This window comes from Saccopteryx bilineata, chromosome 8 (genome assembly GCF_036850765.1).
Source record: "Saccopteryx bilineata isolate mSacBil1 chromosome 8, mSacBil1_pri_phased_curated, whole genome shotgun sequence".
NCBI lineage: Eukaryota > Metazoa > Chordata > Mammalia > Chiroptera > Emballonuridae > Saccopteryx > Saccopteryx bilineata.
The window spans coordinates 60501483-60573571 of NC_089497.1; positions in this window are offsets into that span (position 1 = coordinate 60501483).

Sequence of the window (72089 nt, forward strand, 5' to 3'; positions counted from 1 at the left end):
ATCCTATCTATAAGAGGAGCACATCATACTTTCTTATGGAAGAAGGTTCAGGGATGAAGGGGAACTGAATTTAAAAGTGAGACAATTATACAGCACTTTGCCCTTTACAGAGGATTTTATCCACAAAGAATGTTATTTAATTCCTCCAACAACCCCATGAGGCAGATGTGAATTCTGTATTCACTTTGCAGCAGAAGGCTGAAAGACTAAAAGAAGGTACAATGGTTATCCCAAGTTCCCACATGGATCATTAAGGGAAAACTCACTACCCAAGCTCAGACTTTCTGATTCTAAGCCTTTTACTAGAAGGTTGTGAGTAAATCAAGCCCCAAGATACCCCTACAATCAGAGGGTAGACCTCAAGGATAGGACTGCATTTGTGTGTGTCTCTGAGGGACCTCAGGGCCTCTGTAGAAAAGTGTAATGTGATTAGTCAGATCAAGTATGAGGCACATTCATCCTCTTTCTTATTTCTTTACAGCCTTCTTTGTGAAAGTATTAGAACAGTCATCATTACACAGAGCTAGAATAGGCAAGAAGTTGTGACTAAATAAACTATAATGTGCTTTATTTGAAACGACTTATTCTGCTTCATTTGTAAATGGATGCTAATACAACTGCTCAGTCTAATTGCTGTAAGCAACATTAATGCCTTCACCACTTATCTTCTGCAGCATGAAATTGTGGCGGTTGATTTAGAAAGAATTATCTCCTTTCTTGAGGGCAAAAGCCTAAATTCCTTTTCGCAGATTCTTGCCAAAGGTTTTAATTAGGACATGCAAAAATACTTATGCAAATGAAGCCATGGATCACAGAATTTTGATGTTTTGGGGAAGAGTTTGTTTAAAGTAAACTTCCTTTATGATTGTTTACCAATACCACCCAAAATTCTTGCTTTTATAAAGTAAGAGATGTTAAGAACTTCCTAATTGTTCTAGTTTACTATTGTATATTGGACAATGATAGAAACTTACATGAGCAACTTCAGTGTGCACAGTGATTCTGTCAACATTAGATTTGAGTCTCAGAACAATCTATGAAGTAAACACCATTTTTCTCCTTTCACAGACAAGAGAAGCAGTAATCAAAGAAGCAAAGGGGTAACTTGCCCTACTCAGGCAAAGGAGTGGCTTGTCCTACTTTTTTATATAAAAAGCAATAAAAAATGAGCATCTAGAGTTCTTTTTTTCTTACCTTCTCTCTTTCCTCTCTAGTACCCTCTTAATAGAAGTAAATGTGCCCTGGCCAATTGGCTCAGTGGTAGAGCATCAGCCCAGCATATGGATGTCCTGGATTTGATTCCTGGTCAGGGCACACAGGAGAAGTGCCCATCTGCTTCTCCACCCCTCCCCCTCTCACTGCTCTCTCTCTCTCTCTCTCTCTCTTTCTTCTCCTCCCCTCTGCAGCCATGGCTTCATCAGAGCAAGTTGGCCCCAGGTGCTAGGATGGTTTCATGGCCTCCACCTCAGGTACTAAGAAGAGTTTGGTTGCTGAGCAATGGAGACACACCCCAGATGGGCAGAGCATAGTCCCTAGTGGGCTTTCCAGGTGGATCTTAGTCAGGGTGCATGTGGGAGTCTGTCTCTGCCTCCTCTTCTCTCACTGAATAAAAAAAGTAAATGTGCAAGCACTTCACAGTTTATAAATTCCTTTAATTAAAATATTTCAGTTCAGACAGATAGAAAGGGAAAGAGATGAGAAGCATCAATTTGTTGTGGCACCTTAGTTGTTTGTTGATTGCTTTCTTGTATGTACCTGAACTGGGAGGGCCCCAGCCAAACCAGTCACACCTTGCTCAAGTCAGCAATCTTGGGCTCAAGCCAGCAACCTAGAGCTTTAAGACCCCTATGGGGTCATGTCTTTGATTCGCATGCTCAAGCCAGCAACCCCATGCTCAGGCTGGTGAGCCCATGCTCAAGCTGATGACCTTGGCGTTTTGAACCTGGGTCCTCTGAGCCCCAGGTTGATACTCTATCCACTGCACCACTGCCTGGGCAGGTATGAATGACTTTTTAAAAACACAAATAAAGGGAGAGAGGGAAAACAATGACAGAGTAGGCAGACATTACAACTCCCACCTCCCAGAACCAAAGTGGATTACAACTTAACTTAGGAACAATTATCTTGAAAAACCAACTTTGGACTAAACTAAGAGAAATTTATAAACAAACATCACCGAAGAAATCACACTGAGACTGGTAGGAAGGGCAGAGATGCGGAAAGGGCTTCCCTGCTCCCTGGAGTGAGAGGCAGCCTGGAGGGTCTCTCATGGTGGGGAGGGTTGCCCAGAGAGTTGTGGGTCCTCAGCCCCAGGACCAGAAACCCAGCCTGGAGCCCCAGAGACTAGAGGAGGCATATGGACAGTATTTATCTGAAAGAAGAGCTGGGTTACTGTTTGCTAGAGGGAGACAGAACTCTCAGACCCAGGTTCTGTCTTAAAGGAACTGCACAGAAAACCTCATTTACAGCCACTTACCCAGGGCTCTGGGAGTGGGGAGTGCTGAGAGGACTGGAGTAGTGAGAGGAGAGTGTAGACTTAGGGGCACAGGGAGAGACTGGGTGGCACAGCCACCCTGACCCCTATTCTGGGTCACTCCCCAAACCTAAAGTGACCGTTTTTTTCTGGGAGAACCAAGCCAGCAAGGGGGAGCAATTACCCTGTCAACCAGAGGCTCTCCTGCTCAGTCAGTGCAATGAGGTGCTCAGAAGCAGGGGGCACATCAGGGACACAGGTTTTGAGTGCTGAGGTCTGGGCTACACCACCCCCACAAACTGCTGAGTACCCTCCTAAGGTTGGAAGGCCTGGCTGCAGTGACAGCTGCAGGGTTTGGCCTGCGCAGTGGTGGGGGATGCAGTCCAGTGAGGCAGCCTGCATGGTGGTGGCAGGGGGTGGAGCCCAGCAGCCCATGCAGCACTGGTGAGGGGTGGAACCTGGAGAGGTGAGGAGTCCCCTGCACCCGTGGGGCAGCCCAAGCTATGGCCCAAAAGCCCATGTGCCTGGCAATGCCAGTGCCCTAGTACTGGAGGAGGCAGAAGCAGTGCAGGGCCAGTGGAAAAACCACAACTCAGGAATAGAGAGGCCACACACACTGGCCAAGAGTAGATAAAAGCCAGCCTAAGAGTGAGGCTGATATTTACAAGGGTATCAGGGCCCAGCAAAGGCAGCCACAAATTTAGGATTGCCTGAGCTCAAAGAAGCTTACTAAGGGTCAGTCGTAAGCAGTGACCTTCACTGGTCTGTGCCAGGTTCCGGCCAGGGAGGTCCAGGGCTAGTATATCCAGTGGACAGAAACAAAAAGCATCAGCTCAGGACGTAACAACCCTAGTTAGAGTGGTATCTTAAGGAAAGGCTCCTCACACCTGGCCCAGCTAAGGCATAGTAAATGCTGACAAAAATAGCAAAAACAGTAGTAGCAGCAGACAAGTAGCCCACAGAGGATTACAAACAACAGCTGAGGCCAACCCAAGAATATGTAGAAACAACACAATTGAAAGCTGCAGGCAGACAACACCAACCCTACACTCAGCTAGCTACACAAACAACACATCCAAAGGAGCAGTCTATAAAGAGACAAAATGGGAAGACAGAGAAATGCAATTCAAATGAATCAACAAGAGACATTTCCAGAGAAAGAACTGCATGAGATGGAAATAACCAAGATACTGGATCCAGAGTTTAGAATAATAATTGTTAGAATGCTCAAAGATCTTAGAGCAACAATAGATGAACATAATGAGCACCTAACCAAAGAGATTACAAGCATCAAAAGGACATTGAAATTATAAAAAAGAATCAGACAGAAATGACAAATAAAATATCAGAAATGAAGACTACACTAGAAGGAATTAAAAGCAGAATGGATGAAGCAGAGGATCGTATCAGTGATTTAGAGGACTAGATAAGTTAAAGCACAAAAGCAGAACAGCAAAAAAAAAGAGGCTCAAAAAGTCTGAGGAAATTCTAAGAGAGCTCTGTGACAACATGAAGAGAAACAACATTTGCATAATAGGGGTTCCTGAAGGACAAGAGAAAGAACAAGGGATAGAGAGCCTGACTGAAGAAATCATAGCTGAAAACTTCCCTAAATTGATGTAGGAAAAAGTCACACTAGTTCAATAAGTACAGAGAATCCCATTAAAATGGAACTCAAAGAGACCTACACCAACACACATCATAATTAACATACCAAAGCCAAGAGATAAAGAAAAAATAATAAAAGCTGCAAGAGAAAAGCAGTCAATCACCTACAAAGGAACCCCATAAGGATGGCATCTGACTTCTCAACAGAAACACTTGAGGCCAGAAGGGAATGGCAAGAAATATTCAAAGTAATGCAGAACAAGAATGTACAGCCAAGACTTCTTTATCCAGCAAGGTTATTGTTTAAAATTGAAAGAGAAATAAAAACCTTCCCAGACAAAAAAAAAAAAAAAAATCCTCAAGGAATTTATTACAACCAAACCAATGCTGCAAGAAATGTTAAGGGGGCTGTTGAAAACAGAACAAAAGAAAAAAAAATGTAGTAAAAGAGGAATGTAGACTTAAAGAATAAAATGGCAATAAACAACTACATATCAATAATAACCTTAAATGTAAATGGATTAAGTGATCCAATCAAAAGATAAGGTAGCTGTCTTGATAAAAAAATAAAAAAAAAACAGGACCTGCATATATGCTGTCTACAAGAGACACACCTCAAAACAAAAGATACACATAGACTGAAGGCAAAAGGATGGAAAAAATATTTCATAAAATTGGAAATGAAAAAAAAAAGCTGGAGTAGCAATACTTATATCAGACAAAATGGACTTTAAAACAAAGGCTATTATAAGAGAAAAAGAAGGTCACTACATAATGAGAAAGGGAGCAATCCAACAGGAAGAGATAACCATTATAAATATCTATGCACCTAATATAGGAGCACCTAAATACATAAAGCAGCCTTTGATGGATATAAAGGGCAAGATCAATAGCAATACTATAATAGAGGGGATTTCAATACCCCACTAAAATCACTAGATAGATCGTCAAGAAAGAAAATTAACAAAGAAACAGCAGACTTAAAGGACACATTAGATCAACTCAATTTAATAGATATTTTCAGAACCTTTCACCCTAAAGCAGCAGAATATACATTCTTTTCAAGTACTCATGGTACATTCTCTAGGATGGATCACATGTTCGGGCACAAAAGTGGTCTCAAAAATTTTAAGAAGATTAAAATCCTATCAAGCATCTTCTCTGACCACAATGGCATGAAACTAGAAATCAACTACAATAGAAAAAGTGAAAAACACTCAAACACTTAGAAACTAAAGAGCATGTTATTAAATAAATAATGGATTAACAATGAAATCATGGAAGAAATAAAAAATTTCCTTAAAACAAATGAAAATAAACATACAACAACTCAAAATTTATGGGACACAGCAAACGCAGTCCTGAGTAGGAAGTTCATAGCATTACAGGCAAGAAGCAAGAAAAAGCTCAAGTAAACAACTTAACCTACATCTAAAAGAACTAGAAAAAAAACAGCAAGTAAAGCCTGGAGGAAGTAGAAGGAAGGAAATAATAATGATCACAGCGGAAATAAATGACATAGAGGCTAAAAAAAAAAAATACAAAGGATCAATGAAACCAAGAGCTGGTTCTTTGAAAAGGTAAACAAGATTGATGAACTTTTAATCAGACTCACCAAGAAAAAGAGAGAGAAGACTTAAATAAATAATATTAGAAATGAGAGTGGAGAAGTAACAACTGACACAGCAGAAATACAAAGGACTGTAAGAAAATATATACTATGAAGAACTGTATGCCCAAAAATTAGACAACCTAGGTGAAATGGACAAATTCCTTGAAACATACAATCTTTCAAAAATCAATCTGGAAGAATCAGAAAACCTAAACAGACCAATTACAACAAATAAGATTGAAACAGTTATCAAAAACTCCCAACAAACAAAAGCCCTGGGCCAGATGGCTTCACAGGCAAATTCTACCAAATATTCAAAGAAGAACTAACTCCTATCCTTCTCAAGCTATTCAAAAAATTCAAGAGGAGGGAAGATGTCCAAGCTCCGTTTATGAGGGAAGCATAATTCTCATTCCAAAACGAGGCAAAGACTATACAAAGAAAAAAATTATAGGACAATATCCCTGATGAATTTAGATGCTAAAATTCTCCACAAAATATTAGCTAACTGGATCCAGCAATACATGAAAAAAAGTCATACATCATGATCAAGTGGGATTTATTCTGGGGAGGCAAGGCTGGTACAATATTTGCAAATCAATCAATGTGATTCATTACATAAACAAAAGGGAGGAGAAAAATCATATGATAATATTAATAGATGCAGAAAAAGCATTTGATAAAATCCAGCACCCATTCATGATCAAAACTCTCAGCAAGGTGTGAATACAGGGAACATACCTCAACATGATAAAGGCCATCTATGACAAACCCACAGCCAACATCATACTCAATGGGCAAAAATTAAAAGCAATCCCCTTAAGATCAGGAACAAGGCAGGGGTGCCCCCTTTCACCACTCTTATTCAACATAGTTCTGGAAGTCCTAGCCACAGCAATCAGACAAGAGAAGAAATAAAAGGTATCCAAATTGGAAAAGAAGAAGTAAAACCATCATTATTTGCTGATGCTATGATGCTGTACATAGAAAACACTAAAGTCTCAGTCAAAAAAATATTGGACCTGATAAATGAATTCAGCAAGGTGACAGAATATAAAATTAATATTCAGAAATCAGAGGCACTTTTATACATGAACAATGAACTGTCTGAAAGAGAAATTAAGAAAACAATCCCCTTCACTACTGCAACAAAAAAATAAAGCACCTAGTAGTAATTTTAACCAAAGAGGTTAAAAACTTCTACTCAAAAAATTATAAAACATTGATAAAAGAAATCAATCAAGTGGAAATATATACCGTGTTCATGGATAAGAAGAATAAATATCATTAAAATGTCTATATCACCCAAAGCAATTTATAAATTCAATGCAATTCCTATTAAAACACCAATGACATACTTCAAAAATATAGAACAAATATTCCAAAAATTTATATGGAAGCAAAAAAAAAAAAAACAAAACAAAACACTAATAGCCTCAGCTATCTTGAAAAAGAGGAATAAAGTGGGGGGGGGGTCACACTTCCTGATATCAACCTATACTACAAGGCCATTGTACTCAAAACAGCCTGGTACTGGCATAAGAACAGGCATATAGATCAATGGAACAGAACAGAGAACCCAGAAATAAACCCACACCTTTATGGACTATTGATATTTGACAAAAGAGGTAAGAACATGCAATGGAGTAAACAATCTCTTTAACAAATGGTGTTGGGAAAATTGGACAACTACCTGCAAAAAAATGAAATTAGACCACCAACTTATACCATTCACAAAAATAAACTCAAAATGGATAAAAGACTTAAATATAAGTCATTAAACAATAAGCATCTTAGAAGAAAACTTAGTAAGCTCTCTGACATCTCTCACAGCAATAGTTTTTTATTTATCTCCACAGGCAAATGAAATAAAAGACAGGATGAACAAATGGGACTACATCAAACTAAAAAGCTTTTGCACAGCTAAAGACAATACGAACAAAATAAAAAGACAAACCTCACAATGAGAGAACATATTTGACAATATATCTGATAAGGGGTTAATAACCAAAATTTATAAAGAACTTGTAAAATTCAACACCAGGAAAATATACAATCCAATCAAAAAATGGGCAAAAGAAATGAACAGACACTTCTCCAAAGAGGACATACAGATGGCCAATAGACAGATGAAAAAATGTTCAACATCACTAATCATTAGAGAAATGCAAATCAAAATCACAATGAGATACCACCTCACACCAGTCAGAATGGCACTCATTAATAAAACAACACAGAATAAGTGCTGGAGAGGATGTGGAGAAAAGGGAATCCTCCTGCACTGTTGGTGGGAATGCAGACTTGTGCAGCCACTGTGGAAAACTGTATGGAGATTTCTCAAAAAATTAAAAATGGAACTGCCTTTTGACCCAGCCATCCCACTTTTAGGAATATATCCTAAGAGTACCAAATCGCTGATTCAAAAGAAGAAATACACCCCCATGTTTATTGCAGCATTGTTTACAATAGCCAAGATCTGGAAACAGCCCAAGTGTTCATCAGTGGATAAGTGGATTAAAAAGCAGTGGTACCTATACACAATGGAATACTACATGGCCGTGAAAAAGAAGGAAATCTTACTTTTTGCGACAACATGGATGGACCTGGAAACTATTATGTTAAGTGAAATAAGCCAGGCAGAGAAAGAGAAATATCATATGACCTCACTCATTTGAGGGATCCAATGAACAATGTGAACTGAGGAACGGAATAGAGGCAGAGGTGGGATCAAAGGGACCAGCAGGAAAGGGGATGAGAGGATGGGATCAGAGAAGGGAAAGAGATTGATGAAATTATATATATTTACACATAACACAGCGTTATAGAGAGCAGGAAAGCAAATCCTGGAGGGAAGGGGGGTAGGTGTTGGAGGGGAAGGGGGATGTTGAGATGAACACGGAGGTGGGGGGATGTATTCAGTGGGACACTTGAATCTATGTAAACACAATAAATTAAAATCAATTTTTAAAAAGAAAAATAAATCAAAACACAAATCAGTGTAAAAAATTTTCAGTTCAAAAACATTTATTGAATTCAGTACTTCAGTCAAATATTTATTGCCACCTACTATGTACTTGCTAAATATTAGTCCAAGTACAAATGATAGAAGGTCCCTGCTCTATTAGTGTTTATATTATTGATTGAAAAGAGACAACTAATGAACAAGTAAACAGACTGGTAAAATAAATTCAAATAGTGCTCACTGATATTAATGAAATAAAACAGAATAATGTAATAAGCCATGACCAGTTGGTAGTAGGAATAGAGTTGTGTAGATGTGAAAAATTGGATAGGACGAATAGAAAAGGCTTCTTTTAAAAAAATGTCACATGAGCTGAGACCTGGATGGCAAGGAGCAAGCAGGAACTATAAAGGAGAAGTTGACTCCATCCCTGATGTGGGACAAATATTGGTATTTGAGCAGTAGGGAGAAGTTCCAATAACAGGAACTGAAAGAGGAAGGGGAGAGAAATAGAAGGTAATATCAAAGAGATAGGCAGGGGCTAGACCAAAAGGGGTTTTTTAGGCTATTGAGCTAGGATTATATTCTAATTACTATGCCATAACTTTCAGGGTTTTAAATATTTTTTGATTTGCCACAGTAATTGGTGAGGTATATGTTATCCTTGCTTTACAAATCAGAAAACTTGGAGAAGTTTGAAATTTTACCTAAGGATGCACAACTAATAAAGCAGCAGGATTTCAGTCTTCAGGGTTCTAGCTTAGGCTCATTTCTCTAACAACTAAAAGCAGGACTGGTAATAAACACACAACACGGAAAATAGTGCAGCAGCAGGTGACTGTTTCCTCCCATGAGTATAATAAGTGGGTTCCCTAGGCAAACCCATGAGCTCCACTTGCTGTGGGAAGTCCTACGACACTGAGGGTCCATCTAGAATCAGCGGTTCTCAGCCTGTGGGTCGCGACCCTGGCGTTTTGGTCGTTGGACCCCCACCGGGGTCGCGACCCACAGGTTGAGAACCGCTGAGAAGATTCCAAATCTCTGAAGGCCTTTGGCTCAGGCTTAAGACAAATATTCTATTGAAGTTACTACTGAATATTTAGCATTATTGAGTTTCTCATGAAGTCTAATTTGCTTGAAAGATTGCTTTGGGAAGGTAGCCAGTGAATATGGAAGAATGGTGGATGAGGACTCGTCACAATCATCAAGCCATAAGCTTTGCTTTACTTATCTTTCCACTTAAGCCTCTCACCCCACACTGCCAATCAATGGATGGTAACCCACAAATATGGTTATGATGGAAATAGTCCTTTGAGCATATTCTAAAACCTAATTCACTTATACATCACTCATATTATAATTACCGTCAAACTTTTCCTCTTCCTCACCCTCCGTAAGGCAAGTTTGATAAGATTAATTACTCATTAATTAATGGAATGTCTACTGTGTTATGGACGCGGCCCTGTGTGAGGTGTTGGGTATACAAATATCACATAATCTGAGCTTTTAAGGCTCTCTCAGCCCAGAGGTCTCATATCTCTCTGCTCTGCCACGCCTTGTGACTCCTTTTGTCTTGACTGTTCCCTTTAACCTTGATTTCATTTGTATGAAAGAATTGCAGGGGAAGCAGAAAAGTATGACTTGTGCTTGGCCTTATCCCTCTAAGAATATTACTGGTTGCCATTTAGACTTTATGATCCTCAGAGGCATTGGGGATAGATTCCAATATGGCCCCTTAATTGTCTAATCTCTCTATATTAAAGAATGACCTGTACTTACTTTATCATCTTCCATTATTTCCAGCTAACTGTCCCATATGTTCACTTTCAAAAGCCTTTCCTCTGAACTTGGTTTCTCTCTTCATTCTTGCCTAACCTGCTACCTAGGTTCACTCCTGTTGCTATTGTCCAGAACAGAGCAAGATCACCTGGGCTATTTAGAATTCTTCCCTTTTTTACAATTAATTATGATTCATTTGTCTTTATGATGGCTTAGCTTTCTCTCCTGAATTAGAAAACCAAAGTCCTTGCTACCTTTCCAAGAAAATTTATACTATGGGCATTTTTATTGCATTATGTGCTTTTAAAAAGGACTGGCAAGAAACTCTAAGAATGACTAATAATGAATTATAGCCAAATGGGAGCAACCTGTGCACAGCCAGTACTGACTGTGACTGCGACTTTTCCCATACATTTGTCATTGCTTTGCCAGTACTCAGACTCACAGAATGCTCAATTTGAAGGAGCCTTAGAGATTATCTGAAAATGTCATCCTACAACACAGACAATTTAGCCATTAGAATTATAGCTTTAAACTGTGGTGAAAAATAACCATTCTATACACAGGAAAATTTTTAAATAAGGGGGTACGTATAAGAGTATCACTTGGATTTGTCCTACCATCCATTTAATTTTCCCCAAACCACTCTTCCTTTCCTTAAATTTGCCTAGTACATGACAATGGGAGCTTCTGCCCCATTTGCACCCACTTCTACCCTGGGCATGCCACCATCCCCAGACCCCAGCCCACTTGGCCGGAGCCCTGAGAATCTACTTAGTCTCTGCCATCCACCAGGGACCTGGACAGGGAAAGGGAAGTCTTCTCTGCCCCACCTTCTCAATTAATGCAAGCATTTTTCTTCAAAAATAGCTTATTTCCTAAATCAGATATCAATACCTGCCTCTCTATTTCCATCAAGAGTGCAGCTTATCATCTGCAGATGGGATGTTTTGGTTAACAAAATGATTCCCAATTATGCTCAAGTTGTTACACTTAGGTTGTTATATTCAAGCTCTTGGACAGGTACTCTTTCTTCCAAGGAACAGCCCTCAGATGATGTTTACTCATTCTCCTTTCCCTGGGCCCATTACTGAAGGCCCAACAATCTGGTAGGCAGATGCCATACAAATTATGATGGTTAAGAAAAAATTAATTTCTAGGTGGCGACTAGGACCCATGCTTGGCCAAGTTTATTTTTGGTGATGCTTTCTGTTCTGTTTTCCTCTACCCGTTTGGCTGTGCTTGCCATTGATGCACCTTGATGAAGTCCATAAGCTGGGTGAACTTTATCATGCCAGGGAGGCAGAGTGAGAGAGGAGGTGGAGAAGGTGGCATCTCTGCTAACTGGTGTTCAAGGGCATTCATTGATCAGCCTGTGAATCTTCCCCCTCTGGCAAAGCAGCAGGTGATCTGCTGCTCTTCTTTCTACACAGTCTTTGTCTTTCTCTGCTTACTTTTTAAACCACAAGACATTCGAGCTGCTGAGGAACCCCAGAGACCTGCTAGCCCAACAACCCAATTTTTTAAAAGTAGAAATTGAGGTCACTTGTTCTGAACTGCTCAGATGTTCTTGTTAAGCAGCACATGCTTATTTTGCCTGTACACATGTAACAGAAAAGATACAGTGGGTATTTGTCATAAATGTTTAAGAAGTGAATTTTCATGATGGATTTGAATAATAGTAGAAAGCACAGCAAAAACAGTTTAGGTGACAATAACAATATGGTAAACTAGAAACATTTTTATTGCTTAATAAGCTGTAGGAAGCACTTTTGCGTCTCAAAGCTCTGGTAGGCATTAAATTATTAATCCTCAAAGTAGTGCAGAAATCTCATTCAGAAACACCTACTCTACTAAAGCCACTGAAAGCCAAGGAAAAGAAAGAAATAGTAGCACTGTGAACATCTAGATTTGAAAAATAACTAAGCACATTAGCAAAAGAAAGCATGGATGGGTTTAACCCAGATTAGGGGGTAGAACAAATGAGTGAAGCAGAGGAAGACACTAAGGATCTAGTCTCAGCCTGAACCCACCATGAGAGAGGTATTCTGGTCCCAGGGCTCTTGAAGAGACTGGAGCCGGGTTCTCACACCAGCTGTGATGAAGGGCCAGTTGTTCAGCACATCCACCGAGGGTTTCCAGATTTAGCAAATAAAATTACAATCAGTTAAACTTAAATTTTAGATAAACCTAAAATAATTTTTAGTAGAATGACATTTCCATAAAAGCCTTGGGATATTGTTCTATTAAAACATTATCCATAGTTGTCCACAATTCAAGTTTAACTGAACATCCTGTATTTTACGTGACAACCGATTTCCAGCCCCAGTCCATTATGGAACAATACCTGGAACAATGGAATGACTGACTATACATGACCAGAAGCAGTTTACACACATGCGGTTCCCCAGGAATTTGGACAACTGGTCTACACCTTCTTTGTTGCAATGAGTCCACCAGTCACACACTTGGGTGTTAGGGCAATGACAAATACAAAATAGTTTCTAAAAGCCTACTTTCAGTTTCTAAACCTATACACTGAGGATCCTGAACAAATACTTTGTCTTCTGGCATCAGCCTGTGGAGCATTCTTAGAGTAGCACTGGGCAGGAGAAATGGAAGGTTCACCTGCTTTCAGCTCCTTCTCTTGCCAGGTGTGCAAGGCTGAGAAGGCATCTATTTTTCAGCCTTTAAATAACAATGACAGTAACTGTGCCTAATTCTGGGTAACCCCACATGCATACTCAAGCACCCCGCCCCTGTACTTGAGGTAACAGCCATTGGAAACATGCCTCAACACCGAAGAGGAAATGTGAAAATTTAAATACGTCATTTTAAGCGAAACATTGATGTCAAAATTATAAGAAAATTCAGAACTTGTTAGACTCTCTTATACCTATTGCATTACATAGAAATGTTTTCACATCACGGGCCATGTGAGGATGAGGGAATAAATGAGTACTTTAATCTTTGAGAGTGTAGTGATTTTAAAGATCTTAAAATGGTCCTGGTTATGTTTTTATTGTTGTTTTGCTTACTTTATGTGATTGTAAGATTTTTTTTTAATTATGTGAAATGTCAAATGACTCATTTAGTGTTCATTTCTTCTAGGCAACATGTTGGTGCAGTTAAATTTGGCTCTTAAAATACAAAGATAAAATGCCAATTTTGCCACTTAATCTAGCAAATATTGTATATGTGTGCATATTTGTGGTCCATACATCAACAGCGTCTAGACTTAGGGATGGTATCAATTTGGTTCTGCCATTCACTAGTTGTGTGACCTTAGACAACTTTCCTAACCTTGTGGAGTTTCAGTTTCCTCATCTGTAAAATAGAGAAGACACTAGTACCTCTCTTATGGAAGTGGTGCAAAGACTTAATTGTGCAAATAATCTGTGCAAAGCATTTAGAACACTGCCTGGCCCCTAGTAGTTTTTAAAGGTTATGAATTGTTTTCTTTATTTATAACAAGTAATGAGTAGAAAAATTTCTTTGTGGAGGGTACTATAGACACATGTTACTAAAGCATCAAAATGTGCATAACAAAATTGACTCCGAGGATAATTGCCACTATTTTTTTAAAATAGCAAAAAATTAAGAACTCAAATATACAATATTAAAATTTCTTCAAAAAAGTATGTTCACATACATATAGTCAAAATTTAGGATGATATACATGAAGATAAAAATCTCATCCTTAGTATTTCTGAATAATATATTCTTTTTTCTCCATTCTAAATTTTCTACAGTGATCACACATTATGTAGGCAGTATGATTTCATTAGAAGGTGCTAACTTTGTGACTTTGTTTCTTCCTCCACTGGCTCCTTTCTCCCTCCTGCTCTTAGTGCATCACAACCATCTCAAGGATGACACTCCAGCTCCATAGAGCTCACTCCCTTCTGCCAGTCAAAATCTCTCCTTTCCAAGGATCTATTAAGTTTTTTTCCCTTTTGGTCCAGATGTTCAAATCCTATTATATGATATTGGTGGCAGTGTTTGGAGTTTTGTCCAAGAGGCAAGAAAATAAATATTTGTCTTATTTCAGGTGTCTAAGATAACTTATTAAGGAAATGTTGAAATCATAACTCAAGAGGCACAGAGTGAGCCCCAATGTAGGCTTATTGATAAGAACATGTAGAGAAGCAACTATGACAAAGGGGCATTTAGAATGCATATACTGACAGTTCGTGAGTACTATTTGAAAATTCTGGTCTGGGGAAAGCGATATTTTGCAAACCGAAACAGCTCTCTGAAGACCTTAAGATGTTTTTTGCCTGCTGTGGTCAAGGCAATTCTTGGGTCAGCAGTTGTGTTAAACCATGAAGCAGTGTCAGAAAGAGAAGGGACATCTGTTCCTGCCATGGCCAAGGTGACTCTGGTTTTCAGCAGTGCTAAACCATACTGTGGTCCTTAGAATGATAACCCTGGGAGAAGCCTAGCCTGTCTGCCAGCACCAGCATCTTTGTTCCCTAGCAACATGCTCCAGCAGAAAGAGACTTTTGTTTTGCACTGGCAGCTGGAAGTCAGTTCAGCTTACGGTTGGTTAAACCATCTCTCCTGAGAAACCAAACTCTCATAAAAGGTACATCTCTAAATTTGGACTTTATTCCTTTCACCTCCCTCTGCCTGGAACAATAGTGTGATTAATCTGCTATTGGTTTGGAATATGTTATTTCTTTATTTGGCTTATGCAAACATATTATCCTGTACACTATTGGCTTGTGAAATTATTCTAATTCTCAAAGCGACCCTGTGTTAAATATATGGCTGAAAAAAGAAAGATGTAGTCTCTGAGTATAACTGACACCTTCTGCAACACTAAACAAAGCAGCTGCAAAGTCAGTATTTCCAATTGTATCTAATAACAAGGAAGGCAGATTCTTGTAAAACTTATGCAAATAACTATATTGGTCATAAAAACAAAATACTGAATAAGAATTTTCAAATTCTGAAAGTGTCAATCAGGGAGAAAAATGTAATGTTTACAAATATTTGTTTCCTGTTTACAAAAGCTTGGACTACTAAAGTGTTATAAATTATAGATTGTTAAAATAAACGATGCCTTATATATCCAGAAAATACAACATTAAAGCATGAACAATATCCCACAAAAATACAGTCATCCTTTATTACCTCATCGGTGTATAATTAATTCTGGTTCTGCTTAATCTTGAGTTGGCAGTCTCGAACCCACTCGCTTCTTGCAGAAATTCTGAAAATCCTGACTCAAGTCACTGGTATGGTCTCAAAGTTGTTTAAGTGATATAGTATCATCAGATGCCAGGACTCAAAAGTATCTCACATAGTCCTTCTCCCCGGGGTTCTGAGAAAGTCCGTCTTTGCTGAACATAGAGTACTCTGGCTTATAACTGATTACAAGAGCTTTCAGGGAAGCATCAGAATAAAACAAAACAGAGAAACAAAACCTGTTTGTAGGTGATAAGAGACTTAAAATGGCTTTGGTTGTTTTTCTATAATTTTCAAAAATGAACGATCTGATGAATGTTCATTTCAAAAATGAGGCAACTGACAAGAAAACTCAGTTGTTTCCATGGCATGTAAAACAAGATAATAAAATCAATTTTTGAAATTGGACAAAATATCCCTAAACATAATGATTAACTCTATTTTCACAGAACAGTGAATGTTGCATCTAATTTATAAAAAAGGATGAATATAATCTTTTACAGAGAAAAACATGTTCGGATATTATGTCTTATATCCTAAGACATAATATAGGATGACTTTACCAAATGGATGTAACAATCTGTAGTTAGACTAAATCCAGAATATGAAGTAAAGAGATTCTGTAAGTCTAGAATGGGTAGTAAACGTCTATATATTAACAAAAATCCATCAGTAAATATGTGAATCTTTAATTAAAAGCCACTGACCTTTATATGCTAGACACAAATTAAAGTAGTAAAATAGAGATCAAGTTAGCATTATTAAAATACAACTACAATTGTTATAGATAACATTATAATATTGTTACTGACATCAAGAAAAGCAACACCAGCATCTGATGGAGGGAATTATATGGACAGTGAGGGCATTGACAAATTTCTAGTAATTTCCCACACAGCATACAATTTCTGAAACATTTATAGTACTAACATTTTTCCCATACAAATTTAAGCTAAAGAAGACTAAACATCTTTCCTGATTTGACAACACTTCTTCTGCAACTAATCTATAGTAACATCAAATAAGCCTATTGTTTGTACCTCTTTCTTTATAAGCTGGAAGAACAAATCCTTAGTGATTTTTACTTTTGAGTGCAATTTCAAAGACAGTTTTAGGTACAAAAGATTCAGTTTTAGAAATAAATAAATAAAATTATCAGCCTATTTGAAGTTGATTAAAATAGGATCATGGGTCTTACCATAATAAATGTAAAGCTTTAAATACTCAATAGTAAAAAAAATGATAAGATCATAGGTGATTGAGAAACGATACTTGGCTACTTATTAAACTAAGTAACAATAAATTATTTTAAAAGTAAACCTAGGAGGTGATATAATTGTAAAGAATTTTACTACTTCTATATGTGAGAAAATTTTGTTTTCTTAAGTAATTAGGGACACAGTAAAGTCAACATGGACCACAGAGGTTATTCTGGTAAGGCACAGAAGTTCTGCTATCTCGGCAGATTACACAAAAGGTAAAAAATAACATTCCAACCTCTTTGTAAGAGCAGATCAATACTCCAGGGAAAAGATCACTTGGAGAGGGAGAAAACTCAATTCTAGTAATGCATCAATGCAATATTTGCTATTATGGCTTTTTTTGAAAATCTTATAAACTCATCATGACAAAGTTCTCTTTCCGTGAACCTTTTGCTTTCTATATCTATACATGTCCCTATAGAGTAACTTCTCAGGGTGGCAAAATTTAATACTTTATTAATAGCCTCAAGTATATATACCTTTTCTGTACATACAAAATAAAAAGCAGAGAGTATAAGCTTAAAATTATGCTTAGGAATTAATATAGCTAAGTAAGTATTCCTTCTCATTTAGAAATAACCTAAAGGGGATCTAATAAATAGTTACTAATTAATTCAATTTAATATCAGTCCAAGAGTTTAATTACCTAAAGATCTTAGAAATTATTTTTTAGCTACATGCTACAAAACATAGAGTTGAAATAAAGCTTGCTCAAGTAATGATTCAATTTGATTAAGCGTAAGTTTACACTTTGCATAATCATAAACACTAAGTAGAAGAGATGCCAGCTTATTTGACCAGTAACTTGTATAAGTTTAGGAAGAACATACCCAAGTAGAATAAAATCTATGTGTTTATTGTACTTAACATTGATAAATCAGAAAAGACATAGTTTTTTTAATTAAACTAAAAATATTAAATTAGTTTTATTTATGCAAGTTTGATTTCTTAAAACATTTGAGGTAGTTTCTCTAAGAATTTTTTAGCACATTGAAAATATTGGGTGTTCCCTCTTTCAACCCTCTCCCACAAACCTGTATAATTATAGAAAACCTGTGTCACTCCAATAAAATTCCATTTAAAAAAACTGGGGAAAAAAGAAAGTACTAGAAGTCCAATTTTCTTAGTTCCTGGAATGTTTAGGCATATTCATTTTATATAAGTATTTATTCTTCTTTAATCCCAGTCAGAATACAGCTCCTTTAAGAGATTTTATCATCTAATTTACTAGTACCATCCAGAGAAAGAAAAATATTACATAGTCACAGAATGAGAGGTAAAGACATTTCTGAGTTTCAGACATATAAACCTACATACACAGATAGATTTTTAATTCTAAAATTTTAGCCCTGGATCAAGAATAAGCATAGACATACAAAACTCACAATTTTGGTTCAAAAAGCTCTTCTTTTCCCAGTGGATATGAATTCTCAATTTCAGCTTAAAATAGACACAGAAACAAAAGAGATTAATAAACCAGATTCTCTGTTGCATTTTACCCAACAGAAACAAGATCTCTATGAACCATCAATCCACTTACAGATTGTCATGGTTAGACCATGACATCAAAACTAACAGCACCAGACTCAAGTGAGTACTCAAAAACAATCAAAACCAAATCCTCGCCATGTTACTGATAGAAAAGAATTCAGAACACAGAAACGGAGTCAGACACACCACTAGCTCTGTAGATAACCAGTCAAAAACTGAACACAGAGGCCTCTGAGAGGCCCCATTTTGGAAACAAAGTTAACAGGGATCTAAAGGTGAGGTCCAATTTTATCTGCGTCATAGCACCAAACTATCAAAGGCAAAAATGCACCAGTTAAGGAGATGATCTTATTCATACTTTTGTAATTGGAAGGACATTCACTAATGAGAAAATAAATCACTTCAAAGAAATTAAAGGAGGCCTAGGAGAGGCAAGTTAACAATGCCATCATCCAAGAGTCTTATAAGACAGATGAGAGAGATGAAGATGGATCTCATCGGAGTCATTGAGAAAAAGTGGATAAGGGTCTTATTTCGGCACACAGGAGAGCTAAATGTCCTTTGAGGATCTGTCACTTTTCAAAAAAAAGGGGAGGGGGGGATTTCTTTTTCTTTCTTTCTTTTTTTTTTTTTTTTTTTGCAAGAGAGACAGAGATGAAGGACAGATGGGAATAGATAGACAGGGAGAGAGATAAGAAGCATCAATTCTTCGTTTTGGCATCTTTGTTGTTCATTGATTGCTTTCTCATATGTACCTTGGAACCAGTGACACCTTGCTCAAGCCAGCAACCTTGGGTTCAATCCAACAACCTTGGGCTTCAAACCAGAAACCTTTGGGCTCAAGCCAGTGACCATTGGGTCATGTCTATGATCCTACATTCAAGCCAGTGACCATGTGCTCAAGCTTGGAAGCCGCACTCAAGCCAGTGACCTCAGGGTTTCCAACCTGGATCTTCTGCATCCAAGGCCAATGCTCTATCCACTGCACCACTGTCCAATCAGGCTACGGCAAGGATTTCTTTACCTTGCTGTTTTCCAAGAGTAGATGGCTCAGGTAAAGTTCAGCATTGTCAAAGATAAGCTTGTGAGAAGAATAAAACAATATGATGAGCAAATATAGTGCTGTATCCTAGATTGGATCCTAGAAGAGATGAATTACATAAGTGAAAATAATGTGAAATCCAAATAAAGTTCATAGAAATATACTGATGCTTATTTCTCTCTTTTGAAAAATGTGCATGGTGATGAAAATATAATATGGAAAAATCAGTGAAAGTCATATAGGAACTCTCTCTACTATCTTTTAACATTTTCTATAAATCTAAAGGTTTCCAAATTTAGAGCATAATGAAATACCACTACACACCAACCTGAATGACTAAAATACAAAAGACTGACACTCCCAACTGTTGGTGAGAACACGGAGCAATAAGAGCCCTCAGAGATGTTAGTTTAGGAGTAAATTTGTCCAACTACTTTTAAAAAAACATTTGGCAATGTTTTTCAAAGTTGAAAAAAAAGCATTAAGTTGAAAATATAAGTACCATTTGACCCAGAATTTCTACCTCTGGTATATAGTCAACAGAAAATTGTGTACTTGTACCTCAAAAAATATATATGGTAATGTTCGCAGCACCTTTTCTATTAACATTAAAAAAAAATCTTACTTTTAGTTTTGAAGATTTTTTTCTCTTTTCAGCCTTATTGGGGATAATTGACAAATAAGAATTGTGTATATGTAAGGTGTGCAACTTGACATTTTGATAGATGTACATTATGAAATGATCACCGTAATCAAGCTAATTAACATATTCATCACCAGACATAATAACAATTTTTTTCTCTTCGTATTTTATGTCTTTTGCCTTTGCCTTTTCAACTTTAATCTCATTGAACAACAAGTCTCCGTGTTCCCAGCCCCCATCCTCTTATAACCATCATTTTATTGTCTACTTGTACACCTTTGACTATTTTAGATGCCTTACATAAATAAATGGAATCATGCAGTATTTGTTCTTCTGTGGCTGACTTATTTCACTTAGCATAATGTCGTCCAGATTCAACCACTTTGTCACCATAGAGCTTTATTTGTAACAGCTGGAAACAAACCAAGAGTCCATTTACAATGGAGTAAATAAATACATTGTGGTAAGTTATTTTCATGGAATATCATACTCAATAAAAATAGCTGAACCACAGCTCTATGCAGTGACATGAATAACTCTCATTTAGCTTTTGAGTCAGAGAAGCTAGGCATAAATAAATATATACTAAGTGGTTCTGTTTTTAGAAAGTTTAAAACAAGATTAGTCTATAGAATGAAATGTATGGATAGTGTTTCTGTGGGTTCTGTGTGCTTGGGCAAAGAAGAATGTGACATAGAAACCAAGGACTGGTTTGTGCAGAATTCTTGGTTATGCTTCTTTCTCTTAAATGCCAATGAGTCATTGCTGCTTTCTCAAATGAAAGCAAAATCTTTTAGCTCAATCACAGTCATATGTGTTTTTTAAAAATATATTTATTAAGCTTAGAGAGAAAGGAAGAGAGAAAGAAACAGGAAAATCGATCTGTTTTTGTATGTGTCCTGACCAGCGATCAAACCCACGACATTTGTGTATCAGGATGATGCTCTAACCAACAGAGCTATCCGGCCAGGGTCAAGGCATATCTTAAGATGACAACAAAGTTAGCAAATAAGATCATAAAACAGGAATGGAATCTAGTTTATTGGGAAATCAAGTTTCAATCAAAGAGGACTGAGCACTCTGACTCAGAGGCTATAGCTTCTTTGTGCAAGTTCAGCTCACACCCATCAAGAGTAATAAAAGATATTTGAATTCAAGGAAAACACTCTGGATATTGTGCTGTATCTTACTGTTACCTGATTATTATGAATGAGGCATAGGGGCATAAGAAGTTCTAATTAAGAGGATTTGGAGAGAAATTAAAGCTGTATATTGTAATCTTGAGAAGAGAAAACACATTATCCCAAAAATCCATCCGCAAAAACCTTCACACCCACATATGTAAAACACACAAGGTTGACATTTTTCTTCAAGAATCCCAGAAGACATCTTCATTTGCCCTTTATCTTATTAAGTGAGTCTTTAATAATGAAGAAATTGACTCTTGTTTCTGGTATTAAATAGACAGCACTAAGAAAGCATCCCAGGATACTTCTGAGAGTCAGCTGTTAGTTTGGTGAAACTTATAATATTGATTCATACAAATAATTAGAATCACTGTGTGAAAAAGTGCTATGAATCTAGAGTTCATTTTTTATTAAATTTATTGGGGTGACATTGGTTAACAAGATCATATAGGTTTCAAGCATACATTTCTATGATACACAATCTTATATTGCACTTTGTGCCTCACCCACAGTCATATCATGTTCCATCACTATATATAGCCATCATCCCCTTTACCTTTTACTAGCCCTGATCCCCTTCCCTCTGGCAACCACCATACTGTTGTCTGTGTCTTTAGGTTTCAGTTTTATATCCCATATATGAATGAAATCACATTCTTCTTAGCTTTTTCTGGATGACTTATTTCACTTAGCCTAATATTCTCAAGGTTCTTCCATGTTGTTGCAAATGGCAGTTGTTCATCTTTTCTTATGTCTTAGGAGTATTCCGTAGCATGTATGTACCACATTTTCTTTATCTAGTCCTCTATTGAAGGATACTTACACTGTCTTTATGTCTTGGCCACCATGAATAATGTTACAATGAGTATAAGGGCACATATATATTTGTGAATTAATGTTTTTTAATTTTTCAGGAAGATATCCAGAAGAATTGCTGGATTATGTGGTAACTCTATCCTTAATTTTTTTAGGAATCACTGTAGTGTTTTCCATAGTGGCTATCCAGTTGACATTCTCACCAGCAATAAATGAAGGTTCCTTTTTCTCCACAGCCTCTTCAACACTTGCTATTTATTACCTGTCTTGTGAATAATAGCAATTCTAACAGGTGTGAGGTGGTATCTCATTGTAGTTTTAATTTGCATTTCCCTAATAGCTAGTGAAGTTGAACAGCTATTTATATATCTGTTGGCCAAATTTTATCCAATTTGTATGGTACCACAAAAGACCCCAAATAGCCAAAGCAATTCCAAGTAAAAAGAACAAAGCTGGAGGTATCACACTACCTGAATTTAAGTTATAGTACAGAGTTAACAATATCAAAACAGCATGGTATTGACAAAGAAACAGACATACCACCAATGGAACAGAATTGAAAGCCCAGAAAATCCCATATATATGAGTGAATAATTTTTGACAGAGTAGCCAAAAACACACAATGGAAAAAACAAAGCCTCTTCAAAAAATGGTGCTGGGAAAATTGAAAAGCCACATACAAAAGGGTGAAATTCGATTACAGTTTATTCCCTTTGCACAAAAGTTAGTTCAAAATGGATCAAAGACTTAAATATAAGATCTGAAATGATAAATTACATAGAAAAAATATAAGTACTAAACTTATGGACCTTGGTTTTAGAGACCATTTTATAAATTTGACCCCAAAAGCAAAGGAAGTAAAGGAAGGAAACTATTTCAAACTAAAAAGCTACTTCACAGCAAAAGAAACTGACAACAAAACAGAAAATCAACCAACAGAACAGGAGATGCTATTTTCAAACAACAGTTCCAACAAGGGGTTAATATCCAAAAATATATGAAGAACTCATACAACTCATGACTAAATAAACAATCCAATTAAAAATGAGCAGAGGATCTGAACAGACATCTCTCTCAAAAAAAGATATCTAAATGGATTTTCTTTTTATTTTAAGATTAAATTGTGGTACATTTTAGAAAATGTACTTAATGATTTGAGGATGGGGGAGTGAGAAACATTGGCTGCTTGTTCCACTTATTTATGCATTCATTGGTTGATTCTGCATGTGCCCTGACTCAGGCTCAAACCCACAACCTTGGTATATTAGGATGACACTCTAACCAACTGCACTACCTGGCCAGGTCAAATGGATTTCCTTTTTTACTGTGATCTGGAGATTAGATGTAGAGTCCAAGTGTGCCATTTAAACAAGCAGATATAGGACAGAACACAAAACCTGACTTGAAAAGTGATGACTCAGACTAGGCTTGTGTCAGTTGACTATGCACCAACAACAAGCAGAGCAAGGAGTAAAGATCAAATGTGTATTCAAGTGAGTGGGTGTGGCTTCTCATTGCTTCCCTAGTTTCCATGGAAGTTCTGTGGTCAATCCAGCCAATGCATAACATGGAACCTGCTGGGTAAGAGGAGCTCTGAGACCTGGACCTCTCTCTTTGGGCTGACGGACAATCACCTTAGCACACAAGCCTGTCCACCAATGAGTGAGGACATTTTCCTTCTGCTCAGGCTAGGAAAGGGCAGTACCAACACTGAAGTACTAGCACACAAGGAAATTCTTGTCCTGCTATAGCTGCATATTGCAGGGTTACTTACAGGAGGACTGGCCATAGTCTCCCAAATGTAGCAAAAGAGGAATTGCTTTGGAAGTTTAGCAAGTCAAAAGGAAAATAGCAAGAACCCACTAGCTTATGCACATGGTATTTTTACTATAGCAAGTTCTCTTTAGGCACTAAGTTCTACTTATTTAAGTGGCATGTGGTTGGCATTGTAACATTTACCTTTAAAGCACCCATTGGAAGGGAAGGTCAAAACTTTTGAAAAGAAAGAAAAGTACAAATATTAAGAATAGGACCAAAGCCTTAACTTTTAGGTAGGAATTAAAAGAGGAAACCATCATCTTTATTAGAAATTCCCATGAAAACATTAAACAGGTGGACAAAGCAACAGACATTAATAATCACCCTAAAATAATTCTTATAAAGAAAGTATACAGAGAATGACTGAATAGTTTCTGTCATCATTGAAGGTCAAACTAGAACAGTATTATTGACATTTGCATGTGGATTATTTTTTGCTGTGAAGAGTTGTTCTGTGCATTAAAGGATGCTTAGCAGTATCCTTGGACTCTCACAAGATGCTAACAATGACATTCCCTCATCATGGCCATCAGAATGGTCTCCAAATATTGCCTGAGAACACTCAGAACAGAGAGCTCATAGAAGTCACCCACTGCATGGGTAGGTGGATGGAGTTGTCAAAATGTAGGTGGGATGAAGAAGAAGGGGGGGTAGGAACAGAAACCCAGGGATGACAAAACCCAGGCAAAATTAATTTCAGCTGGAAACTACTGAACTAGAGGAATTATCAGGGAGAATTGAGGAAGAATCTCTGACAGTGGTGATTAACTCTTAAAAAGAATATCAAACAGAGAATGGAAAATAAACATTCCTAACAATGGGTTACTTAGCCTCCAACAAACTACAGCTCCACCTAAAAGAAGGATGATAGGAAATTAAAATCTCTTTTAGCACCAATGAGGTTAAAGAGCTGTGCTGCCAATGAAAAGCTTCCATTTACTGAGACTGGTAGAGCTAACACTATACATATTTTTAATAGTTAAACAACATTACAAATTAAAGAAAGAGAAAATCCCAAGGTAATAACCTTAGAAATATAACTTTGTTAGGGCTAATTATAATAAGACTTTCCTTTTCAGAAGCAACCTTTGCAATGACAGGCCAATTTGGTTACTTAATTATCATATTTATTGTAGACTTTTTAAATGAAGGAAACTTACTTTACAGGTTTTGTGGTTTGCATAAAGAAAGATGACTAACAAATCAAGCCTAAATTGCCAAACTCTTACACAATACTTCTATGCTATTATCTGTGAATGCTTCATATGGAATTTATTTATACTACAAGTAGTATCATCAATTCAACTCAGTTTATCCGGGGATACCAGCCTTGTGGGGATAAAGAGATGTTTGAGGCAGTCTCCTTGCCTTAGATGAACTTGTTATCTTGTGATTAATATAGAAGTACTTTGAAATAAATGATGATGATAGCTGTCCTAATGAAATTAATAAGTTACAAACAAGGAATGTAAATGACTGTGGAAATGCAAAAAAATTAATATTTAGTTTCAACTGACTGAGGTTGCAGGTATGGGACTCGGGGAGATAGAGAGTTGCATACTATTTAATGTAGATTTGGACCTGAGTGTTAAACTGCTAAGAGTTCAACAGTTACTGTTGGAGGATGAGCATGAAATGATAGTACAGGTGGAAGGATCAGGAATGTCAAAAGTTAAGACATCAGGAGTGATGAACTAATCTATTATGAGCGGAATGTAGAATGTGTGATAAGATGGGTGAAAATGCTAGCAAACTAGACTGTGGTTAGTTGTGGAGAGCATGGAATGCCAGTGTAAAGTATGGAGGGTCATGATTCAAAACTTCTGCCTTTTACTTCAGGTATTTGGGTTTTAAATTATAGGCTGCTCTTATTGCTTCCATTTCTAGACATTCTGATTGTAAATGAAGAGTGCATTGTTACAAAATTAACGTTAATAAGCTTTTCAAAAGCATAAATGAATCTGTGATGACTTGACTGGCTGGCAGCAGTCCCAGAGTTTATATGATAACAAAATGGCTTTTCAGGCTCAGTGTCAATGTTGAATTTATAGAGCAAACACACTATTTTTAATAGAATTATATTATGAATCCATTTGGAGTGCCTTTGAAAAAGATAGTGGAGATTAGAGAGTGACTAAAGTTTTCTGAAAATCAGATTTAGATACTAATATTATATTTGATTAATTACAAGGCCAGTCGGTTAAGGATTAAAGAAAAAAAATGTGTTTTGTTTATGCTTTATCCAGGTATGATGCAATAATTGAGTACCAAAACCCAAAACATTTATATACACACAGAATAGAAGAAAAAAACCCTTTGAATGTTATAAGGAACCTTCTGGAAAGTGCCCATTAGATAATAGGACAGCAAGGGCAAATACATTGTTATACATACTGCGCACCCTTCAAATAAGTAAGCATCCTTTAGTTAACCATTAAGCATTTTACCTGCCCCAGCAAGTTCTGTCCTTTATCGTTAAGAATTGAGGTCATAACATTATGTCAAATAAATAAAAATTAAAAAAAACTCACAGTTTTATCAGAAACCTTCTCACTTAGCAACTCACCTCTGAATACTCCTTTGGAAAGAGAGTTTCACCTATTCCCAAACAGTCTGAATAATCAGTCAGCTAAGAAAACAAAAACACCTTTGTAAAAGGTGCCATAAAATATATATAGTTATGCAGATTTAATTATCATTGCCCTTGGTTTATTAATAGCATATTTCTGAGACAATCCCTGTATCCAAAATCTAGACAAAAGGTGAAAGTCTACTTGAATTTTTGAATAGAACACAGCATCTCATCCTACAGTCATAGTTTATAAAGTTTTGACCAAGCCACTTAGTGATTTTTAATTAAATGATGAAAACATGCTTATTGTTGTTATATTTGTTTATTTTACTTCAAATCATTCTGTGGCTTCTGCTGAAGTATGATTGGAATAGTATCCCATACTAAGTGATATAGTGTGTCCCATTTAATTGTGGACTTGTATTTGTATTAAGTCTTGCCTTCTTTATGAAGTTTTATACTACAGTGCCTAGCTAGTAACACTTTACAAGGGTCAACTTTCTGTTCAAATGGATGAGAACTATATTGAAAATTAATGAAGTAAATCCCTGTATAACCTTCACTAATGACATAGGAGAATTGTCCTTTGGCCTGCGTATTGGTGCTCAGAAAATAGGTTTGCCAACTCATTATGAAGATAGTTCTTAGTTGTAATTCCTTCTCTCTTGTCTACTCCTATTCATTCCAATGTATATACATATTTGGTTATAATTTGTGTAATATAAAATGTCCACCTCCAGGTGGAACAATTCAGTAGGCTAGAGATCCAGTATGCTCGGTGAGGTAGTGATTTTTGGTTGTGTCCTATAGAAAGTTGCTTAACTTCTCTGAGTTTTTGTTTCCTGGTTTATGCAAATTGTAATTACAGCAACTATCTGCCAGTGTTTAGAGGGAATGTACCCACAGACCTGGTCCACTGTAGGTGCTCGGGTATTGGTAGCTATTGCTGCTGCTGTTGTCATTGTTAGGACATGGGGAGAACTGAGCAGTAACAAGTCAACAGTGACAGATCTGAATCCAGTGTCCTTGTACCCAGGGGCAGCAGAGGCCAGCAGAGGACACTTGAGTGGAGAGCCCTCGGAAGCCACTCTTCTACACGTGGGTGGAGTTGTTAAAGTGGAAACAGGGAAGAGGAGCAAAGAAGGGGCAGGAGCAAAACTCCTGAGATGATGGGGGTGGAAATGTAACAGTACAGAGGAAGATCAAATCAACATCAAGAATGGAGTTGGGTGTGACACTCAGCAACTGAGGACATTAAAAAGACAAGTCTTCCTTAGCAGGATCAGAAAATATGGAATACAGCAATAATAACACTAACTCCTCACATAGGGATGTCACAGGTTACCAAGCACAGTCACATCCATATCCATAACTTATGGTGCAGTAAACCCATCACCAAACTCATGTAATAGCGTAAGTCTCACTGTTCGGAAAGTATAGAAACCTTCAAACCCCACTGAAACATAAATTTGTAACCTTCATGTTTTAGAAATCAACTCACTATATTTCTACCATATGTTAGAAAACAGAAGCATATAATTGCCCAGACCTCCAACTTGTGGGAAAATGACTCAATAAATAGCTCTCACATGTTCTCTGAGAGAGCCTAGAAGTAGTATGTCCCCTTGCTAAGTATTGCTGCACCTGATGGTCACTCACTCATCAATGCCTGAGCAGTTGTAAACCCTAATACTGGCTGGCTCACTGCTGGACCCGGGCCAGCAGGAAGTGCCAGAGAGGTTAATATAGTGTGCTGAGAGGTACTTCCCCAAGGCTACCAATGCTGACTCTTCAATGGTTGCTAAGGAGGAGAAATAGCCTCTTCACTGCCAGGCAGGCTTCGACTGAGAAAATTGAGCTCTTGGTCATCCAGGCATTTTAATGGACTCTATGAATCACTGATCAGCTCAGAAAGAATGTGAAAGAACCCTGGGTCCAAAGTCTGCTGATTGACTCTTTCAACAAAGACAAATGGAGAGCCAGTCACTCTTGATGAAGCAGGCCATCACCGAGATCCTTCCTGCTAGCTCCGGCCTCGCTGTTTCCGTCCCTGGAGGACCTCGGCGATAAAAGCTGCCATAAACCACAGTTCCTTACAGACAGCAAGAGAGAGTAGAGGGGGGAGAGGATGGACTGAATCGCCCTATGTCCTTCAGAAAACCTCAGCCTTGGCTCAGAGCAAATGAGAGGAGTGGGACCGCCGTTTTTTAGAAGCGACATCAAAATGATTGAGACGTAGTACAAATTAGAAATGAGGATCTTTGCCTTGGAAAGAAAATTAAAGTTCATTACTCTACCCACCCCCAAACCATTTCATACATGTTGAAATTTGAGGCTAGAGGGAAGAAAAAGTGTCCACGGTCAGATTATTTATTGAAAGTAGGGTTGGAACTAGATCCTGTGACTGTGTCCTCCCAGTCAGTGTGGTCTGTACCAGGTGGCCATGTGGTGTGGACTGGACAGAAAGCAGAATTTTTCACAAGCAGCGTGTGAGGAGTCAAAGCATCAGCTGACTAGATGCTGATGACTTCACAGATAATACACACTTGGAGGCTATAATTTAGTTCAAATATTGGCCTTGCTGCTTCTGCCTACTTTAGCCATAAGAAATCACTTAACTGCAGCTTAGTTTCCTATCCATGAAATGAAAATAACAACATTTTTGAGTTCTTGTCAGAATTCAAGGAGATAATGCACCTAGCACAATGTCAAATATATGAGAGATCATCAACAAAGCATAGAAGTTTAAAAAATGGATTCTGGGGTCAAGATACCTGAGTTTGAAGATGAGTTACAGTTACAATATATAATCTGTGTTTGGGTTAAATTGTTACCCTCTCTACCCTCTCTAACTACTTTCTCAATTCTAAAATAGACATGATAATAGTAGTTACTCCCTCATCAAACTCATTTGAAAATTAAATGAGAAAATACATTCAAGGTACCTCCTGATATATGTAGAACATGGTAGATGCTCAATAAATATTGCATGTTATATAGTTATTCCCTTTCTTACCATCTTCCTCCTTCCATCTGCCTTCATATCAGGGGTGACTTCCCACCACTCATACATCATTTGCTCCATAAAATTCTCTGGTCTTGAATGATCCTGTTATACCAGTGATCTCTCACTCTAGTCTTTTCTTGTAACCCACACCCTCAGTTCCAACTTGTACTAGATTATTTCCTGAATGCAATTAGTTTCTAAAAGTTTTTGTTCCAAATTCTACCTCTTTAATCACAACCTCATTTTTCCCCATCCACTATTTTTTTTTTTTTTGTATTTTTCTGAAGTTAGAAGCAGGGTGGTAGTTAGACTCTCACATGCACCCAACCAAAATCTACCTGGCATGCCCACCAGGGGGCGATGCTCTGCCCATCTGGGGCTTGGCGCTAGAGACCATGAGCTGTCCTCAGCTCCCAAGCTGACTTTGCTCCCATGGAACTTTGGCTGCAGGAGGAGAAGAGAGAGACAGAGAGAAAGGAGAGGGGGAAGGGTGAAGAAGGAGATGGATGCTTCTCCTGTGTACCCTGACCAGTAATCGAACCCAGGACTTCCACACGTGAGGTCGACACTCTACCACTGAGCCAACCGGCCAGGGCCCCCATCCACTCTTTATCCCCAACTTCCTTGCTCTCCATAAAGTTCTGCCAGGCCTCATAAAGAATAGGGTTTAGGAAAATAAGACCACCATTCAACAGACATGACTACCACCAGCTTCATCAGTTTTTATCTATTTAAACCTGTTGGTTCCTTTTAGATGCTCAGCATTAAAATTAGACCTACAGTTTGGTCAAGCACATTTGACAGGCCATGGCTGGTCAAAGTTGATGTGAGAGATTAGGAAAGCTTAATTCACTTATACACATTTTACTCATTGACTCTGTTAAAACTCTCTTGGAAGGAGGAGGAACCTGAAATATTGAATGCAATCAAATCATTTAATAGCATGGTGTTGATAGCAGGAATGTTGTTGCTTTCATCCTTAGCCACACATAAAACCTGAGAAAATTTTTTGCCTGTGCCTTTATTCCAAGAATTTCTGATTTAATTGAGTTGGGATGAGGCCTGAGCATTACTGCTTTTCAAATGTCACCCTGGTAACTTTAATATTTATACAGAGTTGAGAACCACTGCAACAGAGAGAAGAAGAGGTTAGTATAATTTCCTCTCTCTAATACCAATAACTCAATGGTAGGAAACTTATTCTCCAGTGGCATGCTAACGCTGACTAGTTCATTAAAACTGATTGTTTACTTTAAGAAATTTAGCTAGCCAATTGGTTTACACTGGTAGATTGAAAGTGGTCATATAGTATTTACACATTAGCAAATACAAATCAGAGTTCTTCCCTTGATTTCTATACATATACCCCAAAGCAGAATTACGAATGAATTTGTGCTTCTTTCTTTCTTTTTCCTTTTTCACTGGGGTAACATTAGTTAATAACATTATATATGAGTTTCATGTGTACATTACAACTCAATATCTGTATACATTACAGTGTGCTTGCACCTAAATGTCTCATTTCCATGCATCTTAAACTTTAATACACACACAAATAACTTTGAAATTTTGTTGAGAGTCTTCATGTTCCTTTTCCCCTGCTTGTTCTTGAATATGAAATTATATGTCATTAAAAGCACTCTCCTTTTTATAATGCTTCTGATGAAAGCTTTTCCCCATGATTCACCGTGAAATGTCTCTGCTTTCTCTTCTTTTAAACAAAAATGGCTGCCCAGGGTGAAGTCAATAAATACTTTCATAAATGGGAACTGACAGAGTTGAGGAGAGAGCCCACTTTCTCTGCAAATCTGTTTACTCTCATTTCCTCGTTGGTTTGGGAATTAATAGTTCTATTGATCTATTAGATCTACTAATCTAATTTTCATGCCAGCAATCCTTCCAATACTACAACACAGGAGCTACTGTTTCCCATGTATTTTACTGCAAATGTGTAAAAGAAAATAAAACATCCAAGGCAGACATAATGCCACAGAATATCAAAGAACATGGCCTTAGAAGTTACCTAGCCTAAGTCCCTCATTTTGCAAATGGCCTAATAAGCTCAGAGAGTTTAGGTGGTTTGCCTTTAGCCATACCTCCAGTCAGTGACAGAGCAGAATTATACATAGCTCAGGCCTCATCACTTTCAACCTGTTTCACTTTTTTTCTATGCCCTTGTGCTTCAATGTGTGGTCTGCCCACCAGCCACTTTGACATCACCTATGAATCTGTTAGAAATAGAGGACATGCTCCAGAACCTACTGAAAAATAATATATATATCAACAAGATCCCACATACATTAGTGTGCACATTAAAGTTTAAGAAGCAGCAATCCATCTAATAATTCCACTTCCATGTGTGTTCTCAACTGAAAGCAGCATGTCGAAGAGATATTTGTACATACGGGTTCATGGCAGTATTATTTACAATAGCCAAAAAGTAGAAAGAACCCAAATATCCATTAATGAATGAGTAGATAAACAAAATGTGGTATATACACACAATGAAATATTACTCAGTCTTAAAATAGAGGAAAATTCTAATGCATGCTATAATATGAATGAAGCTTGAGGATATTATTCTGTATAAGATAAGCCAGTCACAAAAAGACAAATACTATATGATTTCTATGAGAGAATTAAAATCAAATTTATAAAGATGAAAAATGGAATGGTAGTGGCCAGGGTTCAGTGGGAGGGAAAAATGCAGAATTGTGGTTTAATGAGTATATAGCTTCAGTTTTACAAGATAAGAGTTCTGGAGATTGGTCACACAACTATGTGAAAGTACTTAACACTAGTAAATTGTACTGTTAAAATGGTAAGATGGTAAAAAAATTTTTTTTTTTTTTTTTTGACAGAGACAGAGAGTCAAAAAGAGGGACAGATAGGGACAGACAGACAGGAAGGGAGAAAGACGAGAAGCATCAATTCTTCGTTGTGGCATCTTAGTTGTTCATTGATTGTCTTCTCGTATGTACCTTGACTGGGCAGCTACAGCAGAGCAAGTGACCCCTTGGGCTCAGGCCAGCGACCTTGGGCTTTAAGCTAGCAACCATGGGGTCATGTCTATGATCCCACACTTAAGCCAGTGACCCCACGCTCAAACCAGTGAGCCTGCGCTTTAGTTGGCAACTTCGGGGTTTTGAAACTGGCTCCTCCATGTCCCAGTCCGATACTCTATCCACTGCAACACCACCTGGTCAGGCAAGATGGTAAATCTTATGTTAAATATATTTCACCATAATTTTTTAAAATCTTCACTTAAACAAACAAACAAACAAAAAAGCAGTAGTCCATACCTATTTGATTCTGGGTTTTGGAAGTTTTCATTCAACAACTGAAGATGTCAAGTGGTGAGAAAACCAAGTAGGAAGACTTTGGAAATGAGTTGAATAAAAACATTTTTTATTTATTTAAAATTATTTTGACTAGGCTTTCTGCTGGTTCAGAATCTTCACAAAAACCTTCACTTAATTATTTAATCCTCATGTCATGAAATAGGGGGCCGACTTGTCCTAGGACTCCTACTTTTAACATGGGAGGTCCCAGGTCTCAGGAAACCCCTCAGCCCTAAGCATTTCGGGAGAGTTCCCTATTTATTAACACATCCTAGAGAGTTTCGCAGCAGCTAGGTAGAGCCAAGATTCAAACTCAGAAGTGACTGACAAAAGAATCAAAAGAACTCCAAGCAATTGAATAAGCAAAAGAGAGTGGTGTGACCGCAAAAACTCTGGGTTGATGTCACTATATCACAATAAAATATTATTGTGATATCTCTTATTAGAGTTTGGGTTCAGATTTAAAAGTAATTAATCAGATTTGTCAAACATTCTTAGCTAACTTGCTTTTCTGTCCCTATGAAAGATGTCATTGTAACCATTAATATTCTGGAGAGTTTGCAAGATGCTATTCTTCTAAAACAAATTTCTCATTTGTGTGTTGTGTTTAGAATGATCGTGGGGCACAGAGAAGAAAAAACAGGCAATGACCCTTAGCATGAAGTTTCATCAGGGCTGTAGTCAATACCTGCCCAAACTCTTCTTAATAAAGGGCTTTGCAGTGGGGGAATTTAGGTTTTAAAAATCACTTTTAAAAAAATCCTTGCAGCAGCTTGCAACATTCAAAATATAGGCTAACAATTGGAGGGGCAAAGATGTTTGGATTGCAGTCAAAGAATGTAGTCAGAGACCCTATTTGATTTTTCCCTCATTTATTGGCGAGGTAGTGGAGATGGGCAAGGGGAACAAGTAAGCCAGAAGAGTGGGGTTTGCCTTATTTTCTAATAATCCATTTGAGCTGAAAAGTCTCAGACTAATTCACACATCTGCTTTACCTCTATCTTTGGCAGTCTCAGGTGCCAAAATAGAGGAATTATTAAAACAGAAGGGCTGAAAAAACAATGGGAAGAGAGGAGAATGCTCCACTCTCAGGGAAAAACAAAATGAAGAGTACTGGCCAGAAAGCACCCAAGAAAGAGAGACTGCCTGAGCCTCAATATAGTTTAAAAAGGGACAAGAAATGGATTCCCTGTGTTACCCTATAGATCAGGGAGACACTCTGATGATGCTGTAAGGGCTGAGGAAGCTGGCCGCTGGCCTTGAGGCTTAGAATGCTGTTCACTGTTTACTCCCTGAGGTTAATAACCAAGCCCTTAAGTCATGGGCAGAGGGAGGAACACTGGTGAGAACAGGTCCTGCTCCACTGCCATCTCTGGTACTCGGGTGGATGGAAGGCTGAGAGAGGAATATTCAGGTATTGAAAACAATAGAATGCTAGCTCCCTTGAGCACGTAGAAAGAGGAAATGTAGTTCTTAGAGCAAGAGCTGCCTTTGAATGAAACTAGGAAGCAGCCCAGATGATTTAACGCAAGGCATCCATCCTCCTTGAAGGTCCACTGAACAGTATTCTTTTCTGTTCAGAGACCAACCCTTCCAAAATGAGTGCACTCAAGCAATGGTAGAACAGAACTACTCTCAACATTTATCCTGTAGAAAAAATCTGACGATGGATGTTTACATGCCTGGCCTGTGACTGCCCTCCAAGGCTACTCCGAAGTGCGTGTGTGAACAAATTCACTCCTGCAAAACAGGATGCAAATGAGTGAGAGTGACGTTACATGAATATATGTTGATTTCCCTCAAATTTATTACGTGACAACCAAAAAAGGCAACTTAGCTGCAAATCTCAATTCTTTATCAAGTCAAAAATGACTGCTCTCATTCAAAGATCTGTATGTTTATAGCATAATTATTCTCAATAGCCAACAAGTGGAAACGATCCAAATGTCCGTCAACTGATGAATGGATAGACATATGGTACATCCGTTAATCTTATTCAGCAATAAAAAGGAAGTACTGCAAACAAATGAACCTCAGGAACATTATGCTAAATTGAAGAAGCCAGACACAAAAGAACATTTAATTTATATAAAATGTCAAGAAAAAGGAAATATATAAAGGCAGAAGGGAGATTAGTAGTTGTCCTAAGGCTGACGGTGAGAATGAGGAATGACTGTAAATGGGCCTGAGGTTTCTTTTTAGGTTAATGGAAATATTCTAAAATTAGATTTTGGTGATGTTTGTACAATTCTGTTAACTGTTAAAATTCATTGGCATGGACACTTAAAATAGGTGAATTTTATTCTAAATAAATTATATCTTCATAAATTTACTTGGAAAAATAAAAGGAATGGTTCATGTCATCCCTCATCACTGATAGAGACTGGCCTTGCATATTGCTGCCAGAATCTCCTGCCTCCAAAGCTGTTCTCTGGCAACTCCTGGTACTTAGCTCAGGATTGAAAAATGTGCCCAGTGACTCCTCCTTTGTTGATGGAAGTGTGGCACCACCCCTGTGGCACACTGTCACATTTTTATAAATATAATCAACCCTATTACATTTGCAGGATTGCTTGAGTATAAATAGTCTGTCCTAGAAGCAGAGAAACCAGAAGTTGTTGTGCACAACTTGGTCTCATAAACAAAGCATAGGAAACAGAAGGTAAACTGTGTTGTCATGATCTTAGCCGTAGTGTATCCTTGGGGCATTTCCCCCCAGAGGGAAAAACAAGAATAATGATAATGCTTTCTATATGTTGAATATTTTATAAGTATGAAATGAGAATAGAAAGGTGATATTTCCTATTGACATTTGATATAAATAATATTGTATTGCAAACGACTTGCAAACTCAGTTTTAACAAATTCTTGTTACCATATTCTGAAAAAATGTGATAAACAGATTACAGGTCTATAATAAATTTTGCAGTGGTACAATGCTATGAAACAAAGTTTAGCATGCTTAAATTTTACTCAGCCCTGCCTGGGTAGTTCAGTTGGTTGGAGCATCATCCAAACTCATCAAGATTACAGGTTTAATCCCCAGGTTTACATAACATGAGTCAACCAATGATTGTTATATTAATAAGAGAAGCAACAAATCAGAAGCAACAGGCACAGTGTTTCTCTCTCTCTCTCTAGTAGTCAACCTTTTTATACCTACCGCTCACTTTTGTATCTCTGTTAGTAGTGAAATTTTCTAACCGCCCACCGGTTCCACAGTAATGGTGATTTATAAAGTAGGGAAGTAACTTTATAAAATTTATAAAGAAGAGTTACAGCAAGTTAAAGCATATAATAATAATTACTTACCAAGTACTTTATGTCAGATTTTTGCTAAATTAGGCTGAATAAATCTTTATAAAACAACTTACTATAGTGAAATCTTTTTATTTCTACTTTGGTTGCTCTGCTACCGCCCACCATGAAAGCTGGAACGCCCACTAGTGGGCGGTAGGGACCAGGTTGACTACCACTGATATATGTATATATGTAATCAATTAATAAATAAATAAAACTTTTTAAATTACTAATGTCACATCTCTGATTACAATTTTTTTTTCATCAGGTTGGAAGAGAACTGTAATTCCCCCAGCTGAGTAAACAAAGGACTGTGATAAGCAGCTTGCTCCGAATCTCACAGACTTGGGCAGGCAGTTCAGGAGGGAGAGGCCTGGTCTCCCGACTCACTATCTTGTGCTCTATGTTATAACTCTAGTTCCCAGAACATGCAGAAAAGGTTACACACTGGATAAACAGGCCCAGGTGAGGGAATTCCCCTCTGAGCACACCTCATAATCAGTTAGAAAGAATTCGAGTAGAAGTAACCATCATTTTGGGGACTGAATCCAGGCTATAAACAAGTTTGCTTGACCAGCATTGATTTTTTTTTTTTAATTTAAATTGGTTGTCAGATTTTATGGCTTTTCATTTGTTTGTTTGTTTTAAGAAAATTAGAACTTTGGCAACAGGGCCAGCATTGTTCTGTAACTGCAGTCACTGGAGGTGATTGTGACCGCCCTGTTTAGGGGGTGCGTTCCCTTCTCAGTGTGTATCTCGCTAACACCTGCCATCATTTTGCATGTTAATTACCCAGACCTTTGTAAGCATTTGAGATGTGACACTGAGTTAGAGGTTCTGGGAATACTGGCTCCTAGATTATATATATCCAGGTAGAACTCTGGGGACAGATGTGTGGAGATTAGCAGTTGGCTGAGTTCTTAGTCTCTCTAAGTGGATATAATATATGCATTGGATGGTGATTGGGAATACATATCAGCAACAGATTGATTAGGGATATCTAGGAACTGACTTAGGAATTGTTGGGTTGTTTTCAAAGAGAGAGTACTGGATAGTTTAGGACAAGTTCATTCTCAACACTTGTAGGGCTCTGAGTAAGAATGCAAATAAAGGCCTATGCATTCTATGCCTAAATTTATAAAAATTTACAAACAAGCTAACAGACTATTAAATAAAATCTATATTCTACTGACAATGTGCCTACCTTACATTGTACCTAAATACATCCAGATGCCTTGGAGTTACAGACCAGAACAAGATAACATTTAAAGCTAGCCACAGGCCCCAACCTCACAACCAACCCTGTCTCCTTTTTGGGGCCATTCTCTATCAAGCAGCTTTATGCACATATGTGTAGACATCTAGTCATCATACCAAACTTGGCCTATACCCCTCCCTTCAAGCTTATTTATTCACTTGGCCACTCCTGGGCCTAAGGCAGCGGTTCTCAAACTTTTTGAAGTTGGAGTGCATTTAAAATCCTACAAATAATTATAGGCACACTATATACAAATTTCTGAGAAATGTGTTATAATAATTAAGTCAAATATTAAAGAAAAAATATATAAAGTCCAAGCATGCTTTTATGGTAATTAAATGAAATAAATACAACAAAATTAAATTTATTCTGACATTAAAAAAATTTTTGTTACATTTTTTGAGTTATGCTTTTCAGAATTCATAAAAAAGAGGGGTTAAAAAATTAAAAAACAACAAAAAAGTTATCTTTTTATATATATAATACATTCTTAGTAAGATTTAGTAAATTCAGCAGGTCCCAGCGCGAATGTGTTTTTTTCATTCATACATGTCATCTTAACTTTATACCAAACAAAGGATAGAAGAAACTTGCCTCCAGTCTTTCTGGGGAACATGGGGGGTAGTGTAAACCAGTGGTCCCCATCCTTTTTTGGGCCATGGACCGGTTTAACGTCAGAAAATATTTTCACGGACTGGCCGTTAGGGTGGGACTAATAAATGTATCACGTGACCGAGACAAAAGTCAAAAGTGAGTCTTAGACAAATGTAACAAAATGTAACAGAGGGAATTTGGTCATTTTTTAAAAATAAAACATTGTTCAGACTTAAATATAAATAAAACGGAAATAATGTAACTTATTTATTCTTTCTCTGCGGACCAGTACCAAATGGCCCACAGACTGGCACTGGTCCACGGCCCAAGGATTGGGGACCACTGCTGTAAACAATCCAGCACCACAGCTTAACAGCCTTTTGCAACCTAATTAGGCAAGTGAGGTGGGGGGATTGAGCAGATTGTCAGCTTACAGCGAATTCCCTGCACCTCTGTCCCCCAAAAATCTAAACTCCAAAAACCCTGTTGGTTTTTTGGTCCCCAACAGGCACATATTTCTCTGAATACCATAGGGCGCACCTGGAAATATTCCAGGGTGCACCAGTGCACCCTGGCACACACTTTGAGAACCACTGGCCTAAGGAATCTCACACAGGTGGTTGGCAAGGTTTAATTAAACCATAGTCTTCGAACTAATTCAAGCCTATAGACTGACAGACTGTTTTTGTAATGGTTTTTAAGCTGAAAATGGTTTTAAAAGGGTTGTCAAAAAATACAAAGAAGAATATTTGACAGAGACTCTATGTGGCCTGCAAAGACCAAATCATCTGACCCTTTACAGAAAAGCTTTGCCTAGCCCTATCTAATGCTTAGGGCACGGTTCCTTCTTCCTTTGATCTAAGACCCAGAACTTCCTAAAACTATCATGCAGCAATTTAAAGTCTACAGGCCTCCTCCAAAATCCCCCAGTGACCCTGGAACCAGTTCTCTAATCCCACTTTTAGTGGGACCCTCTAAATCAGAGAGGATTTGGATGGGGTTGAAGGTAAAGGCCATGGGCCAAATAATGCATACTGAACAACTTCTTCATGTCAGGCATGCGCTAACTCATGTGCTTACATTATCTTGTTCAACTACTCGGGGCTCCAGTCAAGATAGAACCCTAAGTCATACAAACAAACCCAGTAAGTAAGGAGACATAAAAAAAAAACTGTCGGTATTCTTGCGTTTGTTGAAATTAACATTATTGTCAACAGCATCGTTTAATTTTAACTTGATGATGACAATGATGGAGAGGAGAATTAGTCATCTAAAAACTAAGCGCAGTTCTAGTTAGGTGCAAAAATGACTCTTTCATTCCTTCCCACAGCAAAGGTACTGGAGAGCTTAACTGCTGCTCAAAAGTTGGGAGTTCAATAGCCTAGAGACCTCGGTGATTAAATTCCACCTTTGCTTCTCCTCTGTGCCTCTCTGAGGAGAGAGACAGATGGTGTGTCAGGCAACAGAGGATCCTGTGGAGATGAATCCGTCTCGCTCTGGCTCAGAGGCAGCCGTATTTGAGGCCAATGGCCTAGAATGAAATCACTTACATTAGGAGGGGAGGCCTCAGGGAGTTGCCACATTGTGAAGCTGTGGAATCTTACTTTCCAAGCTGCCTCAGGTACAATGACCTGCTCTGTCCCTGCACCACACAAAGCACCACTTTCCCAAAGGGAAGAAGGCTTGTCCTCCTCACAGAAAAACATCATTTTCAGGTCTCTGAACTGCGTGAAGAAAAAGAAACCTTGGAAAAAACTCACTCATGACCTTTGAGCTTTATCTGATTTTCTTATTCACAGTTATACAGATGGCTTTTATTTTTTTATGAGCAAAGGCAAAAACCTTACTGTAATTCAGTGGTTCTCAAACTTTTTGAAGTCGGGCACATTTAAAATCTTACAAATAATTGTAGGCGCACTGTATATAAATTTCTGAGAAATATGTTATAATAAAGTCAAATATTAAAGAAAAAAATATAAAGTCCAAGAGTGCTTTTATGGTAATTAAACAAAATAAATACAACAAAATTAAATTCTTTCTGGCATTAAAAAACTTTTATGTTACATTTTTTGAGTTATACTTTTTAGAATTCATAAAAAAGAAGGGTTTAAAAATTTAAAAATGACAAAAAAGTTATCTTTTTATATGTATAGATACATTCTTAGTGAGATTTAGTAAATTAAGCAGGTCCCAGCATGAATCTGTTAAATTTTTTCATTCTTGTGTTTATGAGAAACATGAGCCTGATGTGTCCTAGTGATTTCTTCAATGTTTGGGCATATATTTGAAAGGCAAACTCTCATTTCCTCATCAATACATGGAAGAATTTCTCTCTTTTTATTCTTAATTGTGTTGAGGGTAGAAAATCCTAATTCATATAAATAGAATGTTAAAAATTGTAGTAAAATGTTCAAAGCTTTTTTAGATATTGCCACATATTCTTCTTTTATAGAAATCCAAAAGGCTTCAAGAGACAATTCCTTATGTTTAATCATCAATCCAAATCCCCACCATACATATCATCTTAACTTTACACCAAACAAAGGTTGGAAGAAACTTGCCTCCGGTCTTTCCGGGGAATATGGGGGTAGTGTAAACAATCCAGCACCACAGCTTAACAGCCTTTTGCAACCTAATCAGGCAAGTGAGGTGGGAGGTTGGGTAGACTGTCAGCTTACAGCCAATTCCCCACACCTCTGTTCCCCCAAAAATCTAAACTCCAAAAACCTTGTTGGTTTTTTAGTCCCCAATAGGCACATATTTCTCTGGAACACCATAGGGCACACCTGGAAATCTTCTAGGGCACACCAGTGCGCCCTGGCGCACACTTTGAGAACCACTGCTGTAATTAAATACATTGAAGAGTAGGAGGTTAAGGTGTATAGGCTTTCCTCAGTAAGAAATAGCTTTATCTATGGCTACTACAGAAAACCTTGGCTGTAATCTAATAGAGAATTGGTGAAAATTTTAAAAATCATAAAAGTTCAGGTAATATAATAAATGCACATATGTTCATCACCAGGATGGAATATGATTTTGTCATCATTATCATTGTTTCAAATCTTTTTAAAACAGAATAAATTAAACATTACTTTGAATTTCAATTACCCTCTTAAAGCACATCTCACAATCTCATCAAACCTGTTCTCTGGTAAATTATATTAATATTCTTAATGTTAAGTTCTTATTGTTCCCTAGAGTAAATCTTGTTTGTTCAAATATGTGTATGTGTGTGTAAAAGAGAGAGAGAGACTGTGTTTAATTTTGTTTATAATATTGGACTGTAGCCTGACAAGGTGGTGGCGCAGTGGATAGAGCATTGGACTGGGACACGGAGGACCCAGGTTCAAAACCCTGAGGTGGCCAGTTTGAGCACGATCTCATCCAGCTTGAGTACAGGCTCACCAGCCTGTGTGTGGGGTTGCTGGCTTGAGCACGGGATCATAGATATGACCCCATGGTCGCTGACTTGAGCCCAAGGTCACTGGCTTGAGCCCAAGGTTTCTGGCGTGAGCAAGGAGTCACTTGCTCTGCTGTAGCCCCCACCCCCCCGCCCCGGTCAAGGCACATATGAGAAAGCAATCAATGAACAACTAAGGTGCCACAACGAAGAATTGATGCTGCTCATCTTTTCTCCCTCCCTGTCCATCTGTCTCTCTCTCTCTCCCTCTCTCTGACTCTCTCTGTCTCTGTCAATAATAATAATAATAATAATAATAATATTGGACTATAATAATAGCCTTAAAAATAAGTTAGGTAACTTACCTCCTTTGTCTATTCTCTGAAACAGTTTGCATAAATTCCATTTAGATTTTAGAAAATTCAGGGAGTGACGTCACGGAAATGGCGCCGTGAGCAGCGGGTCCGACAGCTCTCCCCTAAATCACAACAAATTTATCAACTAGAAACAGAAAAATTTATCCTCGGAGCATTCCGGAGTTCCACACAAACTGAAAGCAAAAGGACTGTTATCACTTGAATCTGAGAGACGAGGGTGTGGAGGAATCTACCACAGGGACGTTCTTTCAAACCTCAAGGAAGTGCGCCTGTGTGCTATCAATAAGACCACCCACAGATGCCGATAAGAAAGAGGAAATCGAATATTATGGATACAAAAGAAAGAGAGGTAACACAAATAGATGTGGAAAAATCTATGGAGAAAAGACTTAACATATTGGAAGCCTTGGAGCTAAATGACAGAGAATTTAAAATAGAAATCTTAAAAATACTCAGAGATATACAAGAAAACACAGAAAGGCAATATAGGGAGATCAGAAAACAACTCAATGAACACAAAGAATATATTACCAAGGAAATTGAAACTATAAAAACAAATCAAACAGAAATGAAAAACTCAATTCACGAGCTGAAAAACGAGGTAACGAGCTTAGCTAACAGAACAGCCCAGATTGAAGATAGGATTAGTGAAATAGAAGACAAACAACTTGAGGCACAACAGAGAGAAGAAGAAAGAGACTCAAAAATAATAAAAAACGAGAAAGCCCTACAGGAATTGTCTGACTCCATCAGAAAGAATAACATAAGAATAATAGGTATATCAGAGGGAGAAGAGAAAGAAAATGGAATGGAGAATATACTCAAACAAATAATAGATGAGAACTTCCCAAGCCTGTGGAAGGAACTAAAGCCTCAAATTCAAGAAGCAAACAGAACACCAAGTTTTCTTAACCCCAACAAACCCACTCCAAGGCACATCATAATAAAGATGACACAAACCAATGACAAAGAAAAAATTCTCAAGGCAGCCAGGGAAAAGAGTACAACATATAAAGGAAGGCCTATTAGATTATCATCAGATTTCTCAACAGAAACTCTACAAGCTAGAAGAGAGTGGACCCCAATATTTAAAGCCCTGAAAGAGAGGAACTTTCAGCCAAGAATACTATACCCATCAAAGCTATCCTTCAAGTATGAAGGAGATATAAAAACATTCACAAATACAGAAAAGATGAGAGAATTTATCAACAGAAAGCCCCCACTCCAGGAAATACTAAAGGGGGTTTTCCAACCAGATTCAAAGAACAAAAGAAAACAACACCACAAGTAACAGCTCCACCAAGAACACAATAAAACCAAACTTAAACTGTGACAACAAAGGAAGAAAAGGGGGGAGAGGATGGAGATTAACAGTAGCAAAGGATGATGACGTGCAGAAATACTTATAAGATAGGGTACTACAATGAATATGGTAGGTACCCTTTTCATTACTTAATGGTAACCACCCTTAAAAAAACCACCACAAAAACACTTGACTTAAAAAAGGTAGCAACAGAGAAAAGAAGTATGGAACACAAACAAACAAAAACAAATGATAGAAAAACAAAAGAGAAGAATCAAACTAGATACAAAACTAACAGAAAGCAATTTATAAAATGGCAGTAGGGAACCCACAAGTGTCAATAATTACACTAAATGTAAATGGATTAAACTTACCAATAAAAAGACACAGAGTAGCAGAATGGATTAAAAAAGAAAATCCAAAAAATCTATATGCTGCCTACAAAAAACACATCTAAGCAACAAGAATAAAAACAAATTCAAAGTGAAAGGCTGGAAAACAATATTCCAAGCAAACAACACCCAAAAAAAGCAGGCGTAGCAATACTCATATCTAATAATGCTGACTACAAGACAGAAAAAGTACTCAGAGACAAAAATGGTCATTTCATAATGATTAAGGGGAAGTTGAATCAAGAAGACATAACAATCCTTAATATATATGCACCAAACCAAGGAGCACCAAAATATATAAGACAGCTACTTATTGACCTTAAAACAAAAACTAACAAAAATACAATCATACTTGGAGACCTCAATACACCGCTGACGGCTCTAGATCGGTCATCCAAACAGAGAATCAATAAAGATATAGTGGCCTTAAACGAAATACTAGAACACCTGGATATCATAGACATCTACAGGACACTTCATCCCAAAGCGACAGAGTATACATTTTTCTCTAGTGTACATGGAACATTCTCAAGAATTGACCATATGTTGGGCCACAAAGACAATATCAGCAAATTTAGAAAAATTGAAATTGTACCAAGCATATTTTCTGATCATAAAGCCTTGAAACTAGAATTCAACTGCAAAAAAGAGGGGGAAAAACCCACAAAAATGTGGAACTAAACAACATACTTCTAAAAAATGAATGGGTCAAAGAAGAAATAAGCGCAGAAATCAAAAGATATATACAGACAAATGAAAATGAAAATACGACATATCAGAATCTCTGGGATGCAGCAAAAGCAGTAATAAGAGGAAAGTTCATATCACTTCAGGCCTATATGAACAAACAAGAGAGAGCCGAAGTAAACCACTTAACTTCACACCTTAAGGAACTAGAAAAAGAAGAACAAAGACAACCCAAAACCAGCCGAAGAAAGGAGATAATAAAAATCAGAGCAGAAATAAATGAAATAGAGAACAGAAAAACTATAGAAAAAATCAATAAAACAAGGAGCTGGTTCTTTGAAAAGATCAACAAAATTGACAAACCCTTGGCAAGACTCACCAAGGAAAAAAGACACAGGACTCAAATAAATAAAATCCAAAATGAAAGAGGAGAGATCACCACAGACATCATAGATATAAAAAGAATTATTGTAGAATACTATGAAAAATTATATGCCACCAAATACAACAATCTAGAAGAAATGGATAAATTCCTAGAACAATACAACCTTCCTAGACTGAGTCATGAAGAAGCAGAAAGCCTAAACAGACCAATCAGCAGGGAGGAAATAGAAAAAACTATTAAAAATCTCCCCAAAAATAAAAGTCCAGGCCCAGACGGTTATACTAGTGAATTCTATCAAACATTCAAAGAAGACTTGGTTCCTATTCTACTCAAAGTCTTCCAAAAAATTGAAGAAGAAGCAATACTTCCAAACACATTTTATGAGGCCAACATAACCCTCATACCAAAACCTGGCAAGGATGGCACAAAGAAAGAAAACTACAGACCAATATCTCTAATGAATACAGATGCTAAAATACTAAACAAAATACTGGCAAACCGAATACAACAACATATTAAAAAAATAATACATCATGATCAAGTGGGATTCATCCCAGAATCTCAAGGATGGTTCAACATACGCAAAACGGTTAACGTAATACACCATATCAACAAAACAAAGAACAAAAACCATATGATCTTATCAATAGATGCAGAAAAGGCTTTTGATAAAATACAACACAATTTTAAGACTCTCAACAAAATGGGTATAGAAGGAAAATATCTCAACATGATAAAGGCCATATATGATAAACCATCAGCCAACATCCTATTAAACGGCATAAAACTGAGGACTTTCTACCTTAAATCAGGAACAAGACAGGGTTGTCCACTCTCTCCACTCTTATTCAACGTGGTGCTAGAAGTTCTGGCCAGAGCAATCAGACAAGACAAAGAAATAAAAGGCATCCATATCAGAAAAGAAGAAGTAAAGCTATCACTTTTTGCTGATGATATGATCCTATACATCGAAAACCCGAAGGACTCCACAAAAAGATTATTAGAAACAATAAACCAATACAGTAAGGTCGCAGGATACAAAATTAACATACAAAAGTCCATAGCCTTTCTATATGCCAACAATGAAATATTAGAAAACGAACTCAAAAAAATAATCCCCTTCACGATTGCAACAAAAAAAATAAAATACCTAGGAATAAACATAACAAAGAACGTAAAGGACCTATATAATGAAAATTACAAAGCATTGTTAAGGGAAATCGAAAAAGATACAATGAGATGGAAAAATATTCCTTGTTCTTGGATAGGAAGAATAAATATAATCAAAATGGCCATATTACCCAAAGCAATATACAAATTTAATGCAATTCCCATCAAAATCCCTATGAGATTTTTTAAAGAAATGGAACAAAAAATCATCAGATTTATATGGAACTATAAAAAACCCCGAATAGCCAAAACAATCCTAAGGAAAAAGAATGAAGCTGGGGGCATTACAATACCTGACTTTAAACTATATTATAGGGCCACGATAATCAAAACAGCATGGTATTGGCAGAAAAATAGACACTCAGACCAATGGAACAGAATAGAAAGCCCAGAAATAAAACCACATATATATGGTCAAATAATCTTTGATAAAGGGGCCAACAACACACAATGGAGAAAAGAAAGCCTCTTCAACAAATGGTGTTGGGAAAACTGGAAAGCCACATGCAAAAGAATGAAACTCGACTACAGCCTGTCCCCGTGTACTAAAATTAATTCAAAATGGATCAAAGACCTAAATATAAGACCTGAAACAATAAAGTACATAGAAGAAGACATAGGTACTAAAATCATGGACCTGGGTTTTAAAGAACATTTTATGAACTTGACTCCAATGGCAAGAGAAGTGAAGGCAAAGATAAATGAATGGGACTACATCAGAATTAAAAGTTTTTGCTCAGCAAGAGAAACTGATATCAAAATAAACAGACAGCCAACTATATGGGAACTGATATTTTCAAACGACAGCTCAGATAAGGGCCTAATATCCAAAATTTACAAAGAACTCATAAAACTCAACAACAAACAAACAAACAATCCAATAAAAAAATGGGAAGAGGACATGAACAGACACTTCTCCCAGGAAGAGATACAAATGGCCAACAGATATATGAAAAGATGCTCAGCTTCATTAGTTATTAGAGAAATGCAAATCAAAACTACAATGAGATACCACCTCACTCCTGTTAGATTAGCTATTATCAACAAGACGGGAAATAGCAAATGTTGGAGAGGCTGTGGAGAAAAAGGAACCCTCATTCACTGTTGATGGGACTGTAAAGTAGTACAACCATTATGGAGGAAAGTATGGTGGTTCCTCAAAAAACTGCAAATAGAACTACCTTATGACCCAGCAATCCCTCTACTGGGTATATACCCCAAAACCTCAGAAACATTGATACGTGAAGACACATGTAGCCCCATGTTCATTGCAGCACTGTTCACAGTGGCCAAGACATGGAAACAACCAAAAAGCCCTTCAATAGAAGACTGGATAAAGAAGATGTGGCACATATACACTATGGAATACTACTCAGCCATAAGAAATGATGACATCAGATCATTTACAGCAAAATGGTGGGATCTTGATAACATTATAAGGAGTGAAATAAGTAAATCAGAAAAAAACAAGAACTACATGATTCCATACATTGGTGGAACATAAAAATGAGACTAAGAGACATGGACAAGAGTGTGGTGGTTACCAAGGGTGGGGGGGGGAGGGAGGACATGGGAGGGAGGGAGGGAGGGAGAGAGTTAGGGGGAGGGGGAGGGGCACAGAGAACTAGATAGAGGGTGACGGAGGACAATCTGACTTTGGGCGAGGGGTTTGCAACATAATTTGATGACAAAATAACCTAGACATGTTTTCTTTGAATATATGTACCCTGATTTATTAATGTCATCCCATTACCATTAATAAAAATTTATTAAAAAAAAAAAAAAAAAAAAAAAGAAAATTCACCTATACAATTATATTCATAAGACTTCTTACTATTAATCTATTTTTTTTTCTTTTTTAAATGAGAGGAGGGGAGACAGTGAGACAGACTCCTGCATACTCCCTGACCGGGATCCACCTGGCAACCCCTATCTAGGGCTTATGCTCGAATCAACAAAACTATTCTTAGCACCTGAGGTTGACGCTCAGACCAGCCGAGCCATCCTCAGCACCCAGGGCCTATGCTGGAACCAATCAAACCACGGGCTGCAAGAGGGAAGAGTGAAAGAAGGAGGTGTGGGAGGGAAGAGAAGCAAGCGGTCACTTCTCATGTGTGCCCTAAGAATCGAACCTGGGAAGTCCTTACTCTGGGCCAGTGCTCTATCCATTGAGCAAGACAGCCAGGGCCTAATCCAATTTTTAAAAGCTTTTAATCTGTTGGTTTTAAAACATCACCTTCGGTCAGGTTTTTAATTTATACTTTCCAATTTCTTAGCAAAAGTTGTCTATGGTGTTCTTTTAATAAATCTTAAAAATTCATCTGTGTTTGTAATACATTCACTTTCAGATTTCTTCCAGGGTTTCTTTGTGATTTCTCTCCTTTTTCCAATTAATTCTGTCAGAAGTTTGATTTATTATTCAAATAACTAGCTTTTTATTTTGATATCTTCTTTCTCTTTAATTCTTCATTTCACTAATTTCTGTTTTTATCTTTTTTCTATTATCTTTCTGTTTGCTCTAATTATTTAAACTGCTTGACACGAGACTGTATCTCTTATTTGCACAATATTTTAAATGAAGCATCACAAAATTTTATGTGTAATGTCTGTGTTTTATTTAAAACTAAATATATTACCTATTCAATTATGACTACCTTTTTAACGTATGAGTTGTGTTGTCTTGTTTTCAAATAAATTTATTTTTTAAAACTTTTCAATTAATTTCTTATTTAATTATTTCTGCTGATTGAATGTACTCTATGATAACAGTTCTTTGGATTCTGTTGTGAGTTTCATTGTGCCATTATAGGAGGTCAATTTGGGAAACTGCTTTTTGTATATGCTTGAAAATAATTTTGGTTCTCTATTTGTTTAATGCTATGTTCTATATAGGTGCTGGATCAAGCTAATTAAATGCATTATTCATATTACTACAGTGCTACTTCTTCCCTGTATGAGCTACCTCTCAATTTCTGAACACAATGTAATAAAATCCACCTCTATGATTATATTAATATAGTAAATTGTATTGATTGATTTTCTATTGTTAGACTACTTTTGCATTCCTAGAGTAAATCCTATTAGGTCATGATTATCTCTTTTATTCTATTGACTAATGATTTGTTTAAGGTTTTTGTTTCTATGTGTATAAGAGAGATTAGCCTGTAAATTTCCTTTATTCTAATATCCTTATAATAAAGTGATTTGGCAAATGTCCCCTCTTTTTAAGTTCCCTGGAAGATATTAAGTGAGATCATTATTTCTTAAATAAATGTTTTGAAAATTTATCAGGAAAACCATTAGGGCCAGTAGTTTTCTTTGTGAGAAGGGTTTTGAAAGTCAGATTGCTTGAGAGATATGAGGATTCAGCTGTTCTTTCTTCTTGGGTCAGTTTTGACAAGTTCTGTTTTTTAAAGAATTTGTACATTTTAATGAAATTATTAAATTTGTATAAAGTTGTTTGTAATTGTTGGGCAGATAAAATATATTATGCTCACTTTGTTAAAGACGGCGCTGCCCACGTGGAGGCCATCGCCCAGGTGATGTTAATGTGTGTCTCTCTGGGCAGGTAGAATCCTTGTAGCCTGGGGCTTGGTTTTGGGATTAGGCCTTTCCCACCCGTTTTGATGTGGGGTGGTGCAATCCAATCATGCCTCAGAGAAGTGACTTTGTGTTAGAGACTTCCCTGTTTTGTATATTGGATTAAAGGTTGTGAAGCTACACTATAAAATGGGGGCAGAATGAGAGCTTGCCCTCTTGGTTCCTGGGATGATTAGCATGAGAGAGCAGAGGGAGCAGAGCAGAGAGCAGAAAGAGGCCATGTGGCCAGGAGAAGCAGCCAAGATGGCAGAGTGCTGGGTGAGATGCCAGTTTGTACAGAGTTTGTATCTGGGATAAGAAAGGAGATGGGGAACTGAGGAGAATAAGGCTGGTGAGCTAGAAACCTTTGATTCTAGGAAACTCGGATAAGTCAGTAGCTTTGTGAGCACTGAATGTGAGTGGGTTTTGGAGCCCAGTGTGTGTTTTTTGCTTGCCCGCCAGGTGCAAGCTAGAATTAAAGACTATGGCCCACCAGTTTGTGGCTCCATTGTTTCTTTACCGACTGTCCAAATCCAATGCGAACCTGCATGGGCATGGCGGCTGTGATGGTGGCCCTGGCCCTGCCTTCTGGCTTTACAGTAATATTATTATTTTTTAAATATTTATAAGATTTATAGCTATGTCCTCATTTATATTCCTGATATTGGTAAGCTGCATTTTCTTTTTCTTTTTTAAATTTTTTATTGAATTTATTGGGGTGACATTGGTTAATAAAATTATATAACTTCCAGGTGTACAGTGCTGTACTACATCATCTGTATGCTGTATTGTGTGTTCACTGCCCACATTCAAGTCTCCTCTGGCACCACTGGTCCCCCTTCCCCCTCCTCTCCCCCCCCTTCCCTCCAGCAACCACCACACTGTGTCTATGAGCTGTTTTTGTTTTTTTCCTTAATCCTTTCACCTGTTTCACTCTGTCCCCCAAATACCCTCCCCTCTAACAGCTGGCGGTCTGTTCTCTGTATTTTTCTTGACAAGCTTTGTTAAGTTTATAAGTTGCATTTATTATTTTTAATTTTTTTAATCAAAGAAATCTGTTGTTATTGGGTTTTCTTTAGATTTTATTTATTCATTTTTAGAAAGAAAGGAGAGCGAGAGAGAAAAGGTGGGAGGAGCAGGAAGCATCAACTCCCATATGTGTCTTGACCGGGCAAGCTCAGAGTTTCGAACTGGCAACCTCAGTGTTCCAGGTTGATGCTTCATCCACTGCGCCACCACAGGTCAGGCCTTATTTTTAATTTTATATTATTTACTTTGTGCCAGGCATTGTTCTGAGTGCTTTTTGTTTTGTTTTGTTTTTAATTTCCTAGGGTATTTCTTAGGGTAACATTGGTTAATAAAATTATATAGGTTTCAAATATAAAATTCTATACTACAGCCTGACCTGTGGTGGCGCAGTGGGGTAAAGCATCAATCTGGAACACTGAGGTCACAGGTTTGAAACCCTGGGCTTGCCTGGTCAGGGCATATATGGGAGTTGATGCTTCCTGCTCCTCCTCCTTCTCTCTCTCTCTCTCTTCTCTCTGAAAATTGAATAAATAAAGTCTTTTAAATTCTATACTACATCATCCGTATATTGTATTGTGTGTTCACCACTCCAAGTCAAGTTCTCCTTCCATCATATGTAGCAGCCTTTTACCGTCTTCTACCTCCCCCACTTTCCTTTTCCTCTTGGAATCACCATACTGTTTTCTGTGTCTATGAGGTTTTTTTCTTTTGCTTAATCCCTTCACCTAAAGGGCTTTGGCATTCTATTTCATTGATTAGTGCTGTTGTCTTTATTATTTCCTACCTTCATTTTCCCTTAGTTTTAATTTGTTGTTCTTTCTCAAGCTCAATAAATTAAAATATTAGTTTTCAATGTTTTTTTAATCTGTGCATTAAAAGCCATAATTTCCCTCTAAACATTATTTTAACTTAATCACACAAGGTTAGATATATAGTACTAAATTTTCATTATTACTCATCTTAAATAGTTTTTATTTTTTAATTTTCGTTAAATTATTTAGGTTATTAAGATTATATAGATTTCATAGAAATATACACTTAAAATATTTTTTATTCCCATTGAGATTTTTCTCTTTAGAACATGAATTATTTAAAATTATATGACCTAATTTCCAAGTAAGTGGGAAATCATTTTTGTTATTGATATATAGCTTAATTTCACTGTTGTTTGAAAACATACTAATTTATTTTTAATTTGTTGAAATTGGTTTGACCTGTAGTGGTGCAGTGGATGTAGCATCAACCTGGAACAGTGAGGTCACCAGTTTGAAACTCTGGGTTTGCCTGGTCAAGGCACATATGGTAGTTGATGCTTCCTGCTCATCTCCAATCCCCCCCCATCTCTAAAATAAATAAATTTTTTAAATGTAAAAAAAAATTGGTGAGACTTGCTTTATAGCACAATATAATATATATTACCTTTTAAGTTAAAGTTTCATGTGCACCTGGAAAAATAATATCTATTCATTATTTGGGTGCAGTTTTAAAAAATGTCTATTTTGTCACATTAAGTAAATGTTGTTTAAGTCCTTTGTATTCTTACTATTTTTAAAGCTCTTTGTTCTATTAGTCATTAAGAAAAGAATGTTAAAAGTACCAATTATGGCCCTCGCAGGTGACTCGGTGGGTAAAGCATCGTCCTGGCAATTTAAGATCGTGGGTTCAACTCAAGTCAGGGCATAAGCAAGAAGCAATCAATGAATGCACAACTGACTGGAACAAGTTGATGCTCCTCTCTGCCCCCTCACTCTCTCTCTCTCAAATCAATGAAAAAAAAATTTTTTAAGTACCAACTATGATGATATATTTTCTCACTTATTTTTCTAGTAGTATCAAATTCTCCTTTATATATTTTAAAGTTATTTTATTAGGTATACACAAATTTTTACTTTTTTCTTGCCTTTTCCTGAGTCAAACTTTTAGTATGTACAATGTTAAGTGGGAGCAATGGTAGCATCATCTTTCTCTTGTTGGTAATTCAAGGGGAAAGTTTTTAATGTTTCACTACTAAACTTGATGTTTGCAATAAGCATTTTATAAAATATTCCTTGTCAATTAAGGAAGTTGCCTTATATTTCTAGTTTGCTAAGGTTATCTTATGAATAAATGATAAATTTTATCAAATAATTTTCTACATCTCATAAAATCACATTTTTTGATTTTCTATTAATGTGCCAAAGTATATTAATTGATATTTTTGTGTCCCATTACCCTTAATACTACCAAGAATAAGCTCTGCTTAATTATGATGGCTACCTCTTTATAGAGTGCTTAGTTTAATTTACTAATTTTATTTTTTTAAGATTTCTATCTAGAGTGTGAATTTTCTCAGGATTTTTGTATCATCTGTATTTTTCCTTTCTGGTAATATTTTCTGTTAGGTTCTCGAATAAAAGTTATGCAGTCCAGAGAAGATAAATGGTGATGGACTAAAACTTGACTTGGAGAGTGAACACACAATACAGTGTACAGAGATGTGTTACAGAAGTAAGCACCTGAAACCTGTATAATTATGTTATCCAGTGTCACCTCAATACATTCGATTTTTTAAAAAGAAAAAAAAAGAATAGAGAAGAATTCAACAGTTTTCAAATCTTTGGAAGAATTTTGTAAGGTTGATTTTTCTTCTTTAAACGTTTGGAAAAATTCACCAATGAAGCCATCTGAACCTGAGGATTTTCTTTTGGTGTAAGGTTTTAAAAATAGATCCCATTTGTTTAGTAGATCCAGGAATATCCAGGTATATTATTTCTTGACCAAAGTTGACAAGTTGTATTGATCAAGAAATTTTTCTATTTATCTAAATTGTCAAATATTGGCATAAAGTTGTTTGTAATATCTTCCTCTTTGTTACCTTCTTTTTTCCTCTTCCTTTGGGTTGAATTCGTTGTTTTATTTTCAAGATTTTTAAAACAGAAGCTTAGAATGTTAATTTAGAGACTTTCTTTCAAATACATGCATTTAACTTATAATTATCCCCATAAGGTTTTTTTTGTTTGTTTGTTTGTTTTCTTTTAGAGAGAGAGTCAGAGAGAGGGACAGACAGACAGGAAGGGAGAGAGATGAGAAGCATCAATCATCAGTTTTTCATTGTGACACCTTAGTTGTTCATTGATTGCTTTCTCATATGTGCCTTGACCATGGGCCTTTGGCAGACCAAGTAACCCCTTGTTTGAGCGAGCGACCTTGGGTCCAAGCTGGTGAGCTTTACTCAAACCAGATGAGCCCATGCTCAAGTTGGCGACCTCGGGGTCTCGAATCTGGGTCCTCCGCATCCCAGTCCAATGCTCTATCCACTGCACCACCGTCTGGTCAGGCAATCCGTAAGTTTTTATATGACATATCTTCATTATCTTCTAGTTAAAATATGTTCTTATTTTGTTTTTATTTCTTTTTTCTCTCACAGATTATTTTAAAATATGCTTTGTAATTAGCCATTTCTCAGTCTCTTTTTATGATTGAATTATGGCTGAATTCAATTGTAGTCCAAGATATAATTTGGAATGATTTCAAACATTTTAAATGCCTTTTTCTTTAAATTTTATTTTATTAAATTTATGGTGGCCTGGCCTGTGGTGGTGCAGTGGATAAACCATCAACTTGGAAAGCTGAGTTCCCTGGTTTGAAACCCTGGGCTTGCCTGGTCAAGGCACATGTGGGAGTTGATGCTTCCTGCTCCTCCCTCCACTTCTCTCTCTCTCTCTCTCTCTCTCTCTCTCTCTTCCTATCCCTCTCTCTCTCAAAATGAATAAACACAATTTTTTAAAAATATTTTTTAAAAAAATTTATTGTGGTGACAGTGCTAATGAGATTATATAAGTTTCAAATGTATAATTTTATAATACATCATCTATATATTGCATTATGTGCTCAGCATCCAAAGGCTCGTCTCCTGTCCACCTCCCGCACCCTATTTCCCCTCTGGTAACCACCATATTATTGCCTGAGTCTATGACTTTTTCTGTTGGTTGCTTTCTTTTTACATTCACAGATCCTTCACTCAGTCTCGACTTGGTTATTCAGGGTGATTGTTCTTAGATTTAGTCGTACCTCCAGTTTGGTCCTGGAAGGAGTGAATGCAACAGCCACTTATTCTGTAGCTATCTTGGATACAGAAACGAACTTTTATATTTAATCCTGTTTGAAATCTGTTGACTGTCTTCAATCTGTGGACTGACACCTTTTGTTAATTTGAGAAATATTTTAGCATTATCTCTTATTTCTTCAAATATTATTTTGCCTCATTCCCTCTCTTCCCCCCCCCCAGGACACCAATTACATGTACATTATATTTTTTTGATTGTGTCCCTGTCGATCAAATAAGTTTGTAAATAGGATGTATATGCCTGCTCACTTATAGTCTGCATTTGGTGTGGGAGACAGGCTGTAAGCCAGCAAGGTCCTTATAGCCTAAGGCTTAGTTCTAAGACTAAGCCTTTCCCACCCTTTTAATACTATGACCTTTTCAAAACTAAGCTTTTCCCCACACCCTTGACTGTTGCATGATGTGAGGTGGTGCACTCTCATGAGGAATCCCATTTATGGCTCAGATAAGTGGCCTTGTATCAGAGACTTCCCTATTTGTATATTGGCTTAAAGACTTTAATTTCTACACTATAAAATAAGGGAGAAGGGGGCTTTCTTTCTCAGATCCTACTATCAGCATTGCAGAGGAGAGGCCAGTTTATGCAGTTTGTGCAGAGAGAAGGAGATGGGGAACAAAGGTGAATAGGCTGGTAGGGCCTTTGATTCTAGGAATACTCAGATGAGTCAGTGGCTTTGGGAGCCCTGAATGGAAAGGGAAGTGTTTTCCCACTGTGTGTATTTCTCGCCTGCCGGTGCAAGCTAGGATTAAAGCTAATGGCTCACCAGTTCTTGGCTCGTTGTTTCATTACAGATGTCTGAATCAAATGTGAACCTGCATGGGCCGAGCGGCTGTGATGGTGGCTGTGGCTACTGGCCAGACAGTCCCACATTTCTCTTATATTCCTTTCTCTATTTTCTATTCTTTTTTTTTCTCTGTTTCAAACACATAGAGCAGCAATCTCTTAATTTACTTATTCAAGTTTTCTCTATTTTAATTTACATAACAGTTAATAATGAGGTCATTTTCTCTTACCACTAACATTTATGTAACCTATAGATCTGTCGTTTCTCTTCCTACCCTCACCCTTGGTTTCGAGTTTTTGATTTTATGTCCTGACATGCCTGCTTAGTTTTTCTTTTCATTTTATATGAATGATAAATATTACATATGAAAAAAATACAAGATGTTTGCATCTCCGCAGTTATCTTCCTCTGGAGAAGGTTTAGGATTGTTTTCTGACTGGCAGATACAGTACAAACAGGTCACCATGATCCAATTAAGTTTTGAGGAGATTTGAGATTATGTTTCAAGCATTTTGATAACGTGTCCATTTGGTTTGTTTTTGTGTATAGCACATAATGCTTAAATTATGCCAACCAAAAGCCTTGAATATATTCCACGTCCCATTCTCCTTGACAGACCCTGAATTCCTACTTTTTTTTCTTTTTCTGTCTTAGTTTAAGCGGCCATAAAAAATACCATAGACTAGGTGATTTAAACAACAGAAATGTATTTCTCATGGTTCTGGAGGCTGGAAGTCTGAAATTAGAATCACTGCATGGGTAGGTTCTGGTGAGAGCTTTCTTCTTGGTTTGCAGACGGCTGCCTTCCCTCTGCACCCTCACATGGACTTCCCTCAGTGTATCACCCCAAGAGAGAAAATTTTCTTTCTTCTCTTATGAGACCACCAATCCCATCGCAGGGGGTCTTACCTCATGACCTAATCTAACCCTAATTATAGCCCAAAGGCCCCATCACATCAGGGATTAGAGCTTTGACATATAAACCCTGGGGTGAGGATGGGGCACCATTCAGTCTGTGATGCTCCCCAACCCAGAGAGACTGCAAAAAGCACTGGTAGCCGCTTTGACCTCTGAGCAGCTACTCTGTGCGGGTTCTCACCTTCTTTCCCACACATGCACGGCTCAAGAATCATCAAATGCAATGCCTCAGTGAAAAATTGTGTGTTGGATTTATTTCTCTAAAGTTTTCTTTTCTCTGTTATCATGACTTCTCACATCGTGGCTGCTTTGGCTGCCTCCTGGTGCTTTGTAACATCTGTGTTGTGTATTTTATTCAGCTTTTATAGTTTTCAGCAGGAGTTTAGTCTAAGACAAGCTACTCTTTCTTATCCATAAGCAGTAGTACACTTTTTGTTTTCTGAATTGCATGGGTAAGAAAGAATACAGGCATGCAAAAGAGACATTCTTTCTGTAATAAGGTTATATAATTAAAACAGCTTCCCTTATGTTTGCTAAGAATTCAGAATGCAATTGATGTTGTTTCCTTTCTCAGTCACTCCTTTATTTACCTCCAATTTTAAATTAATTTAATGTGGGAACTATTTGATCAGTAAAGTTTTACTGACCTCAAATGTACATTTGCTCTTTAGTTCTATTTCACTGTGTCATGTAGATAGAAAAAAACAAGTTAAAAAATAAGTTTAGACTAAAATAGCAAAGGATGTCTTTGATGCACTTACCTCATATAGCTTTTATGAAGCAAGGGAAAATTGGAAATAAGTCAGTTGTGAGTAGCAAGACCACATAGATTTTGGAGTCCAGGGTGTTAGTGCACATAGTAATTCTTTGCTTCTGCAATAGCCAGGACTCTATGCCAAAGAAGGTAGATAGGTAAATAGGAGGATGGATAGATAGAAAGATAGATAGATAGATAGATAGATAGATAGATAGATAGATAGATAGATAGATAGATATAGATAGATGATAGATAGAAGGTGCTAAACTGAAGCATAAAAAGATTTCATATTTCTACTTATTATCTCAGCAAGAATGGAAATTTACAAAACTTTCAGGGGTTTTATTACTGTTATTCATGTGTTACAAATGTATTTCTCATGCAACCTCAACAAATTATTATCACTTACCTAGCATTAAGATAATTTCTTACTGAAGATAAGTAGCAAGAGCAAAGTTTCTCACCACTTGAAGAGTGTTTTACATAGATTAAGCCTCACTTGGCAAGTATTATCTTGTTCTGATTTAACGAGTGGGAAAATGAAGACAAAAAAAGATTAACTCTGTAGAGGAGAATTAGCAGCAGTAGCTTAAAAAGAAATTTGTCTAGATAATTATCCCATCTCTTAGATGCACTTCTTAGGCCAAAACTAAACCAAATCATTAAACCAAACCAACCAACCAAGTTAATAAACACAATAACTCATTTTAATAAGGTCAGAGAGTGGAAAAAATGTTACGTATAAAAGATACAGACTATTCTGCTTTCTTGCTTTCTTCCTTTCTTTTTTTTTTTTTTTTTACAGAGACAGAGAGAGAGTCAGAGAGAGGGATAGATAGGGACAGACAAAAGAAATGGAGAGAGATGAGAAGCATCAATCATCAGTTTTTCGTTGCGACACCTTAGTTGTTCATTGATTGCTTTCTCGTATGTGCCTTGACTGTAGGCCTTCAGCAGACTGAATGACCCCTTGCTCAAGCCAGTGATCTTGGGTCCAAGTTGGTGTTCTTTGCTCAAACCAGATGAGCCCACACCCAAGCTGGCCACCTCGGGATCTCAAACCTGGGTCCTCCGCATCCTAGTCCGACGCTCTATCCACTGTGCCACCGCCTGGTCAGGCTGTTCTGCTTTCTAAGGAAAGGAAGCTTGAACTTCTAGGGAGGTAATCTCCTTAGTTGTAGGGGAGGTTGTACAATGTACATGAAGAATCCACTACTACACAGGTCAAGTGTTCATCCATCATTATTGGCAAAGACTTTTTCATGTGCAGTTTGTTGATCCAAGTACTGATGCTTTCATTTAGAAAATTAAGGTACTGGTTAGAAATATAAACAGGATTAATTTTTTGGCAGCTCTTTTGATGTTTCAGGTAATGTTAGTTTGCTTTATGCTTATATATATATCACTGCTGGATTCTGGTAGATGTAAATGCTGCTATTCAAGCTGTTGCTCACAGATCAGAATAAGATCTCAAAAAGACTTAGAAGGTTGTAGAGACCTAATCATAACATCATGCTGGAGAGTGTTTGATATGGAAATGTATTATTGATGCACTTGATTGAAGGACTAAAGTCTGACAGGTGGTGTTATTCAAGATTGAATAACCTAGACTTTAAGAATTATACTAATGCCAAATAAGCATATTTAAGACATAGAATGATGAAAGTTATAAGATATCTTATGGTCTTACTTGGGGTCTGAAGGGCTAAGATCATATCACTATATATAAAGTTGGAATTTACCTTCGAGGGAAATGACAGACATTCTGGATGAGATAAGAAAGACTGCAGGACACAGTTCTTTGAACTGGGGAAAGAGGAAAATTATTCTCTTTCTGAGATTCAACGAGATGAGGCTAAGATATGAGAGTAGAGAGCATGAAATATTTTTCCATCCCTTTACTTTTAGTCTGTATGTATTTTTCATTCTAAGGAGAGTATCTTGCAGTCGGCATATATATGGGTCTTGTTTCCTTATCCATTCAGCTACCCTATGTCTTTTGATCAGAGCATTTAAACCATTTACATTTAGGTGATTATTTATAGGTTCTAATTTATTGCCACTATATTCTTTTCTTTGTCATCCTGTTCTTTATAACTATGTTCCTTTTTTCTCTCTTTCTCCTCCTCCTCCTCCTCCTCCTCCTCCTCCTCCTCCTCCTCCTTCTTCCAGAAATCCTTCAACTTTTTTTGTAGTATTCATTTTGTGATAATGAACTCCTTCAGCTTTTCCTTGACTGGGAAGCTCTTTATTTCTCTTTCAATTTTAAATGATAGCCTTGCTGAGTAAAGTAGTCTTGGTTGTAGGTCCTTGCTTTTCAGCAATTTGAATATTTTATGCAATCCTTTTTGACCTGAAATGTTTCTGTTGAGAAGTTTTGTTGTTGTTGTTTTTTGAGAGAGAGAAAGTGCAAGAGATAGACAGGAAAAGAGAGAAAAGGTGAGAAGCATCAACTCGTAATTGCTTTTACTTTAGTTGTGCATTGATTGCTTCCAAGGGAGGAGAGCGAGCGAGAAGTACCAACTCATAGCTATTTTCCAAACTAACTTGGCTAGTCAAATTATTTGTACACTCAGACTAACTCACGCTAGCCTCTCAGTATCTTTTCTGGACTCTGGCATATGAACTTCCCAACGCATCAGAGAAAACACTTACTATTACTTTACATTTATGTCTAAAAATTAATAGTTATCAAAGTGGGAATATGGTAGCTTTAAAATATAATTGCATTTAAGGCCATTAATTACTCATTGACATCTTCTTTGAGATTTAGTGGTGTCAGTGTACATGTGAAGAAGCAAATATGTCTGAGTACCGACAAATTAACAATTTTTGTGTCAAGTCATGAGACTTCTCCAGGTGCATACCTGTAATCTCTGACAAACATCCAAAGCAAATGTGAGGCCTAAATAATGTAAGGGATGCCATTTCAGGTTTTATTTTTCTTTTCAAAATGTCATTTAACATTCTCAATGAAGGAATCTGGCCCAGAAAAGGTACAAAATATTGAAATGAAGATCTGTGAGTGGCTCTATGGTTGTGCTTGAGATGTGGCAGTGTCTTTACATGGGTCATCCCATCAGTAGTTCTCTGGGAATATCTTTTTTAAAATAAAAGCCTACAATGTACTGTTTACATAATGGCTCAATAATTTTAGTAAGAGTACGATAAGCAACATCTGGCAGAAAATCTGGAAGAATTCTTGCTAACTTAATTATGTCCTAGGCAATAGGATCAAAATCTCAGAGTCAGAGAAGGCACCTTAAAGACACTGTGGTTTATCTAGGAATTGACAACCTATAGAATAATATCTGACATAGAGATAGATTTCCTTTGATCTTCGTTTGGTTTCCACTCCTCCCCCCCAAAAAAAGATCTGAAGTCATTTAAAATTCAAGATGTTTCCCACACATGTCTAGTTTTGCAGTTTTTCTTCATCTATGACCAGAGCAAGCCTTTTTCTCCATGTGGCAACCATACCCTGGAGCTGTGCCCTTCAGAGAATGAGGCCCTGCTTCTCCCAGTCTTCACTGACCCACTTAGAAGCACTTAAGTTTCTGGCCTAGCCTCTGTAGGCATTTGAACTTCTGATTCCTGTACTAATTTAATAATAGAAGTATTTTTAGCTCTCATATCTTGAGTCCCTGAAGTTGAATAATATATGTTGTACTTTTATCTAGCTAACATGGGTAATTTTTCTTCAGTATGGTATTATCTGACAATATAAATATTGTAATTTGTTTAACATGTTACAGTTTTAAGCTAATTAGGGATCTGCTTCTATGTAATGAAACTTGATTATAGTAGTTTAATGTTATCTGGTTAGTGCAGACTGTAAATATCAAATTCTCTTTAAATACTATATTTTGCTACAAAGTCAACTTGAATGTATCAGCAATGAACAAGAAAAGTCCCATTCAACACTATTGAATATACATACATATTGAGTTTTTTGTTCTGAATGTTTTCTAACTATAATATCAACTAGAATTAGGATTAATTTTTGAATAGGGAAATTGCTGACAATGAACACTGCTGCATAATAGGGAATCCGATGCTCACTCTCAGTAAATGACTTGGCCTACTTTACTGAATATTTATTTATTTAGCAAATGTTTATCATATTTTAAAATCTCTGTGCAAAGGGCAACTAGGAAATATAAAGATGAATGAGACATGGTCTTTGCCTTACAAATAGCTTACATTCTTGTCAGGAATATAAACACATAAACCAATCAAGGAAGCTGGACAAGTCGCTGCTGAATGGACGACCTGTGGAACTGTGTGGTCTCCAGGGTGGAACTGCAGTAAAGGTGTGTGGTGGGGAGGAACGAGGGTGTTACTCCAGGATTCCAACCCTGTGACCTGTTGAGTGTTAGAGAGTCTACCAGGTCTGGGACAGGATGGCAAACCAAATGGATAGTGAATGCTGCCTAAAAAGTACATTTCAGACCCTGGTCTTGTAAGGTGTTTTTTTTTTTCTTTACCAGTTTATATAGCTTTGTAAAAATACAACTTGAAAGAATTAAAGGTTGACTTCAAAAAAATGAGAATACTGGCCCTGGCCGGTTGGCTCAGCGGTAGAGCGTCAGCCTAGCGTGCGGAGGACCCGGGTTCGATTCCCGGCCAGGGCACACAGGAGAAGCGCCCATCTGCTTCTCCACCCCTCCGCCACGCTTTCCTCTCTGTCTCTCTCTTCCCCTCCCGCAGCCAAGGCTCCATTGGAGCAAAGATGGCCCAGGCGCTGGGGTTGGCTCCTTGGCCTCTGCCCCAGGCGCTAGAGTGGCTCTGGTCGCAACATGGCGACGCCCAGGATGGGCACAGCATCGCCCCCTGGTGGGCAGAGCGTCGCCCCATGGTGGGCGTGCCAGGTGGATCCCGGTCAGGCGCATGCGGGAGTCTGTCTGACTGTCTCTCCCTGTTTCCAGCTTCAGAAAAATGAAAAAAAAAAAAATGAGAATACTAACCTAATGAAAGACAGATGAGCTAGAGTCTTCCTTTCTGTTTGGAATTGTTTTGATTTATTTTTCATAAAGATTGGTGTGAGTAATCCAGGTGGGTGTGGTGATGGTTGTAATATTTTCGAACCAGCAACCTTAGCATTCCAGGTCAACACTTTATCCACTGCTCCACCACAGGTCTGTAATATTTTCTAAAAAGAAAAATAATATCCTTTTAGAGCACATCTATACAACACTGAAAAAATTGGTCTATTAAATGACTGTTCTATAATGACTTTATTCTAGAGGTAAAATCAGCCAGATTTACTATTTAGTATCATAGATTTTAAAAAAGAAAAGAAAAGAAAAGAAATAATAAAAATAACTTTTGAGCTAAAAATTTCCCTTTTAACTTTGGAAAATTCTTCTATTTGACAATCTGGTGACATTAGGGAATCTCACTTTAAATGACTGGGCCTCATTTAGTACCTCAGGGGACAGAGATAGGGGTTAGAGAGGTAGGGAGTGTCTCTAATAAATGTGGTAGACTATACACACACAGGGCTTCTATAAAATGTCCTTTCTGCTTACACATTACTAGTGTGTGCTCAGCAGTACCAGCTGGCCAAACACAGACAGGAAAAAAGTGCATACTATCTCCTGATAACTGAGAGTTGTCTTGTGCTTTGTTACATTCATCTTTCTACATCAATCTAAGTGCTTCCATCAGGCCTCTCTGACTGATTATTTGTCTTTTGCTTCCAATGTTCAAGTCAGGTCTTTTTTCTTATTTTTTTCTCTTTTTCTTTTGTCATTTTTGATTATTTTTTCCTAAATACAATCAGTGAACTATTTCAGGTAAATTCATATTGATTGAGCATAATTAAGGAAAAGCACGACAACAGATATACAGGACACAAGGACACCATGGCCCACACCCTGCCTGCAATATGGTTATAGTGTGTGAGAGAAAAGAAAGAGGAGAAGGAAGGGAAAGTAATTTGTTTAGAATCTGTCCTTTCTAAGCACTATTATTTCACCTACGCTTCACAAAAGTCGATAAATTTACTTGCATATGTATAAAGGTACTCACAAAGAAGTCAGGTACACTACCCAAGCTAGAAAATGATGTACCCCTCCCAACAGCCCTCAGTCTAGTAGCTTTTGTTTAGTCCTTTCTCACTGCACTGGTAGATCTTTGCCTTCTAATATAATTAACGGTGGGCATCTCTCACAGAGACTATGCAGTACATTTTCATAACTCTAGTTCCTGGCCGAGGGTCTGGCTCTAATAGGCACACAGTGAATATTTATCAAATTAGTTGAATTTCCTTAACTAAAAAACAGTGTACTGGTGGGGAGATCATAGTGTTTGAAAGATCTGATTTAATGTCTTCTCACCACAGGTTTGGAGCATTTCCACAGAGGAAGCAGAACACCTTCCCATTAATCACTGAGCAATTTCCCAGGTCATCAGTTTTCCCCAAGAAAATACAAAAAGTGCAGGTTCCTTTAGCTTCACTTACTGGTAAATGCTCTGAGTATATAGTGTACCTCCTTTTAGGAAAACCTAATGTGGAAGTGGCTGGACTTGAAAGGCTATTCAATTTTCATTAGAAATGAAAATTTGCCTGACTGGGTGGTGGCTCAGTGGATAGAGTATTATCACCCAGGGATAATAAGGACCCAGGTGCAAAACCCCAAGGTCACCAGCTTGAGCCTAAAGGTCACTGGCTTGAAGACCAAGGTGGCTGGCTTGAGCAAGGGGTCACTGGCTAGGCTGGAGCCCCTCATCCTGGTCAAGGCACATATGAAAAATCAATCAATGAACAACTAACATGCCATAATAAAGTATTGATGCTTCTCATTTCTCTCCTTTCCTGTCTGTCTAACCCTGTCTGTCTGTCTCTGACTCTATCTCTTGCTAAAAAAAAAAAAAAAATGAACATTCTACACAGTGGAATTCTAGTGCATTGTGAGCAGCCCACTAATTGTACTGTTCACACCCATGTGTTAGCAATAGGGATAGATAACATGAGAAAACAGATGAGGTGTATCTGTGACTGTGAACCCATGTTTCCAATGGTCACTTTCCTAGACACACAGCCTCACCCCACAGTCATCATTCTGTGATCACACACTCCTCCCAGCCTCGACAGGGCACACTGACTGATTCATGTGCCCAACTGCTGGTGCACCACTTGCCAGTCCTGCTCTGGAACTTAGAAACTACTTTCCTTGGTTTGCTCTTCTCACCTTTTCTTCTCATGGAGAAGTGATAAACAGGGCACAAAACATGGCCCGTGGACAGCTGCTGGACTCTAGTTATTTCGATCTATCACGCCGGCAATTTCAAAGGAAAAGTGATAAAGTAATATAATTTTCATAAATTGAAAAGGATTCTTTTTTTCAGAAATCATGTTACATTCTTTAAATTACATTTCCAAACTCTATACAAAGTATTTTAATGGTGAAGTCAGTTGTTTATCTCAAGTAACAGTGTGCAGTTCGCTTAAAAAAACATATTTTAATATTATTGTTTACTTAGATAAAATTAACAGTTTCAGTTATTTTGACTATATTGCATTACATTCTTTGAAAATGGCTCAAAGGTAGGTTATTAGAGCATTAGTCATTTAAAAAGTAATGCAAATACAACTGTTATGAATCTGAAGTTGTAATTATTTTACACACACATCTGGAAAAAGGAAGATCCACATAGGAAGTAAAAAGTGAGTTTTTAGAAATCAGGTGTTATTGGACTAGTAGCCTATTTGCTCCCTGCCCCTGGTTTCATTATCTATGAAACTGTCATTTAGTGGCATATAGACATAAGTTTTCCATCATTCTAAAACAGACAAGATCTGGAAACTGGAAATGGTCCAAGTGCCCATCAGTGGATGAGTGGATAAAAAAGCTGTGGTACATTTACACAATGGAATACTACTCAGCTGTTTAAAAAAAAGGAAATCTTACCTTTGCAACATTGAAGATGGATCCGGAGATTATTATTCTAAGTAAAATAGCCAATCAAAAAAAAGACAAATACCATATGATCTCATTATCTAATGAGCAAAATAAACTAATGAACAAAATGGAAACAGACATGGGTACATGGAACAGACTGACAGCTCTCAGAGGGGAAGAGGGTTGTGGGACTGGATGAAAGAAGGTGAAAGGATTAATAAAATAAACACACACACATATATACATGTATGTAACACATAGACACAGACAACGGTGTGATGAGAGGGTAGGTGGAGGTGAGCAACGGGAGGGAAATGGGGATGGAAAGTTCTCTGCCGAGGGTGATGGGCACACATTGCAGCGTGCAGATGACATTTTGTTGAATTGTACACTTGAAACCTGTATGATTATGAAAACCAGCGTCACTCTAATAAATTCAACTAAAAAAATAAAATAAAAGATAAATAAAACAGAACAACAGCCTCCCTGCTAAACCATTCACATTTTCTTGGAATGAACATACTATAATGCATTTGTTGCAAATTGATTAATTTTTTTATTAAAGTAGATATGAAGTGATATTACTCCTGCATTTAAATTTCTCAGGGGTCAAAATAAGTCATTTTCATTACACATAGCAAAAATAGATATGTCACTATTTCCAAGAAGTATTAACATCAGAGACAAAGTCATTAAGAACATTTTATGTAGAGAAAAAGCAGAATGAGTTCTTGCAAACTTATCCAATGACACCTTTAGATGTCACATATTATCAATGGCATATGATGGGATCCTCCCATCAGCGCTCCATAGGCGTGCTAAGAGATTCCGAACTTTACAAGAAGATGAAAACTTCTTTTAAAGCAGAGCATAGACCAGCTTTTGGCAACCATACTTTAAACAAGAAAAAATACTCAATCATTTATTATTTTTCTTATTCCTAAAAATACTACAGGAGAGAGATTTCTCGGAAAACACCTGATTTTGTGAGCCACAGGAAGAGTGAAAATGGTGCATTGGTGTCAGAACTGAAGGCACACCAACTACGTGGCAGCAAGGATGGGCATTGGCATAGGATAGCAGACTGCTTCTGGATGAGCGCCCAGGCATTGGTTTATTCACAGCGAACAGGTGGCAGTCAACAGTATATCTCCTGCTCTTGATATAGGGTTGAAAGAAAGAATGAAACTCTTGATTGTGATTCAACTGTCAACCCTGAGTATACGTCGTTTTAGCCTGCTGTTCAAAGAAATAGGCAGCAAGTATGAGAATCTCTGCATGTCCAAGCTTGCAGATTATTGAGGGGAAAGGTGTTTACAATGAGTGTTTGACTACAGTATGAAATGAAACATTTTTACGGCACTGTTAAAATCAGCAAGACCATCTCTATAATTTTAAGTGACTTGCTCAAATGGAATGGTTCAACATTATAGTCAATATCTGAATACCTGGATTCTATTATCTTAGAGAGAAAATATAATTTTTAATATTTAAGAAAATATAATTTTTTAATATTTAGGAAAATATATCACATTTATTAAGAAGACTAAATCATGGTGAAGACAGTGCTGCCATTAGGGAGTTGGATCTTTCCCAGAATTTGATGATTCCTTTTACTCCTAGAAGAAAAACAAATTAATAAAATATAATTGGGCATTTTTTAAAAAACACATCCAAATGCCGCAGCAGGAGACTGTAAATACACTAAGAATTAAAGTGCTGGAGAGTGGATCATTTTATCTACTTTCTGCTGTTTCCCAAGTTAAAATATCCAGTCTTTCAGTTTTAAACATGATATTACCAGTTACTATGTGACAGGAGGTTGACAGTAACATTTAGTGAAATATCTCCTCTTCTTGCTGTCCCCTTCACTAATCCTGGCATTTATAATTATCTGACAAAGTCACCAAATGCTTGTTCTCATTTCTGATGATCTACAATTCTAAGTGAAAATTTTCCATTTTTATTTTGCAAAAAAAGTTAAGGGAAAGAATCCCAAATAGATGTGAAATATGACTGGTAGCTCAAGGTATATTCAATATAGAGCCAGGTATTCTTGTACTGATACTTTGGTGAAAGATGGAAAAGACACAGCTTCATTATACTTCAAGTTTAGATAAATGAAAGCACAGGTAATTACTCTGAGGTTGGAAATAAAACACTCCTGGTAATAAAGCAGGTAACTTTGTCCTCTGCCTGCAGGTATGTGAGGAGCCTCCTCAGAGCCTGTGGAAAAGGTGGGGGAGAGGACTGCAGTTCAGGATTTGAGGATCCTGGGTTCAAGACCATTTCTCTTTTCTTCATCATACTTTATAAAGATAATTTTAAATTTTGTATAAAAATATTAGTATTGCTTTGAAAAAATATGTGATAATGAAAAATTTTGTAGGATTTATGCTAGCTAAATTGAAATTTTTTTACTCTTATATTTTCATATCTAATACTATTCTTCACTATAATTTAAATAATGACAATGCTTTCTATTCTTATCTATTGCAACTTGGAATTTCATAACCACACAGTTAGATTCTTACAATGATAATAATTGTTATGCATCTGTATGTTCCTATGCAGAACATTTTTATTGCATATGTCTTTATTTCAGTAATGCAAGGGTAAGCATTTGTTTCCAATACAATTGCAAGCTATTCTTAATGTAAACATCGGTATTCTGCCTGCCTTACAAGCCCACAGGCAACAGCACTTCAGTATGCATCAACATTCTTATTTCTATTCCTCTAGAGAATATATTTTCTCTTTGGTAATTTTGCCTGTATTTTTTAGGATTAAATGTTTGTTTCTCTTACATTGCAGTGAGGAGGAGCATGCTCATTTATCATTAAGAAGGTGATCTGTCAGCCCTGGTCGGTTGGCTCAGTGGTAGAGCATCGGCCTGGCATGCAGGAGTCCCAAGTTCGATTTCCGGCCAGGGCACACAGGAGTAGCGCCCATCTGCTTCTCCACCCCTCTCCCTCCCCTTCCTCTCTGTCTCTCTCTTCCCCTCCCACAGCCAAGGCTCCATTGGAGCAAAGTTGGCCCGGGCGCTGAGGATGGCTCTGTGGCCTCTGCCTCAGGCACTAGAATGGCTCTGGTTGCAGTGGAGCAATGCCCCAGATGGGCAGAGCATCACCCCCTGGTGGGCATGCCGGGTGGATCCCGGTTGGGCACATGTGGGAGTCTGTCTGACTGTCTCTTCCCGTTTCCAACTTCAGAAAAATACAAATAATAATAATAATAATAATAATAATAAGGCAAAAGGAAAGAACAGACCATTCTGTCCAATTCGCTAACTTACAAGTTTTCCAGCATTTTGGACCAACTGACGAGAGACAATTTCATCTCTGTCCAAGGTAGCATACAACAGGCTGCCCTTGTCTTAGGTGAGGGAACAAACTGCAGAAGAGAGGAAAGATATTGTTCCTCCCATCAGGTGGCCCATCTACTTCCTGGTCCCACCACTGCGCTAGTACCTATGGTCGGCATTAAGGTGTTAGTTTCTAGAATGGGTTGGAATCAAAGGGATTACCCAGGACAGGTAGAAGCAGATAAATTAGAATAAAAACCATCTGCTTTCTTTTCTTTGATTTTTTTTTTCTGTTTTAAATATTTGAGCCCAGTCCTCTTTACCAGCAAACCATGTTACTAATTCTACCACTCCTTAATAGTAATTAATAATAAGTATAAGTTAATAAGTACATACAATATGCAAATAGTTGTGCTAAGTTCTTCACCTACATTGCTTCATCTAAAACAGCGCCTGACCTGTGGTGGCGCAGTGGATAAAGCGTCCACCTGGAAATGCTGAGGTTGCCGGTTCGAAACCCTGGGCTTGCCTGGTCAAGGCACATATGGGAGTTGATGCTTCCAGCTCCTCCCCTCATCTCTGTCTCTCCTCTCTCTCCCTCTCTTTCTCTCTCTCTCTGTCTCTCCCTCTCCTCTCTAAAATAAATAAATAAAAAATTTAAAAAAAAAAGGTTTTAAAACAGCTATGAGCCCTATGAGGTAGGTAATACTTTCTCCAATGTTCCAATTAGGTCATCAAGGCCTAGAATTAAGTAGCTCACCTGAGGTTATATGGGAAACTGTCATTCCATTTGTTATCTGTGACTGTATTGTCATACAGGCTTTGAGACTTCAAAGCCTTAACTAATGTAATATAATAGACCAATTTCCTAAGCCTTTACATTATTTTGGTCTACAAAAAGACATACACCTCCTTTCAGTCAACATTAAGCAAATAAGTCATCTTATTCATCTCTGTAGGGAATGCATATGTAAGACATAGACTCTTTCCTCAAGGAACTTGGGACCTAGACATGGAGATTACAGATGGTCTGGGATCTATGATGGTTTGATTTATGATTTTTCAACTTTACAGTGGTGTGAAGGAGGCATGCATTCCATATAAACTGTGCTTTGAATTTAGAATTTTGACCTTTTTCCCGGCTGGCGACATGCAGTATGATCACTCTCCTGAAGCTGGGCGGCAGCAGGGAGCCAGGCTCCCAGCCAACCTTGTGGTAACGAGGGTAAACAACTGGTACTCTGCAGTGTTGTATTAAATGCATCTTCAACTTAGGATATTTTCAACATGTATGTGTTTATCAGGATGTAATCCCAGCATAAATCAAGACACTTCTCTATATAGATGCAACAATTTTCATAACACAACCAAAAATGCTAGCTATCACAAAGAAGTACAGATGAGGTTCATTTGGTAGAGAATTAACTTGTGGCTGGGCAGGCAGAAAATCTTTATAAAACAGGCCAGATATATACTGCTGTAGAAATGCAAGAGCGAGGACACATAATAACAGGCTGAACTGAGTACCCCACCCAGACTCCTATCTTAGAAGGTTCCCGGCCTCCGTCGTACACAGGGCTAGCAGGTGCTGTGTATCCTTGAACAAATTCTATTCTCTCTTTGTCGCTGCCCCTGTACCTGTAATTGAAGGAACAGCCCAGAGGAACAACACGAGCCCCATTCTATGGCTCTATATTTAGACTCTTGACTGGATCTGTCGCCAAGTGGAGAAACAATGCAGGAGAGGGAAGAGAGGTCTGTTATGTGCTCCTGAGCAACCATTGCAGAAGGAGGGTAAGATGAACATTGTAGAGCTGAGAGAAGAGAGAAGCTCTTCTACAAACCCCAAAAAGGCCTGGTTCTGGGAAGAACCTGCCCTGAGCCATGAGACAATAATGCTTGATGTCCATATTGTGCCAACCCTTTGGGGAAATATATTCTGGTCTTCAAATTCAGGCTACTTCTTGGAGCTGGTTGGTAGGCTGCCTGGACTCAGATGGCCTCCACCCATTAGATTTCCAGGGGGAAATCCAGATGGTGCTACAGTTCAAGAAATATAGGTGAAGTGCCAAACACAACATTGTTGCATAATAGGTATCCAGAAATTATCTAATAGAAGTCAGCAAAGATGTGCTTGAAACAAGCCCAAGGTGGCTTTCCAGATGATCTATCACCTCTTTTTCTACTGATAGAAATTCAGAGACCTCACTAGAAATTTGAGACTCTCCCTTGTTAACCACCCTTTTCAAATAATATTGGCAAAAAGTTACTGTATGATTTTCAAAGGGAACTATGCCATAAAAAGTAGACAGCAAATCAAGGGACAATTAAGCATCCATTAATAAAAATATGCAGAGCATATTCTTAGACTAGTGCAAATAAAATAAAATTAACTGGAAGAGTCAAAGAAACATTATTATATACACTCTAAAATTACTAAAATGGTCACATGTGGAAAGATAATTTTTTTAAAAGACAGGAGGGGAGGTAGAGAAACAGACTCCCACATGTGCCTAGACTGGGATCCACCCAGCAACCCCCATCTGGGGCCAATGCTCAAATCAGCCAAGCTATCTTCAGCACCTGAGGCTGATGCTTGGACCAACCAACCCATCCTTAGCACCTGGGGCCAAAACTCAAACCAATCGAGCCACTGGTTGCAAAAGGGGAAGAGAGAAAGAAGGGGAAGAGGGAGGGGAAAAGAAGCAGATGGTCACTTCTCCTGTGCGCCCTGATCAGGAATCGAATCTGAGACATCCACATGCCAGGTCAAAGCTCTATCTACAGAGCCAACTGGCCAGGACCCATGTAGAAAGATTTAAAATAGGTCTAGAGATGATAAAAAAAATAGTTGTTTAAGCATAAAGAATAAAGATATAATTCCTTGTGAAATTTGTTTCATAATAAATTCTTTTTCTAATGAAAATATCATTGTACTTTTTCTCATTGTTAAAAATGCAAACCATGCAGAGAATGTAAAAATCCCTGTGGACTCTCACCTACCAGGGGGTGACTACTTTTAGCACATGGCTGGAATACATTCAGATTTTTAATGCACATATAAACTTACATGTATTTCCCCACAAATAGGATCTTATTCTATTTGTTTTATATATTTTTTATTTTTAATATCAATAGTTTTTATGATAGTGGAAATGATATAAGCTCATAAAATCTTTAAACAATAAAAGATAACTAACCAATTTAGATACAGATAATTCTAGAGGTTCATAAACAAATGACAAGGTTTAGTCTTTAATTTCCGTGAAGATTCCAATCAGGTGGGTCCCAACAGTTTCTATACACAGCAGCCTAGTAACCAGACTGTGTCCTCCAAGGTCAGTAAGGGGGTCAATAGTGAATGGTGTGAGGGCCGGGGAGTGGGACTCAGCACCATCTGTCACTTTGTGCCTGACCTGTCAAGACAAGGCTCCATGGACTTCTCCACAATGAAAAGGAGAAGTTGTGTCTTGTTAATTAAATAGCTGTGGAGCCCAGGGAGTCCACAAGTGAGCCGCACAGAGGTGACTGGTGAAAAGCTGCCACACATGTGCCCACGGACCCCCCGGGCTTTGTTTTAATTTTCTGAATTTACACCCTTCTTCCCAAGGAGATTTGCTATCCATATTCTGTGGGTCTCAAATCTATGAGCTGTCTCTCCTAGCGGATGTTTCCAGCTAGCAGAGGTTATTATTAGTTATCCTCGTGTCATTCTAGCGAATAGGACTGGGGTTTCCTGGGGTCCTATGGCAGTGCTGCTCCATCTTTGCACCAGGCAGGCTGGAAAAGTGCCTGTCCGCCTGCACTGGAACTACAGAGTGATGAAGTAATGTGAGATTTTGCTACTCGCATATGGCATTTCCTTGGAGAGCAGGACTGTGGGGATGGAGGCCTAGAATGTTAGTCTTTAGGTAAAACAGCCTCGCTGAGGTCTCTCAGTTACACGAGATTTGCTACTTTTAACATAGGCCTCACAAGTTTGAGAATCTATGAATGCTGGCCACTGGCAGCACTTGCATTTTTCTGAGGAAAG